The sequence below is a fragment of the Malurus melanocephalus genome, unplaced genomic scaffold (assembly GCF_030028575.1).
Source record: "Malurus melanocephalus ecotype Western Australia unplaced genomic scaffold, MMel_1.1 scaffold_29, whole genome shotgun sequence".
Taxonomy (NCBI): Eukaryota; Metazoa; Chordata; class Aves; order Passeriformes; family Maluridae; genus Malurus; species Malurus melanocephalus.
In genome coordinates, this window is record NW_026623261.1 from 2998431 (window position 1) to 3070519 (window position 72089).

Genomic DNA, 72089 nt, shown 5'->3' on the forward strand with positions numbered 1-72089 from the left:
TGTAAAGGCAATAAATGGGAAAGAGAATGTCGGGAGGTGCTTTTATATTTTTCTGAGATTGGTGGGTGTAATGGTGATCTACCCATGGTCTGATGCTGCTTAACTGTGGTGCCAAATGCTTCACAAAGCAATGCTGTAGGTCCTGCAGAAATGTGCTCATGGCTTCTGTGAGAGTGGAGCGGGACAGAAAACACYGCAGGGTCAACATTGCTTACAAAATTTTTTTACTTCTGCTTTGCAGAGCACATTCCTAACACGTAGGTGGGCACTGCCTTACTGCATGGAGAGCTGCTAGGCTTATGGTGCACATGCTATACATGGTCACCGTACCTATACCAGGTTTTTCCTGCAAGCCACAGGGTTTGCTCTGTGTGTGTAAGGCAGTGCAGGATTCACATTGTGCCCCCAGCACTCTACAAGTTCACAGTATTTGGTAGCTCAAATACTGAGGGCAGAAATTCATGGCAAGAAGCACAGCCTCCCTCAGTGTGAGGCAAACAGGCTACGTGCCCACCTCCCATCCAGAGCAATTTTCAGGATTCTCCCCCTCATGTCGTTTACCAATGTGTTGAACCACTAACAGAAAACTATGGATTTGGAAAAGCTTTGCCTAAAGCATAAGCCTGTTTAGYGTATCTTGTCTAGCTCACCCTTCCTCTCAGTGGTCTGGGACATGAAATCAAAAGACAAATGGTTATCAGGGTTTTTCTGCTGGAGGTTAAAGGGTGTGTAGCCATTTTTAGGATCCTCCACAAGGCAGCTCTGGACTCTCTGCAGATCTTGTATTCACTGAAGGAGCTGATGGAAGTTGCTTGTGCAGACCATGAAACTGACAGGTGGTCTCTAGTTTGGAAAAATTATCATTTTCCAATAAACAGCTGGCAAAAAGGCAGGTTTTAGTGAGAAGCTCCCTAATACAAACAAGGAAAAAAAAGTTATTTCTGCTATTTGAATCCTGTTATTTTCTTCAAAAAAAAAAATTAGAGAGCTAGTAAAATATTGGACAACTATGATTATYACTTCCATAAAAGCTCAAAAAGGTCACAGGGAGGCAGGATATCACACTGGGGAAACCATCTGGGATGTATATCTGGGTAKGATGAATTCCAACCCCTTTCAAATAAGTAAATTAAATTTAAATATTTCACGATATAATTTAATGCTGTCAGGCAAATTGAATAAAATTCCAGATGAGAAATTCCTAYAGCAGATCTTTTACAATTTCCTAGAAAAGATGTGTGATGAAGGAGGAGCAGGACTTGATTCAGTGAAGCGTACATAATGCTWCAGTATCTTTCCACAATAGATGCTCCAAATAAGACAGCAGAAATAATGACTGAATCAGAAAACAATGATGTGATTTAGCATTTGGAAAGAAAAGAGATCAGGTTGGTRTGGACAGAAATAGGCTGCCATGACTATCAGAAATTCTTGTAAGGAAAAAGAGCATACTGTGAAAATTGCAGGAATACTGAAGCGGAAAAAAATCAGTATCTAATGAAAAYTCATCTTTGAAGAAGATTAAGGGTTTTGCAAAGGAGAGGGAATGGAGATTATAAATTCATCACATGAAGCTAGCCTCAGTGTTAGCTGTGAGCTTATGCTGAGCCTCCAGGACCTTCTGGTGGTGTTATGTCAAGATGAACACTGGCTCAAATTAGTGCACAAACAAAAGCAAACATTAAAAATTACTGCTGTGGATCTTGTGGCTGAACCATAGGTGCTCCACAATTTTTCCCCACCCACTTCCATCCCATTGCCCATCTGAGGAGACAAGGCATGCAGGAGAATCAAATACTAGTTCAGTGCCAAGAACAGCTTCATGCTCTGGTATCAGGGAGCAGCAGAGAGCAGATGGCCGTGCTGCAGCATGTTCATGCAACAAATTCAGCATCCAATGTCCACAAATTCTGTGTGCTTACCTTTCAAACAAATAGCTATAACCATAATTATATAATTAATTATATATTAACATAATTAATTGTGTTAATTATTCCCACTTTTTATCACTAGATTTGCAGCATTAAACCTTTAGCCTGCAAAAATTCCTTCTAAGCTTTTTCTTGTTTGATTTTGAAAATAGGATTGCCTTTAAAATCAATWACAAAGGGGAGATTTAGAAGCATATATAGGTAAGTCCAATCTGAGCACCAGCTCAGCGTGCAGTAGTGTAATCACCACATTTTAGTAAAAAGGGAAACTTGTAAGAGACAAAAATGTTCTTAATTTGTAAAATGATGTGAACTATTCTGCCTCATACTGCTAAGTATTCTATTTAAAAATTCAGTTTCTTTATGTATACTTTGTAAATGCCTAGTTTTGTATCTTAAGGCACATTTGACAAATGAAAAGGTTGTATTTTTCAGCTGAGACAKTATCCTTGGTATTATMATGYCTTTATTATTAAATATTTTTATAAATACCTGCATATATATATATATATCCATATATATATATATATATCTGCCTATATTATTAAATATAGCACCTAAATATTCTGTTGCTTAGTTGTCTGATTGTTTTGTAAAGATTTTTTAGCTCTGTTTTTTCTGTTAGGACCATTTTCTTTTTTGGGGCCTTTTTCCTTTTTTTAGGCTGTGTTCATCTACCCCCAGAAAGCCATGCAAGCTCAACGCTATTGGTGCTTGTAAGAAACATGGTCCTTAGTAAGATATGGTGAAAATTTCATTTGGTTTTTATGGGATAAAGCCTGAAGCACTGGGCAGGTGAGGGAGACTACAGGCATCCTGTGCCAAATTTGGGAGCGTTGGCAGCTGTTGATGGCAGTGTGACCCGTTGCTCTGGGCAACATCTACCTGCTCAGGAACGTGTGGGGAGGCAGTGAAGAAGCACAGAGCAACTCTGAAAAATCTTGTGTCCTTCTGCCACAACAGAAGCATGCATGTGACCAAACCATACTAGCGGCGCTGGCGCCTGCTTTCCCAGGGGACAGCGGACACCTGTGACCAGACCTGTGACTCCCACCAGCCTGCTGGCCACAAAACTGGATTTGGCAGCAAGCCAAAAATTACACACTCAAGAAATTGATTGTTTATTTATTTCAGGGTGCTCGACAGTGTTCCACAAATCAAACACCTTCCTCTGGGTTTTCCATGCYATTMTATACACACAGAAATTCCGAGCCARTGACTTTCCAAGTACAGTTCCTCTACTATGGTTAGGAATTTCTGTACAAGCTACATAACCTCAGCTAACATCTATGAATGCTCAGGGGAGGATCTGTACCTGGCTAGGGGTCTTTGTGACCCGTTGGCATGATTTTTCGAATTATAATGAACATAATTCAGCTGTAGGATTCATGGACCTCAAATATTTTGCCATAAAAATGTATCCACAGATGTGCATCAACATCTTGATTTACTACATCCTCGAAGTTTGTTAGTTCCCAGATGTCCTTGACTATCTGTTCTACTGATATATAACATTTTGATTTACAAAATGCAGTTAGTTCACTACATCTTGATTTGATATATCCATAGCTTACAACTAACAAGCTTTAAGCTTTAGTTCCCGGATGTCCCTGACTGAGGGATGCTGCCTGTTGACTGTCCCCCTGGTCAGATCTCCTTTCTTGCTTATTATGCGTGAAAGCGTACGAAGACCCGACATCAAAGAACTTGGCGGCTCCACATAACCTCGGCGACTCCTCATAAACTTAGCGCCTCCGCATAACCTCGGCGGCCCCACAAAACCTTGGAGGCTCCATATAACCTTAGCGGCTCCACATAAGCTGAGTGCCTCTGCATAACCTCGGCGGCTCCACATAACCTGAGCGGCTCCACAAAACCTTGGAGGCTCCACACAACCTGAGCGGCTCCCCATAACCTTGCCGGCTCCACATAACCTGAGTGCCTCTGCATAACCTCGGCGGCTCCACGTAACCTGAGCGGCTCAACAAAACCTTGTTGGCTGCACACAATCCCGACACATCGCGCATTCACCGGGAGGCCGCGGGCAGGGACGCCGCTCCCGGCCGGAAGTGACGTCCCCGCGCCGTCCRAGCAGGCGGAAGCGCCGCAGGGAGCGGTAAACAACGGCGTCGGGAGCCGCGGCCGCCGCTTCCATCTTGGAGRAGCCCGAGCCCGAGCCCGCCGGCGACCATGGGCAGCGTTCTGGGCCTCTGCTCCATGGCGAGCTGGGTAAGGTGGATGCGGGCGGTGCGGGGCTCCTTCCCGGCGCTTCCCTGCCCGCCGCAGGCTCGGGGCCGGCGTCAGGGGCTTCCCCCCCTCCTTCCCTCCCCACCCGGGCCTCGCCCGTCGCTTCCCAGCCTCTGTGTCTCCCAAGGCGGCTGTGGCGCTGCCTTCCTTCCACGTCCTCCGGTGCAGTGAGGCTGCGGGCCCCTGCTTGATCCCTGCCCGGCACCAGCYGGGCTCTGTCCGCCCCGAGCGGCCGCGGCCCCCGCTCCGCCCGGTCAGGGCTCTCTCCCCGCTGTGCCGGAGGGGGAGGATCCCGCCGCTTTCCCCCCCTCYCTCGGGCTTCTCCGGCGATCCCCACGGATCCGTCGGAGCCGTTTCGTCGGGGCTCCGGGGAGCTTTGTCCTTAACCCAGRCAGGGCGGCCTGTCGAGCTGCTGGCCGCCGCTTAATCCGCGTTTCTGTGAGGGAGGTGTTGCGGTGCCCGCTGAAATCACCTCTCCCCGAATTTGTGAAGGGTCTGATCAAATGCTTTGAACTCCAGCATTTCTTTCGGGAAAATCAAAACCCGCACGTTGCCTTGATTCTGATATTTGTATTCAAGCCCTCTCTCTTACGGCTTTGTCAGGAGCAGCTCCACCCTTGGCAGCATCTTTGTCTTGCCGWGCCATCCTTTCCTCGAGGCACGGTAATCCGTGGTGATGTGTCACCACCATGCTGAGGGAGCATCGTCAGGTGATTTTTATTCATGGGAAACAGTAGATTGAGGTGGCGTTAAAACTGGTGGCACTATGCAGGGTAAGGAAGTTGGTAAAGAGACTTAAATTGAGGCATTGCTTTTTTAYCCATAAGTGATATGTCTTTCCAAGTCTAGTCCCTGTGTATATAGACAGTCAAGTGGTGTGTGAATGTTAGATGTTTGCTGTAAAAATACCAGTGGGATTGTGAAAATCTGTATTTTTGTACCAAAAATAATGTACCATGAATTTATTAAATTAAATTACCTACAGCTAAAGCGTTCATACACACAATTTTAATGGTATAACAAAACATCGCATTTATCCAAGCTCTTGTTTTTTGTGATATATGAAKGCATGGGCTTTGGCTCCCCTGCTTACAGAGTGGCATTTAATTTAGAGAGATGATGAGTAATCCCTTAATCTCATGTACAGATTATATGAAATCATAGAATTGGAAAGTCTGTGTAAATTAGTTTCCAGGCTGATATGCATGTAAATAATCGGCTAGAACGCTGTTAATAAATTCCTTTTAATTACTGTGAATGTTCATTTTACTCTCATTAACATTTTAAACACTGCTTAATGGTTTAGCCAGTTGAATTTTAATTACTAGCTGAATATAGGTAACATACCTTTTTAAAATTATAGTCAAATACTTGGTGACATTGTGACTTGGTGACATTAAAGCTATAAGCTTTAATTCAAATACTGGAGTTTATATATACTGCATTTTCGAGTTTATAAACAGTCTTTCTGATAACTGGTAGTTGTTTGTAGTGCATGAACAACTGCTGTTTGCTTACTCTTGAGTCTTGTTTCTCTACAGAGGAATTTAGCTAATGGCCTGTTAGATAAAATGATTTGCATGAGAACATAATCTTAATTAAATCAGAGTTACTGTGAGTAGTTAAGCCCTGTCCCTTCCTTTTAAGTGMCCAAACAAATCGAGGTGGGTGTTTTTTGTTGGTATTAGTTTTCTCTTTCYCCTGATGGCTTTAAAGTGTTGATTTTTTTCCCACATTTAAAACCATAGCTAATCAACACTTAAAACCTGCAAAACACTTCTGAATAGGAGAAATCTGTCCACACTGGTCTCTAAGTATCTGTCAGTACAAAGTACAAACACTGTACATGGCTCTGAGAAAGAAGCACGCAGGGAGGGTGAGGGAGCAGCTGAACCCAATGCAGTGGGTTGGGAGTTGGGCTGTGCCATGGCCAGGAAGGCTCCTTGGCCTTGCAGATGCTGCTGTCAGTGGTGCTTCTCTGCAGGGCCACGTGTTGTGCTGCACAGAGCTACTCTGTGTAAGGTCTCCGCATCAGGCCTCATGCCATGCTTGTTTCTTCTGGGCTTTTTGTGGTTGTAGCTCTGCCCTCCGGTGTGCTGATCAGGCAATGCTTCAGGTTGGCATTTTTAAGGGCAGAGGGGAGCCTGTCAGAGATGGGGGGTGAGGGCAAAGCCRTAAGGGCACAGTCATCTCACCAAAAGTCCTGTGATCCTGACAGCCTAGATTGATAAGGCAGTGCTGTTTTTCCTCTGCTGTGTCTTGCCTTTATTGTGCTGTTCTCTGAAACATCTGACCTGCTGTTTTGCTCCTTTAATATTCTCTGTCAAGGTAARGATCTTGATTGATTTGGTGTCTTTAAGCTTAAGAATAGGGATGATGTAGCTAAACCCTGACTAGGCCCAGCAGGAGCTTAGTGTTTCTGCAGATTCCTAATTCAAKATATAATCATTTAGTMATTACTGCAGTAGGAAGATTATATTTGATATTAAAAGCTTGTTCTTTGTGCATCAGGGGCAGTAACACTTTTCCATGATTTTTTTGGGTTTTCTCTCTCCTTCTCTCTCCTTCACTGTTCCTCATGCAATTTCTATTGCCCTGGGGAATGAAGTGACTAGTTTAGCAAGCATTAAGTAACTTGTCTGCCCAACGGGCTGCTCTCAGAATAGGTGTGTGGGTTGTCTTTTCTTATTTTGCCTTAGTAAACACCATTAAGCTGCTTATTTTTCCTCAAAAATGTAAAGGGTTATGAGTTGGTAGGTAAGGAAAAAAGTTACTGGAAGGCAATAGATTTTATGCAGTTCTGACTTAGTAACTATTGTGTAAATTTCCTTATGAAAACAAGTGAAAAAGTAATTGTAGAGTTAACTTTTGCCTGCATCTGTGACTAAGCTGGGCATCACCTGGGGCGTTAAGCTTTGATCTGCATGGTAGTATCTTACTACTGATATTTTTGTGGGAGGTGTACTTCCAAATTTAGGAAGAARGTGGCTCAAACTCTCCTTGTCTCCTCTGCTGATAAACTGAATTCCATGGGCTGAATGTTCTTTGGTTTCTGTTCTTTTTGAAGTCTGTAACAAGTAATTTTGCCAAAAKTATAATGCTATTTTATTGGAATAGTATGTATTTTATTCTCTTTTGCCAAAGAAAGAGARAATTGGACTGTAACATGATTCCTTGTGTAAGTGTCCAACTTGTATGAATAGTATCATGTTTCAGTAGTGTCTCTTGTTCAGAGATGTGCATGAACTGTTTGGAGGAAAAACATTTAAAAAGCTGGTGTTGGAGCTCAGACACCTTAGTCAGGTGTATGGCTTTTCTTGAGGCACATTCCTGCCCAGTGAGGTGGAGACAATTATCTTCATTTCAGCTACTGCAAGTCTCTTGTGCCTGAAGAAGCATATGTTTTTCTGCCTTACCCTGAGACACTTGGGAGCAAGCTGCTTGAATTATTTAGGTATTTAACAAACAGTTTAACACTGGAATTCATTACAGAAGTGAATTTTTTTACCAACTGCTCCTTTCCACATGTTTTCTGCCGCAGATGAACCTAGCCATATACTCCATTCTGCGAAACTCAACCTTTTATTCATCAACATGTTTGGAAATATTAATGCAGACAGAATTAGTTCAAGAAAGCAATTTTTGAACAGAGAGATTCTTCACTAGAGAGGTTATTTGTGTGTGTAGCAAATAGTGTAATACAGTAGTACGATAAAATTCTGATGAATTCAGAAACAATATTTGCCATACATTTCCTACTTATGAAGCATAGATTCCCCTAATGTAGTTATTTGCAGTCTTAGAGCAGCCTCAAAGGACCACATGGTCCATCTTTAATGAAAAAGGGGGCYTGAATAGGGTGATATATTGCCTTGCCCAGTTATGTCTTGAAAACCTCCAGGGATGGAGCCCTACTGCATCCTTGGGGAGATTGTTGCAGTGACTAATTGCTCTCAGTGTAATTTCTTTGTTATGTTGAGGTGAAACTTTCTGTAATCAACACTTTGATATTATTTGTGCTATAATGATACTGAGTGGAGGAAGAGTTAAAAAGGGGCAATATAAGAACTTTTACGTCCTGAAATACTTGAAATGAGAATCTGCCTAACTTCACTGGTTTAGCAAGACAAATGTAATGGTGCAGTTTGCAAGTTTAAAGCTGTTTCTGTAGAATAGTGGACTGAAAATTCTTGGCTCCTTGGAAGGAACACACATGCCAAAAAGAATACAGGGAAGTTACTGAAAAGATGAAGTTTGTATGTCCAGTGTGTGAGTGGTTGAAACTGTAAGAATGATAATCAGCTTTTTCCCCGAGGGCTTCTCAGGGGCTGCCAGGAGTGTTGTGGCAATCTGTCTGCTTTTCCCTGCAACCCCTGGGGCTTTTCCGGTAGCAGCAGACTACTGGCATTTTTGTCATATGACTAAACTTCTGAGAACTCTTTCTGACACATGCCAGTCATACTGGCTGATTGACATGTCCTGGTCATGTGGCCTTGTAACTATTCATGTCATTATGTTACTGACTGAGTGTCTCTCATGTGGTGATGAACACCTGTGGCTTTTGTCCCATGGTGGGGATGTCCCTGGATGTGTGCTGGGGGAGAAGCTGGGTTTTAACCCTGTTCTGTGTCTTTGTCTCAGGTAGCATGGTCTGCTGTAGCTCAGAGAGGGCAGTGATCACACATTTTGATTGTACCTTTCCTCCTTTAGCTGATGTTTACTTGTGGGACATTGCCTTTCTTTTACTTCCCAAATTGTCACTCAGTAAGAGGCAGAGAATTGTTCTCTGCTTTCCAACCCTTTCCTGGTGAAATAGCACTATCTGCTCCCTTTCGTCCCACAGTTTTCTRTTTAAGACCTAAATACAGGTAATTTTTTTCCCACTTTTTTTACTTCTTGTATTATTACAACTGTACAGCATTCCCATCCACTTTTGCTGTTGGTATTTGGTGTCAATAACACAYACACGGTGTGTTTGCACTATTCTTGTATGGGACTTTTACATGGCATAAAATTAATTTTGCAAGCTAACAGAATTAWGTGAGTAATATGAAATAATGTGCAACCTAAGATTTAGTCTCTTTTACCTGATTTTGTGTTTTGGAAATGTTTATGGCCCAGTGAGGGTTGTGTCTCAACTGTGCCAAGTGCTGGAGTGTACCTACATGACAGTTCTGCTTTTATCTTTTTTCCTGTGGTGTATTTGTTTAATCRCTGCAGCTGTGGAATGGAGGATATAGTTGTTAACAAAAACAATCCTTGCATGCCATTTGATTGAAATAAAATACAATTCAAGAGAACAAATTAGCCTGAATCCAATCTTTGTTTTTTCTTCTGAATGACTAAGTGATTACTTTTGGCATAGCACTAATTTCACTGTGCAGYGGTGCATCGGGAAGCGCTGCTGTTTTCTGAAAGGTGTTGCAGTGACTTAGTCTGCACTAGTGGTGGGATGCACAGGATGAGTCATTTTCCATCATAGTGTCTGATGATCTGCACAGCTGATTAAATATTGAAATCTAGTAATCCAAAGCTTTTTAAATAATTCATATTCTGTCTTTCTGTCAGATACCATGCTTGTGTGGAAGTGCCCCGTGCCTGCTTTGCCGATGCTGCCCCAGTGGAAACAACTCCACCATAACTCGGCTGATTTATGCCTTCTTTTTACTTCTTGGCGTGAGCGTTGCCTGTGTGATGCTAATACCAGGCATGGAAGAGCAGCTGAAGAAGGTCAGGTTATTTATTGCTAATGTTTCGTAGAACAAGTGTCACAGATCATAGTAATTGACATAATGAAAGCATGGATTTTATTTGAAACTATGTAATTTTGCTACTGCCTGTGCTTCATAGTCACCATTAATTTGTCTGTAAATCAAATAAACAAAGAACTTGTGGGAAAATCCCTCTATAGAKGAAAAGCGCCTCTTCTTAAATGCTCAGAGCAGAAAAACATAAAATCTTGCACCAAACAGGTGTGTGAAATCATGTATTATTGACATGCTTGTATTAACGGTACTTAATTGACTTTTATTGTGCTTGCGATTAAAAAAAATCATGTCTTCTAGTTTTGTTGTACTAGTTAAAGTTCTGTTTTGAAGTCTRCAATGCATAACAAAAATATTTTTCGCTAATCATAGTAGCATGTTTTCCACTCAGGGAACTAGTAAGTGTTTTTAGGATCTTGCAGTTATTAACTATATAAAAATATAATATAACATTGGAGAKTGAGTTATAGTAGAGCTTACAGGCTCACTGAACTTGGGTTGCATATACTTCAGTTCAGTTCTGCTGTCTTTAGTTTTTTTCAGTAGATAGTAACTTCAGTTAGGCATACTTTTCATTTTTTTCCCCCCCAGAATGATTAATCTATAAATGTATATTTCAGGGTGGTACAGTTACCACATTAGAGCTTCAGTGGGAGCCATGTTAGTCACCTAGGAAAGAAAATTACAGCCTTCTGGAGTATGATTTGACTTCTGAAAGAAGCTGCTCATGTCCTGCTAGTGACTGGAAAGAATGTTCTCAGCTGTTTCATATGGAAGTTATGGATAGACCTAATTGATGGTGATGCTACTTATTGAGACTGTGTTTTAAAGAGGTTTAAGCAGGCTGCCACCTCCTAGCTGTGTTATAAGCCTGATAGTAACTATCAAGTCAAATTTACCAATTCCCAGCTCTTTGATTATCTCTTGATTCAGATCAGACAGTGAAAACTGCATTTCTTTGAAATTGCTAATGACATAAAAARACCTGTTAATATCCATGTCCCATTCCTGGAAACATTCAAGGTCAGGCTGAATGGGGCTTTGAGCAGCTTGATGTAGTTGACGATGTCCTTGCCCATGGCAGAGGGGTTGGTCTAGCTGAATTTTAAAGGTCTCCTCCAACCCAGASTATTCTATGAAAATATATTTGGGTATGTTTAGAATATGCCTATGCAGGATTTTTTTTCCCTTGAATGTGTTTGATATTCTAGGTGAACTGTAGCTTATGATGCAGTCTTTCAGTATCATAYTTTCTAACCATGTTAATAGTTACATAATGTTACAATATTAATGAATTGTCTATTGAAAATTTATTAATATACATTTACTGACAGGGGGTCTTATAAAGATGACTGAAGTATCTTGCATTTATCACAGATTCCTGGATTTTGTGATGGAGGGTTGGGAACAAGTATTCCTGGTGTGCAGGGTCACGTGAACTGTGATGTCCTGGTTGGCTACAAAGCCGTGTACCGCGTGTGCTTTGGCATGGCCATGTTCTTCCTTCTCTTCTCCTTGCTGATGATCAAAGTGAAGAGCAGCAATGACCCCAGAGCCGCAGTGCACAATGGGTAAGATGCAGAAATGAGTGCTGAGTTAGTTGGTAATTTTTGTAAGAGGCAAACATGCACATGGATGTAGCTTTTCAGGTTCTGAACTATGACATTGGATAATCTGTCCAGAGGTTTCCCAAGATGAGAAATTCTGCTTCTGTYTAAAGACAGTGAAATTCAGAGATGAATAATAACACTAAGTTTCATTCCACTGAGATTTTTTCAAGAAACAGAAAGATTTAAAAGCCTCATCTGTTCTCTGGGAATTTATATTCCTCTTAACTTTGAAGTCTGTAAGAACTTGTTCTTTCTTGAAGTTTTCTTTTAAAGGTTATAAATTGCACATATATGCCTGTATAGATATATAAAAGGTACTTTTTCTCTTTTTGCTATCTTTTCAGTCACCTCTCTGCAAAAGGAAATTTGTTATGTATTTAGTTTCTGAGCTTTCCAGTAGATTTTCTTTTTTAGTTTTAGTTTTAGTTAGAATTATCAGATGGAAGAATATAGTGGAATTTCAKATTGTGGGTTCACACAAGTGGTAGTTTTCATCCAGGCTCTGCCTATGCATAATGTAGCTTCTTCATCCAGGGAGATGTAAATGTTTGTAAGAGGGTGTGATGCTAAAAAGCCTAAAACCATTTATGGTGCCTAATCTTGGTGGTCACAGTGATTGCTTAGACTATTGCTTTTTCAAGGTGTCTATGTTTAAAAGAAGCTGTGAACATCTAAGCCATAAAAATGATGAAGTAATTTTATTTTCTGTTCAGTATAGCAAGATTAAATACATCTAGTATAAAACGAGAAAAAGCTTTGAATTATTTCTGTAGGGGAAAATAATTATGACTGAACAGAATATTGCTTTGTTTACTTTTGGTTTTCTTGGTCTAAAGAAAAAAAAGAGCATAGTATTAAAATATGTTAGCAGCAGTAACTCACTTCAGCCTTTCACTCCACCTTGCTTTGTTCAGCAGAGCATGCTTGTTGCAAGCAAGAAGAATGCCGGCTCAGCTAATTCTGTATCAGAGAATGTATCTGTATCTGTTGTTTTTTGGGGGTTTGGGGGTTTTTTGGGGGTATCTGTTTTTTTTTGGGTTTTTTTTTTTTTTTTTTTTTCAGAAAAAGGCACATGGTAATTTTACATGATGTGGGATGTTTTTTACCTAAAAGTGTTCTTAAGTGTTTGGGATCTTCTTGATAACCTTATTTGGAGTTGTGCTCACCAATACAAATTTAGGTACTGTTTATGCAACCCATAGCAATTTGCTTTTCTTAGCCAATGTAACATCAGCACTAGGATAAAAGGAAAAAAACTGTTATTTGACTGTTGCTGGTAAAATATTTAATAACATTATTTTCAATACTTTGGTAATAACTCATTGCTTCAATAATATGCATTACAATAAGGTTTGTGAAAAGCTTTCTAGCTTTTGATTTTTGAAGTTGTGTGTATGTTCGATAATACTTTGAGATGTAATGTTTTTGTCAGTGGTTTGACATAGTCAAAATATTAGGTTTTTCCATTTTACTAATTTTTTCATATTTTGCATGCAAGTTAAGCTTGGTGATATGATCTAATGCCAGTGTTCACCTTCTCTGCCTTTTTAATAGCTGTCCGAGTTGTTTCATGCCTCAGGTTTATAATAACAATAGAAGAAGCCCAATTATATTTATGAGATAGTTGCTGGCTTGCACAGAATGCACAGCAGCTGTAGGTGTTGTTTCAGATGAGTATTGTTTTCAGTTGTCATATAGGATAGAGCATTAAATCCCTTAAAGGAGTCTGAAATTAGAGGTTAAATATATACAAACCTGAAATCATTCTTATTTCTATAATTGACTATGACAGTGATTAAAAAAAAAGTGRACTCAGAAACTAATTTTAATGGGGTGTGTGTATTGCACCATAAATGTTATAACTTAATTCAACTTTAAGACTGGATTTAGTCACTTCTCTATATCCCAGGGTATTAGTCCCTTCTGTTCCGTATTCTGTACTTCTGTCATTTCACATAGTTCCTCTCCACACAACTGGCACTTGTTCTTCTTGGTCTCCATCACTTGATTGTAACAGCCAGCAGGAGAGATTAAACTTGCTMGAAGTATGGAAAGAAATGGAGAGGGATAGAAACCTTGAAAAACTGACAAGTGTTTGACATTGTGGGGGTGTGGTACACCTCTTTATGCTGTTATATTCAGTTTTGAAATACATGTAGATGGCACCATGCCTGTTTTTGGAGCTTCCTGTCACTGGGATCAGAAAAAATRGTCTTCACCTCCTCCTTACAGTTTTGTTGGCATAACAATTTGAAGTTCCTTATGCAGGGTGTATTTATACAGCTTGTATGTGGGGTGAGTTTGGTGCGTCTTTGGTGAAAGATACTTCCTTGTATGCTTTCTGGAAACATCTGATTTGTTTTGATYGTCCTTGAATGCGTACCTTTTACTGGGAAAAAGTTCCAATGGCACTGCACTGAAACAGGAACTTAAAATTGGATTGTGTCTTTTCTGTGAAGGATAAATAATTTGCTTTTGTTTTTGTTATGAATCCTCATCAGCTGTAGACCTAAAGAATTTGAAATTGGGTGGGAAGAATCCAGACTTTTGTATATCTCTCTCATGCAGGAAGTGAATTGAGACTGGTGGGGAGCTCCAGCATAATGTTTTCTGTCATTCTAGGCACCAGTCAGATCTTCCATCATTTTGGTTTTGATACTAAAGGCAGGAAGGGATTTTTTAACCCATTTTTCTGATAGGCAGACAATTTAATAATCTCACTGCTGTGGTTTAAAATTATTTTAGGAAGAAAAAAATCAGCTCACAATTGGCTTAATTTGTAGTTTATGAGTAAAAAGATACCTCTGAGAAACAGGTCAAACTCTGTGTTAGTCTAGCAGAGTTTTAGAATAACTTTTTTGAGAGCAAAAATGTTGGACACATAAAATTTTCATCCTGCTTCAAAAAAAGCAAGTTAAGAATGAGTGAATTAAAAAACCCAACTCTTCAAGATGTGTGTTTTATGTGTGAATTAGAACAGACTTAACAGTTGCTTTTTTTTTTTTCCTTGTAGATTCTGGTTCTTTAAATTTGCAACGGCACTTGCAATTAGTGTTGGAGCTTTCTTCATACCAGAGGGACCATTTACAACTGGTGAGGGAATATTGTCTTCCTCTGTATCATGGTGCAATCATACTTAGTTTTAAAAGAAAAGTAAGTGCATGCTGATATCATACAATTTTTACTGTGGCTGTATAACTGTAGTGCTTCTCTGTATTTAGGGACACTAAGACAGGGGAGTAAATTATCTRTGGTTCTTAACTGTTTTTGTTTTATTCCTCTTTTAGTATGGTTTTATGTAGGTATGGCTGGAGCATTCTGCTTTATTCTTATTCAGCTGGTCTTGCTTATTGACTTTGCCCACTCCTGGAATGAATCTTGGGTTGAAAAAATGGAGGAAGGAAACTCAAGATGCTGGTATGCAGGTAAGAGACTGCACTACAGTAAAGTTTTAAATCAGATTTAATGTGCATTATGTTAAATAAGTTACTCACTGAATAGTTCATTTTACCAGAGTGCAGAAAGAGCTGCTTCGTGCATGAGTATCACTTTTTCAGATGTGTAGTTCAGCTCCATTGATATCCTTCTGTTGTCAAGTTAAATAAGTGGAAGCAGAAGAGCAGCAGCCTCTGAGTAAGAAGATCTGTTCCCTGGGAGCCAGGCATCAGTTTCACACTATCACAGAGTGGGTGAGGTTGGAGGGGACCACAGCAGTTCATCTGGTCCAGCCTCCCTGCTCAAGCAGTCTCATCTTKGAGCACATGGCRCAGGATTGTGTACACATGATTCATGAATATCTCCAATGAGAGTGACTCCACAACCTCTCTGGGTCATCTATTCCAGGGTGCGGTCATACACAAAGAAGTTCTTCCTCCTGTTCAGGTGGAGCTTTCTGTGTGTCATAATATCAGAGAAGTGGCAACTGCAGATTTTATGTTTTTTTTTTCTGGCCACAGCTTTCATTATCCCTTTACTGCTGATTACAAACCTAAGTAACCTGTTAGTGCTTCATGTTGAGTATAATCATCTCAAGTAATTGTTTTTTATGTCTGCCAGTTGTTCATTCTTTGAACAGTGTGAAAGGCCAAGATAGTGAAGGAGAGCACAAGTCATCTCACCGGAGAAATCATACCTTGTTTTATTAAAGCATTTCAGATATGATAATTTAGGTGTTTCAAAAGATRGCATAGCATGTCTTCATTCAATGGCCACTTCATTATTTAATGTTTTTACTAGTATATAATTTGGAAATGAGATTTTTTATTCTAGAGAAGTATTTCTTCAGTTTCTTTTTAAACTGTTAGCCAAAGTGTACGCAGTACAACTGTTTCCTTTATCCTTGCTCTTCCTGGTTGTTGTTAGAGAGCACTGGAGAATCAAATATGGCTTTGGGATTCTCATGTATTGTGTTTCTTTTTAATACTACAGACTACTGAGAAGTGTTTAAATTTCAGTGCCCAGAGCTGTTGTTGTATATTGTATCCAAAACTTAATAATCATGTGGTATTGTTTCAGTTTTAGTAGTCTTTATTATTAACCAGTTAATGATTTTGTTTCTTCACAGCTCTGCTCTCAGCTACAGCTGTCAACTATCTGCTGTCTCTCATAGCTATTGTCTTGTTTTACGTATATTACACTCATCCAGAAGGTTGTTCTGAAAACAAGACATTCATCAGTGTTAATATGCTCCTGTGCATTGGTGCTTCTGTAATGTCAATTCTGCCAAGGATTCAGGTACAGTTTGAATTCTGTTACCTCTCGTGTTACCACAGTATAATTGTGCCCGTGAGTTTTGATTGCCTGACTTTCCTGTTTTGTGACTCCTTTTTGTAGGAATCTCAGCCACGATCTGGTTTGCTGCAGTCTTCAGTGATCACAATCTACACAATGTATTTGACTTGGTCAGCCATGACCAATGAGCCAGGTAAGTGTAGTAGCAATGTAGGGCTTTTTGATAACCAGTTCAGTAGTAAAATGTATCTTCACCTCTTGCAGGGCAGCATTAGAAYGGGGTTATAAAATGTGTGTGTATTAGGGCTCATTTGCTGCCGTGAGCCCACCTTCAGAATTTCTTAAGTTGACCAGGATGCTGATTTTATTTTTCCARGCTGAGGATTTAAAACAAGTATTAATAAATGTTGTCAATGTTTATTGTGATGGAAAACAGTAGAATATCTCTAAAAATAAATAAATAAATTCTGGTGATTAAAATAAATCCCCAGATACTGATTTTGGTGGTTTTAATTGGGTCTCCAACTCTTTTATTATAATTGTGGACAATCTTACGTGCTTCTGGAATGTGTCATGGAATACGTGAGTCATCTAATTTAGGCAGTGATTATGGGGAAATAAGATTGAAACATCTGAAAGTTGGAGACATCAGTATTACCTGTGCATGCTGTGGATTGAGAACCACTCATAATAAAAAAGTGACTTAACTGGCATTGTTTTCCAATTCTGAGATGACTCAGGTACCCTGTCTGTAGAATGTTTGTCAAACTTGTTTTCTAGCAGTAAAATTCCTGAAGTTCAGTATGCAAAGATGTTAATTTTGTTGCGTCGAATTATATGAGATGGAATAGTAAAGCAGTTGATGCATATCTTACATAAGTTCAAAATCCTTTTATCTGCTCGAAGAGACAGATTTTTATGCCATATACTGTCATTTCCCTACTCTAGAGAGATTCAGTAGGCTAAAATTAAATTCAAAGCTTTTTTGCTTCAAGACTGTCACAGTCACGAAGTTCGTTTCTATTTCTGTACATTCAGCATGGAAATGTGCTCTTAAATATTTGTCCTGTTCTGTTTTATGTAAGTTCTAATGCAGTTTCCCTCACAGACAGGCGCTGTAACCCCAGTCTGCTGAGCATCATTGGTTACAACAGCACCACCATTCCAGCCCAAGGTCAGGTAGTGCAGTGGTGGGATGCACAAGGAATTGTAGGACTGGTTTTGTTTTTACTATGTGTTCTCTATTCAAGGTAAGATTCCTTTTAAAAAATCAATTTGTATTGCTTCTTATTGTTTGATACTAAATGGTATTTATTTGGGTAACTGTACCATGTCCTCTTCTGTCAAATCCAGCATCCGAACATCCAACAACAGCCAGGTTAACAAGCTGATGCTGACCAGTGATGAATCAACACTGATAGAGGATGGAATGCCCAGGAGTGATGGCTCCCTTGATGATGGAGATGATGTTCACCGAGCTATAGATAATGAAAGGGATGGAGTTACTTACAGCTACTCCTTCTTTCACTTCATGCTTTTCCTGGCATCACTGTATATCATGATGACGCTTACCAACTGGTACAGGTATTTACATWTGGTTAAATGTTGTGCTAGTAACGAACGTACAAGATGCCATCTCTTCCTGTATAAGGAGGCACAAGTTGTGTGCTCTGGAATGTAGGTCTTGTATGAGTCTTCTCAAGGGAAGTTACTGTTTGAGTTGCTTTTAGGGAATTGTATTTGAAAACGGTAGCCAGCGTTGTTCACAAGTGCCTGTCGTACTTTCTAGGGTGATTCTTGTCATTCACTGAACTGCTGAAATACATTCTGCTGAAGCAAACAGGATAAAGTCTGTAACAGGATAAAGTCTGTAACAATTTGAAATCAGTAAACACTAGGCCCATGTCTGGTACAGAGAGCTAGAAAAAGGACATGTTACATGAGCAGGTCAAGGCAGAGAGGTTCCTTCCCATCTACTCAGCACTGGTCACTCCTGCAGTTCTGGGGCTTGCCATTATGAGAGAGACATGGATGTACTGGGGAGAGTCCAGCAAAGGGCCACAAAGATGATGAAGGGATTGGAGCATCTGTTACATGAGAAGAAGCTGAGAGAGCTGAGACTGTTCAGCTGGGAGAAGAGATAGCCCAAGGGGTGTTTCATCAATGCACAGAAACGTCTGAAGCAGTGGTACAAAGAGGATGGAGCTGGGACTGCTCAGTGGKGCGCAGTGACAGGGCCAGAGGCCAAGGGCACAAACTGAAATGCAAGTGGTTCCCTCTGAACATCAGGAAACACTTTTATTGCAAGGGTGACTGAGCACTGGCACAGGTTGCCAAGGGATGTTGCGGTGTTTCCATCCTTGGAGGTACTCARAAGCCATTTGGGCCAGCTGGCTTTAGATGTCCCTGCTGGAACAGCAGAGTTGGACCAGAGAATCTTCAGCGGTCTGTTCCAATCACAGCCATTCTGTGACAGGGCATGGTGGAAGGRAATCAGGTTGTCTGCTCCTTGAAAAAATGCTTGCAGTAAAATAGTTCTGTGTGTGAATTGTTGTTAACAGCCTGATCACATGTTCTTCAGAATTAAAAAATACAAATTATYGTTTCTAGTTATTTGGCAAACAACAATTTGTGGTGAAATAGCATGTAGAATAGCAATAGAAATATATTCCTTCAGAAGTAATTCTTGATAGATAGTCCTGYTTTGGATTTGATTTGTGGCCCTACTTGGGTTAATACGACATCAAGATRATTAATTTCTCTAGGTGTTGTTCTTTGGCAAGGCAACATACATTACTTGTATCTCTAAATGCTATCCATTTATTGCCTTTCTGCAGATTTGCTTTGAGATTCCTTGTAATTATATCTGCTTCTTGACTGCTTCGCTTATCAAGTATTTTTTGAGCTGCTGTTGTTTTTCCCTCTTCCTGTGACACCAGTTTAGAAATTGTGTTCTTGTAGACTGGTGTGAACTGTCTGGAAGAAGGGCCCTTTGAGGTGTGAAGTGAAAATGATCTGTGAAAACAGTGTTGAAGGGTGTCTTAGAACACAGGCCTGTTGGATTGAAAAAAAACGTTTCAAATGATCCTTTTTCTTTTACTTCTTTCACAGTCCGGATTCTACATATGAGACAATGACCAGCAAGTGGCCGTCTGTGTGGGTGAAGATCTCTTCCAGCTGGATTGGCATMGTGCTGTACGTGTGGACTCTGGTGGCACCGCTGGTTCTTACCAACCGCGACTTTGACTAAGCTGTGCTGCTCTCCAGGGAGGGTGTGTCAGCGCCACGTATCCCTGAAACAAACAGTATTCTGGGTAATAGTGCGGATGTAAATATGTGTGTGTGTGCACTGTCCAGGTAGTATTCCTTGCTTTATCCTGCATGATTACCTTGAATCATGTCTTGTCATTTCACTAAATGACTTTTTTAGCTGAGCTCAATGCTAATTGTTGTAATGATGGTTTTCATAGGATTACTCCTAGCATGAGTGCTTTGGGAGCACGAGAGTTGAGATCAAGAACTTTTGGAAGTATGGGTTTTTTCCCCTCAATTGCATTAAATAGTTGTAGGAAAAAAAAGTGCAAGTGTTAATTAGGGTAACTAAAGAGGTTAACTAAAGTGCTAGGTCAGGCTTTGCAAGTGAAGGAGGGGCTGCCTTTGATGATCCCTGTTGCCTTGATTCCAAAGTAAGCCTTGAGTAAGCATTGTTAAGACTCAAAATGGAGCACGTTGGAGTTCACTGGACATCTTGCAGCACTTCAGCACTAACAGCCTGACCTTTCCCATGCCGATGGCAGCAGTACCTTCAGCACAGATGTGAGGGGGAAACTTGCACCTGGAGCTGCAGAGGAGCTAGTCCATTGTGTTCCATTGCACACATAGGAGGACAGGCACCCTGAGGAGAAATATCCTGGTATCAGATGCTCAGAAGCATGTTTTTAAGACACCGGTTTACAATGTGCATCTACATATTATAATTGTTTTTTAAAGTAGTTTAAATGGCATAGTTGTGCTGTAACTTATTGCTGTTTTGTGTGCCACTTTCTTCTTGGCTAAGCTACAATCATGGAGTTTGCAAGGAGCGAAGTGGTGAAAGCTGTGTAAGCCCATTGGAGGARTTGTTTGAGTATTGTGAATAAAATATAAATGGAGAAAAAGGAGCACTGAAATTACAGTAACTAAAGGAGGAGGTTTGCATTTACTGAGGCTTAAGTGTTTCTTGAAATATTTGGGACTCCGAATCTTGAAATCTTTTGCTGTATTAGGTATTTTGCTTGTTGTCCATTGCCAGAGATGGACTTAAGCCTAGAAAGTCTCCATCTAGGCATAGTTCCTGTGCAGTTACAAAATCTTAAAATGCTTTTGTGCTTGCTGCTTTGCAACTGAAGTACATAAGCTGMATTATTTCTCTGTTACTTGTCACAATTTGAGCCTAGAGCAGCCTGCCTGGGAGTGACCCTGAAGCCTGCAGCAGATGTCATGCTCATCTCTTTCTGTGGTGTTTGTAACTGTGACTTCCTGTTGATATTCTATTTTAATTCTGCACCTGAACACGGACATTTACTGCAGAAGTCTGACATGTCAGTCAAACTTGCAACAGTAATGGAAAGATCAGTAAAGGCTTGTAATCATTTGGAATATGTTGTTACCTTATTAATAAATAAATTTGGAGGAAGATGTCCAATGTCTTTTGCTGTCTCATACTGCTGCCAGATGTGGCCACTGCAAGGGTTTATGTTATACTGTYATCCCCTGTGAGGGGGATCATCACACCTGCGAGGCAGTGAGTTCCCAGCTCTTTGGGAGGTCAGGTGTAAGCCCCAGGATGAAGCTCTCTTGACAGTTCTGTGCCCTTGGGAGCCGTGTCTCTGCAAGAACACGCCTTGCACCTCCTACTGCATTCCTGCCTCATCAACTGCTGCCCCACCCCGGACTGCACCTGTTTAAATTCAGGTAAAACACCTGAACACCAGTCCTACTACAGCATATCGTAAGTCCTGTAATAAACAGTAAGTTGCTGAATTCAGATGAACAGACAGCTCTGTGGACACAGCTCCTCATACAAGTGGCCGAATRACTCCTTTGGAAAAAGAAAATTTGAATCCACTGTGGGAGTTGGGGAATATTTTGTTTCGGATGTATGAAGTTACTGAAACCCAGTTTCTCCCTTAGCTGGGCCTTCATGCTCTGGAGTTCATCAAAATTTACTTTTAGTTAAGGTTTGACTTACTGTGTATATTAAAATCATCTCAAGGTGAGATGATTTGGTTTAAAGTCAGCTGGCCATTCACCTAGTGGTGCAGGAACGCCTCTGGCTCTGTAGCAGCTACAGAAACTCACTGCAGCAACTGTGGCTTTCTGTGTGTGCAGCAATGGACGCACACCTGGGAGGAGGGGTAGGGCTCCTCTACTGGAAGGAAAGCAATGGGGCTCTGCCACCGTTTTCAGTAAGAAATCAAAGAGGGAGCACCCTTCTGTGTGCTACTTCTGGAAAACAGTTTGCTGCATTAGACATCCGGTTTGGAGGTTTATCAATAAACCCTTCAGTCTGGAGATAATGAAACTATTTCCTAGTAATTGTCCACAGCAGACTTTGCACATCTACTAAGATGGGAAAACAAGAGGGTGTTAAATCCATACCCACCTTGTACAAGAAATAAGAGACAAACCCTTGACAATTTATCACACTTAAGTAACATTTATTTTGTCAGCATAGATGGTCCAAGTTAAAAGTACTCATGCAGTCATGGGGCCTGGCAGCTGTCAAAAACTTTTCCCCAGTTTGTGCTGTGTGAGCACTTCCACTGAAGTGAAAGTAAGGCAGAACCAAGAATTAGCAAGGTACAGGCACTTTGTTCCCAGCYGAAGCAGGGAAAAAAAAAGCCTACATCAGGTCCTGGTCCCCCCACCCCAATAAAGCCTCATATGTGTTAAACAAAATGTAAAAAATAAAACCCCCAAAATACAGAAAGTCAGTGCTCCCTAACCATACACTACTAATTTATGTCATCATATGTAAGACAGTATAAGAAACCATAAACCAAAGCTCACTACTGACAAGTGTTGGGTTGCCCGCGGTACAAGCGATGTGTGCAACACCAAGTGTTCACAGCAGTGCAGCAGCAGCCTGGCTCAGCAGTGCCAGCTGTGCCTGGTGGCTTGTCTAACTCTGTAGCTAAACAACTGCTTGTATAAGATAGGAAAGGTACTTCAGATTCCACATATCTGGTTACATAAAACAGTGATTTACAAAAACTCTCATACCAAACAATGTTCTAAATAAATAGTTCATCTTCATGACTATATACAGTCTCCCTCACATCAGTTATCCAAGAAGGACATATCCGTGTCCATGGGTGCTGGGGCAAGTTCACACAGGTAGAACAGTGTGGCTTCACTTGCCTCTGCCTCCGTCAGCGGCTCCAGACGCACCAGTTTGCTCTGGGTGGGCTCAGGATCCAGGCTGCTCTCCAGCAGCTCATCCCCTTCCAGAGACTTGTCAACAGTGGAAGGAGTTTCAGCTGTGAAGCTCCCACTCTCAACAGCAGAGCCTGGGTTCCCATCAAGGAATGCGAGCAGTGGAAACGCAGTGTAGTGTATCAGCTGCTTATCTACTGGGATAAAAATGCCCATCATGTGCCTTTCTACATGCAGAAGAAGAAAAACAAAATCCAACCCACAGTACTTATTTAAACAATAACTAAAAACRCTATAGGAACTTGTTTTAAATGTGTTTTTAAAGAATTGTTATGTTCACACATARTATTATTTGTGCAGATTCATCTGCAAAAAATCAATTTCTCTGCATCTAGCAGAGTCAAAAATCTAAAAAGGAAACATACTAAGTATTGTGTTTTGGTTATTTATGAGCATAACATAAATCAAAGGAGGACAATGAGCAAGTAACTGAGATGGCTTTTAGAACAATGCATGTTTAACTGTGTTTCAATAAATCACTACAACTAACCTGATTTGAGTTTAGTACCTTGCATTTCCTGTGAAGCCGCTGGACCAGCATTATTCTTGTTGGTTTCTTTTCCCTTTGTCTCCATCTGGGAACAAAAGCAAACTCTTAAACATATGTTTAAAGCCTTTTGCAACTTTTRCCTTTTACCAACTTTTCACAAAAAAAAAATTATTTTTTATTAGTGATGAGATGYAGTGGCATTATCAGTACTACCCACACTAACACACCCTGGCTGAGAAAACATAAAATGGAAACAGAGGCTACAGTGCAAGAACCAAATCTAGTACTTTAAATGAACAGAACAAATGCAAAGTACTTAATCTTTGCTCCATTGCTTATTACTGTGTTTTTCTTCCCACCAGCCAATACAGATGAAACCATTCTGATAAAAGTGCATACCATGTTTGCATGTAATAAAATCTCAGGGAATACACAGTCAGGCGACTAGTACAATATACAGGTATCAGCRTCAAGGTAATACAAGTTTAAAAGGATATTACTAATTAATTAGTGCGCTTTTTCCTTTGCATTTTAAAGCCCAATAGGATGAAGTCAGCTGCAGTCTTTCTAGTCTCATGCTCATGCAAGTCTTAAAAGGCAGATCATGAAGTGCCACGATTCCCGTAAAGAAAACAGCAAAACATGAATGAATTTTCTTCTCTCACTACTGTGTACATTGAGCAATGGATTTAAGACTTACTTTGGTATTAGTGATATGATCATGATCTGAGGGATTCATCTGCACCGAGCTTGTAAAAAGCTGAATGAGACAAAAAACATCAACTTTTAGGTATCTCAATGTTGCTATTAAGAATACAAGACCACTGCTTCTGCATTTGTGAGAATAACTCCTGTACTCATTCCACCTCTATGAGGATTGGAGTTTATTTACAGATAATTACTGCTTTCGCAAAGAAAATACAGCTTTGGAGCACAATGGCTTGAAATTCCATGAAGCTTGATCACAAAGGAAACAACTGTATGGCATCTAAGTTTGCAGCAGTCTTAAAACACCAGCTTCTTCTGACATTGCTTCACGGATAATTTTGTCTACAATATGGATGAACTCAAGTTGCAAGCGACACCAAGCTGGAAGGAGTCATCAGTAAGTGGAGAGCAGAGCTGCTGTTAAGAGAGATCCCAGTGAAGTGGGAGAGAGGCCAACAGGCACTCCACCACGTTCAACAGCCACATGTCACCAAGACCAGTAACCTCCTGCACTAGCCCAGGTGAGGGTTAGGGAACAAATGGACAGGGAGCAGCTCCTCAGAGAGTGAGTCATGGCAGACAACACCCTGCCAGCAGCACGGTCTTCTACAGGGAGAAAAGTTCTTTTTAACCCCAGTTCATTGGGAAGAACATAGATGATGGACTTGGGTTATTTCAAAGCAAGAGCATTAATCTATTTGACATCTAAGTTCACATCACAACAAATACAAACATTATTTCATTAAGAAAGCCATTTTTCAATAAGAAACTTAAGCATTCACTTGAACAGTGGTATAGCACTGAGACTTATACCAGTGCTTAGAAATTCATATTCACAAATATTTATAACTTCCCTCCGTAAATGGAAGAAAGGAAAAAAAAATTGTGGTTTAAATCCATTCTGAACAGCAACAACACACACAAATGTTTTCTATAGCCTATTACCAAAATACTTAAAATCAAAATTACATCAACCAGAAGATCTGGATCTATGCTGAACTGTCGTCCTGATAACATAGCCTGGAAGTCCTCTAAACTGCAATCGATACTGTCCAGATAATCCAGAAGTTCAACTCTAGAAAACAAACAGTATTTTATTGCTGTATCCCCTAATAAAGTAAGAAATCCTCAAATAAGCTTTATAAAGATGTACTACATGCATCTAACAATCTTCGGCAGAATTAGAACGAAGTCTTTCACAAGAAATGACCTTTGGAAAGAAATGAAAACTTTTAGCCTCTTTAAAACCCAAGCACAGCAGACAGGTGCTCTAAAGCAGGTATCACAGGAATCACATCAACGTAACGTAACGATGATATGAGATTGGCAGAGATGCAATTCTTGCATCCACATAGCCCTAATGGGTCTAATCCACCTGCAGAAGTGAAAAAGTAAGTCGTGACRATTTAAACAATCACAGCATTATACTACCAGATTACACACCTCACATTGCTTAACAATGATAGTTAGAGGTTCCCATCACAGAATACTTAAAATAGAAGGATCTTTAGAAACTGGCTGGATTAACAGCGGCCTGTAAATTTAAAGCTCTCAGTAGAAAATGCTGTTCAGCTCTTTTTACTTCAGTCAAATAATCAGTTCAAATACTTGAAAAAAAAAAAGCCAGACTACTTACTTTCCAAGAAGATTTATATTCTGTGAAATTACTCCATTTTCATTGAGTATGGAATCCATCACAGAGACTGGATCTTCTGCAGTTAAAGTTGACTGGTTATTCAGCTGTACAGCACTTGACATGAGTGGGATTGTGCTGTCACCGACAGGGCTGACTGGATCATTACCTGGGACAGCAACTGATTCAGTGCTTTTATCCCCTTGAATTACAGGGGCATATTCATCTTCATTATCATCTTCCACAATTACAATATCGGGAGAGTGGTAGCTACAGCTACAGCTGTAATATGAGATAAATTAATTAGACCATGTAATAYACATTTCAATTGGTATTATTCCACAGTTACTTCTTACTTTAGTCAAGCTACTGTAAGGAAATGAACTTTTCTACTGCTTCTTAATACTGAACACCGAAAGACACTATTTTCCATTGAAACGGTTCTGTAAGGATCAATACAATTAATACAGCTCTGTCAGCAGACACTGTTGTACCAGACCACTACAACCAACTACTAAAGAACTATACGAACACCRACATTTTTGTTGTTAGAACAACTGTGATCTTACATATAAATGTGAGGTAAAGCACACAAGGTCATCAAACCAGACAGACAGACAGTATATACTTTGCATATTTCCTGCTGAACAGCATAAACTCTGGAGCACCCACAACAAAGTACCCCAGGCAACAGCTTTGTAGTTAAAATAACCTTGTTATGCATACCAGGAATGAAACCTGAAAATCAAGAGTGAGCCTCAGCTGATTTGCTTTCATCCATATTCTGGTTCTTAACCCTTAAATAGCTGTTAGTTATGTTGCCTCTCTATCCTCATGAAGCTTTTCTATCAGAGAATCCATTCCCAAACATCAGCTGAGCAAGAACAATGGTACCAATTCAAGTATAAACTACAAATACTAAGTTTTTATCCTTTAACGGATAATACAGGCCCTATCAATCCAATGCAACTCAAGAAGAGAGTTGTATCTAAATCCCTGGATCAAGTTTCAACTTGCTTGTAGCTGAAAGATGAACAGCTTCTGTTCACCTGAGTTGCTCAGAGTACACAGAGGAAGGAACATAATCACAAAACAACTGTGACTGTAAAAAAGCACAGAAATCAACTGGCTTAATGCAGAGACCACACCAATACTTAACGAACACCACATGTAAATTGTTCTCCACAAAAACCTGGAAAAACAAGCTAAGTTGTTCCTGTCTGTATAYATAACCGAAGGCAAGAAGAATTCTCTTACTCTGGCTCCAGACAATGAGCATATTTAACTAGAATGCAATAATACAGATTGTTGTCACCAGTTTGCATCTATCCTCCTGATATCAAAACTCCAACAGCCAATTAACTGTTTTGGAACAAATCCAGAGGTCAATAAATCAAAATCTAGTGTGAATTCACACATGAAGTTTCTATATGTGCAGGAGTGCTGAATAATTTTAACTACTTCACTGATATACAACATCAGAATTACTACACGCTATACAACACTGAAAGTCATTTATCTACATACAGTTCTTGAGACTTCTTACTTGGAAGAATCTGAAGTAGTATCTTCACTTGTTTCTGGTGTAATGGGAAGATTTTCTTCATCAGCCATAGGGTGTTCTTCCTCACCCACATCCTCAGTGACATCATAAATAACAATGTCATCTGAAATCTGTTCCCTTTGTTTTAAGCCCTCATTTCTGTTGAGAGGTACCTGAGAATTATTTTTAAATGTCAGAGCACAGAAGGATGACRAGTTCAGCATTTTGACTGTTATCATGGCATCTTAACAATACTWCTAATTCTAGTGCCATACTATGGCACTTGTTCTAACGATTTCCCCACCAATGATTATTTGGACAGAAGAAAACAGCTTTCAGTGCCATGATTCATTCAAATGTAACATGAACATGACATGATTCTGCTGGGCTGGATGCTGCCTTAGGAGCAACAAACTCAACCCTTGTCCCTGTATGGGGTCAGGGATGCCCACACTCCCAGAGATAACAATGCAACATTTAGATATGCTATTTCTAACAGCACCATTCTCAAAAGCCAATTGCTTTCAGCAGGATCAGTCAAGCTATATTTAATACACAGGTAACTGGTTTATACATGCTTATGTTGGAAAGTGAATGGTGATTATCAACACATTTAGCTTCTGAAGGAAAGAACATGGCTATCACTGCTACAGATGGAGAGCTCTCAGTACATAGCACCATTTTAGTCTCCATACAACAAAATGAACTTGTTCCATCTGCCCACCTGTACTCCTATCATAATAGAGAGTACTCGCAATAGAATACTTACATGGTGGCTACTTTCAGCTGGCTCTTTGACAATTTTCTGAAATACATTCGACTTTGCAGGTCCATTAGTGTTCAGAAGTAGAGGCCTACATCAGAAACAGTAAAGGAAGAAAACCATCTYAAAACCAGTTCTTTGGTTTTTAATCAACAAGGGCTGTCAGTTTACTAAGTGGACAGCAAGTTTTCAAGATCATATTTACCTCTTGCGTTTTAGGCTCACTAGTTGGTTATTCTGCACCAAGGTAACAATGAATTGTACAATCTGTAAGGGAGAGAACACYACTGTTGGTTGCTCTACATTGTAATTGTTTGTCTTGAGTACCAAGATATMTTATAGCAGACGACGCCAATAATAAAATCTATACATAAACAGCAAAACACTTCCTTTGTATAATATATAAACTGTATACAAACTCTGTATAAACTTTTATATAAAGCTGTTCAGAAAAAATACAAATCAAGGTAAACGCCAGCGTTGGTAATATCTAAATAGTTACTCAATTGTCCAGGAAAGACTTCTCACATGGCAGGTGATAAGACTTTTACACTACATCATACAGTACACAGAACTGAGCAACTCAAACGATTGAAAGAATTCTAATTAGCAATGACTGAAGGCATAYAGGGATGTAAACTGTATGCATAACCTGTGTTTGTAAATACTGGCTCTGGCAAAAGGCATTTTTGACAGATTCAGAAAAAATTACATGTACAATTAACAGTACAGGCTTTAATGTAYGTATCTGACTTGAAGAAACTGGGAAGAAAATTCAGTATGTCTCTGCAACAAGGCTACTTGCAGTRATACCCCTTCTGATACGTTAAAAAATAAGTTTTGGTAGATCATAAATCTATCTGTTAAACTAAGCTAAGTTAATATACTATCAAATGGGTCCCATTATCTATTGACCCATTAATGGGTCAATTATCTATTGCTCTGGTAACTTTAGGAATATACAATCAGTGGGTCTGTTAAGTGGGACAGCAGTGAACTTTCAATACAGAATCTCATAATTCTTGCAGTGAGAAAGTTTTTCCTGAGATCACTCAACAGAGAATTAGACATCTGATTCCCAAAATAATAAAAAATGGATGGACMATGTTGAAGATACCTGAATGACTGATGCAGGATGTTCTTGTACCTCTTCCTTTGAAAATGTTTACAAGACTTTAGCCTTATTTTCTGCTTATGCAGTAAAATATCCTCAATGGTTTTGAGCACTAAGATTTGTTCACCATATACTACCACCCTGTTGTTTTTTCTATTAGAGAGATTTCACATTACAAAAAGCTGAGTAAGGGGAAAGCAAGGTAACATGGCATAGCATTCCCAGTTCAGAAACACCTACTCATGCATACACGACACTTGAATGAAGCCTTACCTTTCGAATAACTTGCTGCTGTTGCAAGTGTTTTGCTCTCAGTTCTGACACTTCCCTCCAAAGGGACTCATTCTCTCTGTTCAAAAATGATGATTTAAAAGTCAAACTAAAACTAAGCTATAAAGCATTTATATTAATTTTTCTTAAAGATCAGTTGGTTCCATTAAAACTCTCTGAAAAGTGTTTTTAGATTAGGGGCTGGTGTGGGAGTGTCACACAGTCAGCAAGTAGCCTTGCAAAGTAACTACGGAACAGAGATCCAAACACAACAATTTGCCTGCAGAGAATTTCCAGCTGTTTTAATGGAAAAAAATTCCCAAATTTGGCAATAATCACTGCCCATATATTCAGCATTTAAAAATTAACTACCAGCATTTAACAATTACTTCTATCAACTCCAGTAAAAGGGCATGTTAGGTAATAAAAACTAATGGGAGCATGTCAGAGTAGTCAGTGGTAGTGTTCATGCTATTTTACAAACTTTGGTTATTCCAGTAGTCATAGGACTCCAGTTACTGAGACAGTGTGAAAACTGCCCTATTGTAACCATGAGCCTTGTTTTCCAACAGTGTATGCCATAGGAAGAGGTAGATAATGAATACAGAAGCTTCAATGAATATGGGAAGTCAACATACCACCTCTCCTCTTTTGCACTTTAATTTTCAACACAGAGAAGCAAACTCCACTGGTGTTCGGGTTTTTAGAAAACCTTAAACTAAGTTTTCAGAAACAGCTGCTCGTATGCAGTGCGATGCAGTGTACTACTAACTCCTCAAACTGCTCATATGCCCAACATGTAATTTAAGAGTACAGTTCCATCACAAAATTAACAACAGAAGTTAGGGWTTCTGAACTTTCTTAATCTTGTCACTAGCTTTATCAACATATTTTGCAGGACCAGTTCTTCTGATTTAGCTCCCGTTTCTACCTCAATCTTTTTAAACTGATGGTATGGATGTCAAAGACCAACTACTACGTTCTCCTCTACACAAACAGTCAGGTCATCAGCAACTAGCCATCATTTCAGACAAAGTCAGCCCTGCTCCAGGCAGCGGTTTAGATCTGATGGCCTTCTGTGGTTCACTTCAACCCAAATTYGTCTAGGATTTCAAAATGGAAAATATGACTTTTACGCTAGACTAGCCAGATGCCGATGAAGACTATGCCTAGGCAAAAGAAGTTTGCCTTTGAATACCACACAAGTCACTGGAATTGTAGGRTAGAAATGAGAGAATTTACTTTGTAGAACTTGAACTAACTGGAGACCTTTGCCACAGAGATACACCRTCACTGTTCAACATAGGTTAAGGGGTCCTAAGACAGTTTCTATTAGGATGATGGGACTTACAGTGCATGACTTCATATATCTTATCTGTATCTGGATACTGCACAGGATTAAGTAATTTGGGACACACATTTCTTTCACTGTTAAGAATCAATCATAGTTTTTAACCAGGCAATAAGGTAATTTTTAAAAAGCCTCTATTTACATTCAGATTTTAGATTTTGTTCCTCTGTCAATGAGGTAACTAATRGAATTTCCAAACTAGATCTCTAAACACATTTGCATAGGCACTAACTCTTCTGTGATTTTAAACAATGGGGGAATGAGCACAATAACAGGAAAATAAAAAACAATGAGCAAAGACACTGTCGTATATGCAAATTGCACAAATCAAACTCTGCCTCAAACCCAATACAGTAACTATTTCAAACCTAAGACAAAAACCAGCATACTTTATACTACAAACTGATTTAAATATTCAGCCTCAGCATCTATATGGATTTATTTGCCTACTACTAGGCAGKTCCGCAAACACAAACATTACCTATTACTTTTAACAATGTCAGAACATTCAATTTTGAAGCAATTTTTCAATTGAGATTTWTGTTCCTAAAGCAATAACTGAAGTTAGGCAACCAGAAATCAAGACACACCAAAAATTAGGTCTTAGTYCAATATCTAGTATCACAATTACTCAGCATTAAGGATCAGTTACTGATGAAGCAACTCACCKCTTCAAAAGAGACAACTGAGATTCAATTGTCGTTTGTTTAATTTGCACCTTTTCAGCACTGCATATTATTTTAGAGAGATCTTCCTGACGTATTTTGTTTTCTTCAGGTCTCGAAGAAGAAACCTTTAAAAGATTAAAATCCAGAAACAACACTTCCCTTTACTCATGCTTAACTATTAGTCTCTTTCAGTGATCAAGTATACTTTCTTACTGATGTTAATAAAATACGTGTTTAACTTAATAATAAACCCAGCATCAGAAAAATCCATAAACCAGAAGCACAAGTGTCACCATATTAGCTTTAGTTGTCACAAACATTTGTGTACATTCGGACTCTTAAGGCATTTTCCCAAGTGCTCTACTTCATCATAACTGCTTCACAATAACCCAGTGTCAGTAARAACATCATTCTGGGCTCGTTTGGCTGGGGTAGGGTTAATTTTCTTCACAGTAGAAAATATGGGGCTGTGTCGTGTACTTGTGCAGTTGTGCTGCAGTGTTGGCAATGGAGAGATGGTTTTGTTACTGCTGAGCAGTGCTTGCACAGAGTCAAGAGCTTTTCTGCTTCTCACCTCACTCCACCAGAAGCTGGATGGGGCTGCACAAGAAATTGGGAGGGCACACACATTCCATACCATATGGTGTGCATGCTTAGCATATAAAAATGGTGGGAAAAGAACRAAGTGGAGGGGATGTTGAGAGTGATGGCATTTGTCTTCCCAAGCCCCCATTACATGTGATGGGGCCCTGCTTTCCTGGGCATGGCTGAACCTGCCTGCCCATGTGGAGTGGGAAATGAGTTCCTGGTTTTTCTTTGCATGTGTGCGTAGCTTTTGCTTTACTTATTACATTGCCTTTATCTCAACCCACAAGTGTTCTCACTTTTACTCTCCCAATTCACTCCCACTTTCTGGCATGGGGGGAAGTGAGCAAATGGCTGTGTAGGGCTGAGCTGCTGATTGGGGTTAACCATGACATTCAGTTTAATTTGCCATATTTCTATTTGCCATATTTCTATTTGCCATCTATATCCACATGACTCAGCACCAGCAGAGCACATTTCAGAAGCGTAACAAACATATTTACAGGTTTTCCCCGTTCTCTCAAGTGTAAAGTTTAATGCTTAAAGGAGGTTTGCTCTGAAAAAGCTACATAAACAAGCAGTTTCTCATATTGCTGATGGTAAAGTCAAAGCATCCTCTGCACTTCTAATGCTCATTTGCAAACTGTCATATTACGTAACTCTTTTTTGCCACCTGTGAAATTTAACTATAATAACAAAGTAGGTTAGATAAAAAAGCCCTGTCAAATCCCCCAAAGCATATTTGAACAAGCTCAAGATAAAAATGAAAGCAGGGCAGTTTGTTTCCATAAACTCCAAACTTATTTGCACTCACAATCCTSCAGTGAAACTTGACATAAGCTCTGCTATTCATCAATACTTAATAGTACAGGKTTTCCATATACTGAATTTTCACTAACCTTCCTTTTAATGTGTTCCAACAAGTCCTCTCGGCCCTGCCTAAAATATGCATGCCGAAACTCTACTGGACCATCTCGCTCCAGTTTGACAATCCCAGAATCAACATGGACAACTTTACGGAAGCCATCTTCGAAAAAAAAAGAAAAAGAAAAGAAAAACCTCAAAACCTACATTAAGAAATTCTAAGTATGCTGTCCCAACCATCCTGTTACCAATTTTAACAATAAGACAGTATCCTAGCAGCAGAGAACACAAGGTCACTGCTCAAAGGAAATTATATCTCAATGTTTATGTACAGGATTTAAACTATGTTAGAATACAAAAATGTAGGTACTTACACATGTTTAACTGTCTGACAAAGCTCGCCATGTTGTTATGCTTGAAGTACTTGGGAAGAATCTCTTTTGCAAATCTCTGTTCATCCAGCACCAAGAAACTCTTGCCATTCTAAAATGAGAGAGACACATTAAGGTACTTAAAAACCATAGCAGRAAACACATTGGGTTTTTAGAATTAATCACCAGACTGGAATGCTTCCTTTGTGCATGAAGTACATTACTGATGTGCTTGCCCACAATTTTCCAAAACAAAAAGTGTAGAAACCTTCCAGATGCAAAGCAACTGAATACTATCCATTCACATCACTATTTGTATCTGACGGGGAACCTCTCTATTGTTACACATTTTCTCAGAAATGAACAATACTACCAATTCTGAATGCACTTTTGAAACYTTGGTAAGGAATCTTAACAAAGAACCTGAGCAAGGAAAAAATACGAACAACCAGCTAGAAATCCTATCTGCTTTTCAGTATGAAAGCATGAATAGTTTGATAGGCCTTGTGGAACAGAAAGAGCTGCCAAAGAGCTTCAGGTATCCACCAGGTTCTGGAGTTACCAAAAATGTAGCCACCTAAGGCAAGAGTTCCCTTCCCMTGTAATGCTAGTTGTGAGGGAGAACTGGTCTTTTATTTAATCCACAACCTTTAACTAAAATAGAAAGATCAGCTCTTTGCTCTTCAATGACTGTGCTCCATTCAACTACAGGGCAAGTAATCACCAGAATGCAAATTTCCTACTTCAAAATGGTTTAGGTTTTGTCTACACATCCATGGTACTCTCATGGATAATAAAATGTCTTATCTTCAACAAATGTCAACACTCTTACTGCATCTTCTTAGAGGCCTTTTAGACTAATGAGTCACTTTTCTTATCCTCAAATGCCAGCAGTTCTGTGATCCCAAGAAGCTTAAAGAACCAACTAAGACCATAGGCAGACCTTTGTCCAAACGCTGGTGTCCTTGTTTCAGCTAGGATAGAATTAATTTTTTCTTAGCTGGTACGGTGTTATGCTACGGGATTCAGTAAGATAATAATGCTGACAATACAYTGATGTTTTGCTTGCTGCTCAGCAATGCTTACCCTAAGTCAAGGTCTTGTCTGCTTCCCAAGCTCTGCCAGTGAGCAGGTGCACAAGAAGCTGGGAGAACAGCTGACCAGAACTAGGTAAARGGATATTTCATACCATGGACTATCACGCCAAATGTAAAACCGGGAAAGTTACCCAGCAGGAGGTAAGTAATAGTATTGGGCACCATTTACTTTCTTGGGTTTTCTCTCTGTTTTATTACTATTATATTACACTTTATACTTAATTTCAATTTTAAATGGATTTTATCTCAACCCACGAGTTTTACTTTCTCTACTAGGGTGTGGGGAAGTGAGTGAGTGGCTATGTTGTACTTAGCTGCCAGCTGGGGTTACACCACAACAATTTGTTCCTGACAAATCAGCAAGAATTAGAAASAGGATTTTATAAATGGCTCTCCAGTGGACGATTTAGAAGCTTAGCATTGAGAGGAAGGTAGGGAGATGAAAACTTCCAGTAATGCCCACCTACCTCCTGCTGAGAATCAAATCAGTGGAAGGGGAAGCAGAAGAAATGGCAGGAACAAACTATTTTAGCCAATGCTGTGTGTGAAACTCACAAACTGAAGGTTGCTGAACCAACTGATACTACAATGACCAGTGACACCAACAGACAACTTCCATGTGGCACCTCACTTTCTCATCRCTTTGACATTGTCAAGATTTAACACATGAAAATCTGGGAAACACATACACTAGCTCCTGTTGCCTCGACAGTCATTTACAGCAAGGCTGTACAGATATTATGACCTATAAGTTTCACAACACAGCTAAATGTGATTTTCAACTCCTAGTGCCAGTGACTGCAGCATACAGCAGTCTTCCAAGTGCTTCATTTGGTACTCCTCATCCRTATTTCCATGGACAACACATACGGTGGCTTCACTTTGTAGGGAGACAAAAATATGGCTGTACTATTTCAGATGGCATTTATCCTTACAGTGTAAGAATACAGATTTGTATAGGAGGAAAGTAAAACATCAGAATAACTGTWCTCTCCCTTCCCTGATACACTGGGTACACTTTTTGCACCCTACAATATCAACACAAGAGTACTTTTTAAAAGATATCTTAAGCAATACCAATGCGTCCCTCCCAACTGCTGGTTGCTAATAATATCAACTGTGATGGGTGGATCATCCCCTCTAGAAACAGCCTTGCAGAATCTCAAATAATTACTTTAATTGTTAATTTAAAAAATAATACAAGGATAACTAACAGGTATTAAGTGTGTTTACTTGAGATAAACATAAGCAATGCATTTGGAAATTCTCCATTAAAAGTATACAATAGCAAAAATAGCATACATTAATGGAGACAACATCAATGTTCACGCAGCCCCTAGTGTCTCTCTTCCAAAAAAAAAAAAAAAAAGAACAAAACAAACCAACCCAAAAAACCACACAAGAAAAAGTCCACCCCAAACAAACAACAAGCAAATAAAATAAAAATTATAATTAAAGAAAAAAAAGAAAGAAGAACTCCCATAATCTACTGACTCCTGCCTCCCTCTTCAGGAAGTTTTGGCTGAAGGTAATGGTAAACCATTTTCAGTAAAATGTTTAAGACATTTTAACATTTCTCAAGCATTTSAAGCAGGAGCTCTAAATTGAGTTTAACTCAATAACACTTAAAGATACTGACAGAATTTGAGAACAGGAATTTATTACTGAAAACGGCATGTAGAAAAAAATGAAGTAGCTATTATTAAAATATGTGCTTAGCATTTAGCGCAACTGTAAATGATGATCACTGCACCAACTTGCCAGCCCTTCGCTGTACTATAATACTGGTGGCCAAATCGACTTCCCCCGTAGCTCATCCCGTTCCCGCCGAGCCAGCGGGTGGCCACTGAGGCCAGGAAGCCCCCGGCCATCCCCCACGTGGCCGCTCCCCACCGCCCCTGCAGGATCCGGCCCCGCGCGGGGCACACGGGAAACAACAACAGGCCTGAGCACGCCGCTCTCGCCATCCTCCCGCAGAGCTCTCCCGCAGCCCTGGCTCACCGACAGCGAGCCCCGTTCCTGGCGCACCCACCACCCCGCGCTGGGAAATCTCCCCGCAGCTCCGCGTTCCCCGCACGCCCACAGAAACCCCCGACTCCCGGGGCCCTTCCTAACACCACGGAGGCCCGAGMCTGCTCAAGGGCCTACAGACACCCCCCCCTATCCGCGGGGTGCCTGGGGACACGTCCCGAGGGCGGGAACCAGAGCTCCTGCGCCACTGATGAGAGGAGGCAGAGCCGGCCTCTCCCCTGAAGCTCAGCTCAGCCTGGCCGGGCCCAGCCCAGCCAGAGACCGACCCAGCCATGCGGCCGTGCCTTCATTTTCCATCCTCCCCACGCGCACGCCGAGGCCTAGGGCCCGCAGCAGGCSCCGGTGGCCGCCGGAGCGAAGCGCAGCGTGATGGCGGGGGATCCAGCACACGCGGGCGGGAAGGGGGGGTGAGCGGGGGAGCGGCCGACCTGGCTCCAGGTGATGAGCTGATTGCTGGGGGTCTCGCCCAGCAGAGCCCACAGCTTGCTGAGGAAGGCCGGCACCCCCGGGCTRGCGAAGGGAGGCGACGGCTGCTGCGAAGGCTGCGGGGGCGGCGGCGGCTGTAGCGGCTGCTGTTGYTGCTGCTGCTGCTTCATTGTCACTCGGGAGCTCCGGGGCCTCTGTGCGGGGAGGGAGCACAAGCAGAGCGGCCTGGCCCCGCCCCTCGCCGCCACCGCGCATGCGCGCCGCCCCAGCCGCACGCGCGCCTGCCGGCCCCGCCCCTTCCCCCCGCGCCTTACATAACGCCCCCACGTGCGCCGCCCTCACGTGTCACAACAGCGCCGGCACGCGAGCGACGGGGCCAATAGGGGCGCGGCTCGCGGCGGGGGGCGGGGCCGCGCCGTGCGCCCTCACGTTCCCGGCGCGGCCGCCGCGCGTGGCGGAGGGAGGCCGGGAGGGCGGCGGATGGGGGAGCGCTGCCGCTGCATTCCCCAGGGAATGGCTGGTGAGTGACCGGAACGGGCCTTCTAAGGGCTCACCGCAGCCTGGGGTTCTGAACCGGCTGGGAGAAAGGTGAAAAATAGCTAGTCAGCTCGAAAACATGAGAGCAACGGCACAGACGCGGCCTAAAAAAAGAACGTACAATCATATGCACAACAGGAATATCCAAGCCAGCTTCTCTCAAAATATCTCAGGCAGGCCCTAAGCAGACCCCTCTCCAAAGCAACTTGTGTTTACACTTCTGACCTATCAGCTACTAAGATTGCAAAAAGAAACTGATTTAAATCAAAAGTCTGTCTCTTGGGAAACAGCCTAATGAATGGTGAAATGCAATAAAATTAATTGCTGGTTTACGAAGTATTTTGCAAAACATAATATATATTAACTGCAAATAGTTTTTAAGAAGTTGTTCTATAAAACTAAAATTAGTATTTTTACAACCAACCTTCATCAACTGTTTGTGTTACTGATGTCTTTGTTGAGATTCCTCAGAAAAGTCTCAATCTCAGTCAGCTTGATCCTTTTAAGTTTGCAGTGAAAATCAAGCACAGTGGCATGGGCAAGACAACAGAACTTTTAGTGAGATAACCTGCTGGAAAACTAAGTTCAATATTTCTGTTTCAAGCTGTATATCACACAACTTCCCTTTGGTCACAGCATTAGCAGGCTACAACAGTCTGTCACAAACCCTTTGACTGACATTCACCAGATCATTCGCAAGAGGTRTAACAGTTGCTAAGTTTATTACTTAGCTTTTCAGGGTCAGTATTTGGAACCAGAAAACTTAAATGAGTGCCTTTTAAATTTAAACACAAATTTACAGTGTTTTTCCATCCTGATAYGCATATGCAACAAGCTCCTTCCGGATTCCATTTATCTAGATACTAATGCTAGATAAGCAGGGAGAAGTAAGTGGTTGTGATTTAATCTGGACACAGTATTGCCCTGCATCTTACATTTCTTGTTTACAACATCCATTTGAAAACAGGAGTTGATTTGCAGAACTGTTGGGCAGAATTTCAAATTATGCTTATAAATGTTGAATTATTTCAAAAGGTAAATCACTATAATGATGTCTTTGGCTCAGCAGCAGTGGAACCATGTTCTTATTTTGTTTCATTTCAGTAGCAGACTGACAATCACCTTGGTGAGAAAGGCTACAATGTAATCTTCATTTCCAGTGTCTTACAATTTGTTCAAGAAAAAAAAAATTATTCTTAAGCCTTAAAGCTTAAGAACTGGAAGTTGTTTATTTAATACTTAACATAAGTTATTACCTATGTACAACTCAAAAAAGCCTTCCATTAGGTTCTTATTTTGTTTCTTACAAGGTCTGGTCACAAGGTAATTGCTTGTCCCTGTTCATAAAGCTTCTGGTTACGTTATTTTACAATCCAGACATTGCAAAACTCACCAGTCTTTAATCTGGGGCTGTTTGTATTTCCAGTATCTTCACAAGCAGTGCTATAATATTTTTCCATACTGCAGTTAAATTTTTCTCCACTTAGCTTGCAGAAATCTGGTAATTATCAACTCTGAGACAGGTCAAGCTATTTAAATCTTCCACAATGCAGTTCTCACCCTCCCCTCTCCAGAAARACATAACACTGTAAAACTCTTTGGGTATTGTGAAATGTTGGGAATTCAGACAGAACAGATCTCTTCCCATATCTCTGAACTAACCCCTCAAGCYCCAGCAGCTTCTGTTCCTCCTGAGCCTTGTTCCCCCTCCCTTGGGCCCGTAGTTCTCCCACATGCCAGAGTTCCAGCAAAGACCTAATGCTTRGGGACTAAGGGAACACTGCCAACAGGAAACATCTGATTTCCAGCGCTTTTTTTCCACAGCTTTGTTGGAGAGGCTATATAGTTAGCACACCTCAAATCTGGGCAGGAGGCCAAAGAGAATAAAGTTAGATAGCTGTTCATATCACTACCTGTTTATTTTGATATCCCATGTGCCTGAAAATCCCAGTTTTCACTGGTCTCTTCCAATCTTATGCTCAAGCARCAGGCAGCCCCACATCTCTCCCCTACTCTCTTACTGGAGCTTTGGGCACTGATAGTCTAGTTTTGATGTTTTTTAACAAAATTAATTTGGGATGGGGACTTTTTGTTTCACAGCATATTTACAAGTAGGGGTCACAAAGCAGCCCTTGTGCAACAATACTTTTCTTATATGAGCTTAACCTATCTTCTCTGACTTCCTATTTTCTTCCCCTCCGAYGGAATATGCAGCAGGGGCCAGCAGCCCTACTTGTGCTGTTGCTCTGGCTCTTAAAAGTCTGAAGTGCAATCTGTGTGAACTCCAGTTACAACACACCCTGAGTAAAGCCTGAGTAATTCCCCAAGGGATACTGCAGATTTTCCTTAAGACAAACAGAATGATGCAAAACAAGCAACTGAAAATGGCAGGAGAGACAAAGGCAGGGTGACAGATTTCAAGGCAATACTCTCCTCTTTTTGCAACCACTCTTTGTCCTGCCTGAAAGGCTGGCATTTGAAGGTTATCTTTATTGATTCATCTATATTGATCTGCATGAAAGCAAGAGACAAATCAGACACTGAACTTGCACAAATGTTGCTCTCAGAACAAGCACAGGCAACCACAAGTAGACCATTCTGGATCAAACACTGCGCAGCACTTCACAGCCTCATTTAATGCAAGCCTTTCACCTTCAAAAAATTATTGCAGCACTTAAATAACTGAAAGTATTCCTATAAATCCCAGCTCTGCACATACTAGGATCTCCTTGAATCAAAAGTGACCATAAGAGGCCTAGTTTTAAATTATTCCTCCTTGAACCAAGGATTGTCTRAGATGTCTGAATTTGTTTTGAAAACAGCTAGAGTAGGCAAGGTAGATGACATTTCTATATAGAGATGACATCTCTATAAGAGAACTTCTATAGAGATTAATCTTCCAAAGTAATATCCATTCAGTTTTAGTTTTATGCCATCTTTGTGCATCTGATTCAAGTACCACTCAGTGTTTTGGATGGTTAAGTGATTCATTTTCCTTCTCATGCCCTGCAGAAAGAACAGATGGCACAGTCAGCAAACTGGATATTTAATAGATAATGACACAATAAAGTCTGGCATCAAGTTTTAGAATTAAGTTATGATAACTGTTCCCCACAKTATATTTAAAATTAAGCTATGATAACTGAAACCAACTTCCATTCATGATCAATGGCTTTGCTTTCTTGGAAGGAAAATTCAGACCTACATTCATATTGACTACGAACCCTCCAAGACAGTTTTCTTTACAAATAGCACAGAAGTGGTATCCGTTTGTTATTTGCTTATGTGTGAGGAATATTTGAAACATATATCCCAATTCGATAAGATCTTCTTCACATGTTGAAAATGCTCAGTGTTTCTTAAAAGACTGTTCTCTCGTAATATGAAGGAAAGTTACAAACTTGGAGGAAAAGGTATATTTTAAACAAGCTGTAACATTGTTTGAGCTRGCATTCAATTAAACTTAGTGTCTTTTAAAAATTCCAGATTTCAAATGCCTAAAGCCATAAAAACCCCCAGGAGACAAAGTAGTATCTGAGTTGAAAACCACTTCTTAACCTGCTAATAATGAGTTTAGGCCAGATTACCTGATTTTTGGGGTTTTCTGCAAACTTAATCTTTATATTGAAGCCTTTGAAAAGAAGGTAGATTTGGGAAAAAGAGAGAAGGGGCAGTACACCTGTCAGAAAAMTTATTTCAAGTTTTAGAGCAGCTTCCTGTAACCATGTGTTGATAATGATGGAAAAAAAAAAAACCCAACAGTTTAATGGTAAGAAGAAAACCCCAAAGTGAATGGGTGCRTTTGGTCATCCAAGCTTAACACTTTTATTCTAAAACAAAAAAGTTGATATAAAAAACTGTTAGCACAATTTTGTATTTCCAGTRTGATTTTGTAACACACAAGTTCTAAACACTGTGGCAATGAARGGCTCATGAATCAGAGTAAAGCAGGAAAAGAAGCTTTTATCTAGCCTGAAGCTAGTTTATCAACCACATACTACATCCATGATTCACATATTCCAAGGCCTCCATTTCATGCAATTTCACATTCCAAACCATAGGACCTCCATAAAAGAACTGTTCTGCCAGCTCAGTTCCAGAGCATGGCAAAGCTTTCTTCAAAGAAGGTTGTCCTATGCATTGGTTTATTCATATCAAGAGTGCAGCAGAAATTCTTTSCAAAGTACCAGTGAGCAACCTTAACCATGTATTTGACAGAAAAGTAATAATKTTCTTATTAAGTTTTAAAATTAAGTCTGTTTTCAAGAATAAATTAGATTATTCTGCTCTCAAAGACTGTTGAGGGAGAAGATTTGAATAGGCAAAAAACACCTGCTCTGTGGGTGTGGAGTCTGTCATATGTCTCCCCATGCTAATCACCATTTAAAAACTCTTCAGCCCAAGACTGAAAACAAAACAAACTGGACTTGCTAAACTCAATCTAATTTACCTGAATTTGAATAGGTGGAACTGTAATATCCTATGTCTGTGCCTAATCTACTGTTCTCATTATTTGTTCAGGCTCCTGTAAGTTTTTATAAAAGAAAAAAAAATTAYTTGATTTCCAGAAACATGTCCCAAATTACTAGTTTTCCTGTAATGTCAGACATACCAGAAAAAAAGCAATAATGTACTGTAGTTTCCACAGGATTTTGCTATTTCCTTCCCAGTTTGGTTAAAACTACTAGCAGCCATACACCACAGTTGACTGGACAGCTGGTGACTGAAATGCTATCTATGCTGTAACTGCAACTGCAGCTGTCCTCACCTTCGTTAAGTTAGTAAAATGTAATCAAGCTGTTATTGAATGTGCATCAGTATTGTCTTTCTTGCTAGGCTGCTTATTCTTCCCCACACAAATTGACCATTAAGTTGTGAGYGTATGTTAAAACCTCTCTGCAATTGGTAGTTTTCTGTATTATGCAGATGTGAGAATCCAATACAGAGCATCCAGACTTCAAGGTTCTGGCAGATTGTCAGTGGTTTGCACATCTGTGGTGCCTTATCCTGAAATTTTAATGTAGTCTCAGCRTTGTGTCACTTCCTCCTCTCCCCTGTTCTAGATAAGATCTATATTCATAGCCCAACAACACATCCTTTAAGGACATTACAAATAAATTAATATTTGTCTAATTTTGCTCCTCATCATTAAGGTCTGTCATTCAGTGCTGGGGTACAAGTTTCCGGTGCTCTGTATTAGAAAATCATTGAATCATTTAAGTTGGAAAAGACCTTTTAGATCATCAAGTCCTCCCATCAACMTAACACTGCCACTTGCACCACTAAACYATGTCCCTAAGCACCACATCTACACATCTTTTAAATACCTCCAGGGATGGGGTCTCCACCGCTTCCCTGGGCAGCCTGTTCCAATGTTTGACTGCATTTTCAGTGAAAGAATTTTCCCTAATATCCMATCTAACCCTCTCCTGATGCGACTTGAGGATTTATGAAGAGAGGCAAAGCACAATAAAAGTAAGACRATTCTGTTTTCAGGCTAAAGCAGATCTCAGGCTTAGTAACTTTATTATACAGAATAGCTCCTTTTCATAACTACTCAGCAGACTGCTCAAAATCCACCTGGTTAAAAAAAAAATTTCAAAAACAGTTGAAAATTTTCTTATTACAGCTGTAAAAGCTGCATTTTAAAAATAACAATGAAAACGTTAGAACTAAATTTGTTTCCTGCATGCATTTCTATTGAAGCCTGTAGGAGATACTGTAGAAATAAAATGAAAGCATTGTTTGTGTAAGTTTTAACACTACCCTAAAAGCAAAAACAAAGCACAAATCTACTCAAATATGAAGCCATAGTAACCATCAACAAAACTCAGGAAAGCGATGTTTCATTATGTCTATAGACCTGACATTTTAAATGAAATTTAAAAAAAAATGCCAATTAAAATTTTGCTGTTAGATCTGTGGAGTTTCTTTGGAAAAGAGGAAAAAAAATTCTATGAYAACATCAGTTTGTAACTATGGCTAGTTGAAAAGGGTAAAATCACTGTGTTGTAGATGCAGTTGCCAGGTGATCAATGAGTGCAGAGCTTCCCTTTGGAAGGCTCCAAGGAAGCAAARGCCACAAATCTGACCTACAACTCTAACCGCAGTTTGTACAGAACAGCTTTCTAGGAAGTATTTATTTCCTCACAGTGAGGAGGGGTATTTCTGCTTGACATCCATAGGACAGTGCTACCAAAACCATCACATATCTGAGACCAGTACCCACTGCTCCTGATCCCTCCTCATGTGGCTGGCATAACCAATTCCATTCTATAAGGCAGAGCAGCTGCTCTCTGTAACCGAGTAGGTCACATATTTGTTCCCTTTCACTCATTATCAGGCCCTGAACCCGATAATGAGTGAACCAAGTCGACAAACCAAACAGATTTCTTCTTCCCCTGCCTACCTGCCTCAAGGTTCCTGGGTGCCAGGATAATTACTCCCTTCCCTGCCAACCCCGAAGGCCCCAGGCACCTGGCCAGCAAGGTGMTGTTGTTGACTTTGGGAAGCCTAACCGCACACAGAGCTGTAATTGTAAGTTAGGTTGGATTATAAATGCTGTGGTATGCTGCTTCTGAATTGGACTACATTGATTCTCTTTCTAGAAATCCTGTGCCATTCTAATAATAAATTCTGTGACATACTAATTAGAATAGCCTGCTAAGAAAATAAAGCTTTAATTGTAACTACAGGTTATCATTATCATCATCATTCCACCCAGGATCCCTGAAAGAACCTGTCTGTCTCCTTAGCATTGGGTGACATAGGTATGGATACCTCAGGACTGAACACTTGAAGTCAATCTGTGTGTGTGTACAGATTTACCAAACAGTGGGAATGCCCAGTTCTTAATGGTCTCCCTTCTGCCTGAACACCTAACTTTCTTTCAGGSACATGGAGACCACAGACCAATAGCATCCTGGACCACTCTTGTTCTACAAGTTCAGCACCTTGCTCCAAATACCAGACTTACTGCTTCTGCATAGGAAGTGAACAAAGTGTTCCRTACAATCGGAAGTTACTAAGAACACTATAGTAGAAACAGTGTTCTTGGTAACTGTTTTCACTATCAGTGTAGAATAAAACAAAGGACAAAGAGACTTTCCTCTCCTCTGAAAGATGCAATCTGGAAAAGCTGCTGTCACCTCAGTAATGCACCACTCTCCATCCTGCCCCAATCTGCCAAATCAGTTACGGTAACAGCTGAGCTTTCCAGATTTAGGGAGGGTTAGTTGTAGGACTCCAGCTTCTGACTCATCCTCACTGACAGGACAGCTGGAGAGGTTATGGACATCTGACAAAGGCATTTTGAGTCACCCACTATCTAAAGGATAAAATTGGTATGATTTGAATCAAGAGTCTAACACTTTAAGTATTCATTTGAGATAACTAATGTAAGCTATCATTGYTATACTTGACTGGCACGAGGGTTTGAAGAAAAGACTGCATCATAGAGAAAATGAATATAAAAGTAGTGAGGTATGTGGACATGCTTTTTCAAAAAAGCTTGGTAACCCGCCAAGGTGTGGATACTGCCATGCCAGAATTGACATATTATGCACACGTGTTTAAGACTCACTTCTCTGAGCATTCTGACAAAGATCCAAATGTGGATGCAATGCTCATTTGAGTGTTGAAGGGTCTTGACTTTATGCTGTGCTGATCCACATGAAGTAACATCAGTTCTGCTTGTTCCTTCTTTCTTTATGTAATCTAGGTTTGTGCCAGTGACACAKTGCTCTCAGCTCATCCCTGAATGGCTGCTGAGGAGAATAGTACCAGTGCAAAGCTGTTTATACTGACTCAAACACATTCAGAATTCTCACTTCAAAACCTTTTCTACCATGAGGGAAAAGGAACTGTGTTAGAAGACAATGATATTAAATACATAAGCATTACTACATGCAGGGCTGTGGGTGTATGCAGCTCTATTTGGATACTGATCTGGATCTGGTAAAGAATACAGAGATACTACTATGAATCAACTGCTTACTCAAGWCTTTATTTTAAAGCCATACATAGGCGTTGTCAGACAACACATTTAACTATGGTGTTACTGAATTAAGYATGTCATACACTGACAAAAGATTTTTTTTTTTTTTAAATGAAGAATAAAAAGATTTGTTGTTGCATAAACAAGTAAAGTACCAAATCTTAATTTATGGATAAAATATTTTTGACAGGAGTCAGAGGCTGACAAACACTATATGCCTAGCCAATTCTATTTACTGTTTAATCTCTTTTCTAAAGGGAAAGCTTCCTAGGGCGAGCTGTCAGTKCACTGGTAAAAATGGAAAGAGCCATTACATCTAGCCCTACCACCTGTTTTCTTTTTTCCACTGTGGGATCACAAGATCTATGACTCTTGCTCAASAGCAGTTTAAGTTCAAGGCTCCACCAGTGCAAGCATTACTCCTAAAGTATGCTTAAAAGTTTTAGGGAGCCTGCTGCACAAAACTGTAGCTGCCTGCCAAACAGGCAGCTCTAAGTTTGTTAATAYTTTTAGATCAATAATCACTGCAGTAAAGCAAGAAGAAGTGGCAACCTCTGCTGCTTTGTGAATATACTGTGTTTTATACCACAGCATTCAAATAATGGTTTTGTTTTGGATGAAGATTATCAAGTGAAAATCACCCACCTCTCAGAAAATATAACTTYCCAGCTGAACAGGAATATATCCTCTTTTAGGCTCCTTCATTTTCTAATGTCTTAGAAAACACATTCAGATTCTCCCCAAGTCCAAGACAACACATTTCACACTGCTGCCCTAATCACAAATAAACACGTGCTGTCCACAAAACACAAGTCTTTCTACAGGCAAAAAAAAATCCCCCAAAGCTGCTCTCAGCAACTGTCACAAGTGCTAATTTTAGATTAAAATCTTCCAAATAAGATTTTTGTTAAGAATGGAGGCTGCTTTATTTTACAGTAGTAGTGGAATGTGTTTGGGCCAAACACATGATAAAATTTTATGTTTGATTTTTTATTGTTAATGACTTAACACAACAGTATCTTAGCATCACCATTCAATGTGCTCTAAAAACATTTATAGGCAGATGAACTGCAAGGAATGTGAACAAGGAAAACCAGCTCACGCTGTAGGGTGGAACAGATAGTTCTAGCACACTAAAAATAAAAAGAAAGCATTAACACACCATGTACTCTGCAACCCCAAATTATTTAGAAGTGTTCCAATGAAAGGTAACCATGACAAAAGTTCAGACCTACTGAAAAATAACCTAAAAGTGACTGAAGCCAGCCACATGCCCACTGTGTAAAATAAGCACAAGTTTTAACTAATAATTTAATTTATTTGATTTTACATAAACTTTAGAATAACATACCCCCAGTCAGAATTTTTCTTGGTAACAAGATTAGTAATCATGACATACAGRAGTTGAAATGCAAGTGATGAAGCAAATTTTGGTTTGTACATAGCCTACCACTAAGTTTTTCTTAAACAACTGACTTGTCTTGCACTTCATTTGTAGCAACTTCTTTTGGATTAAGTTCCATTTTAGCCCCTGTATTAGTACTACTATGCAGATGCACATTCTCTCTCAAACTGTATGAACAAAGCAGTCAAAAAGAAAAGAGGTCTCCACTAAAGCAGATTATCACATTAGTAAATCAAATTAATTASTATCACAAAATTATGTAATCTCAACTATATATTAAATTTCAGCATTTTTGGAAGYCACAGGCAACATGAGTGCAAGAACATGGGTGTCTCTGTGTGCATGCACAGTAAATTGTCACCAAAAAAGTGTTTTGCCATAACTTTAAACTGGCAAAATGTGTCAGTTAATGATTTCGCAACTGGGGAGAAGTCTAAGGAGACTTAGGAGAGGTAAATATTTTAAWAACAAATATTTCAAACCCCTATACAGTCGACAAATTCTACTGACTGTAGCACAGAAATGGGTGAAATACTTATAGTTTATTGGCATAACAGCCTTGTGCAAACCTTAATCCAATTTCTACTTTGTTTTTAAAGTGGTGGCAGTTCCATATAACCTGCAGCAGAGATGTGAAATCAGTCACGCTCTGAGTGCCTCAGGACTGGCAGCAAGCTTTTCAGTCTCAGCCTTGTTGAAGTGCTCACTCATTCTATTCGGATAACCAGTTAGCTAGTTTGCTCCAATTACAGGAGCATACAGATGGCAATCACTATATTTTCTTAAGATTTTGTTCTGTTCTCTTAGAGTCAAAACATGGCTGACTGCTTATCACCTTACTTGTTCTTTTGCTTTCTAGTAAAGAAGTTAAAGCATGGAATCAAAACAGGACACCTTTGCTCAACAGCCTACTGGAAAATATGGAGGAAAATGCAATAGACTTTATCTATATTAAACAYCTTCAGTGTAAATTACCATTCTGCAAGATCACCTGCCATCAGCAAAAACATATGTCAAGGATTAAAACACTCTTAGGCATATTCTAGAAAAGCAACTTTAAATCAAAAGTCCCAGGTTCAAATTTGTTGGACTTTACCTATCAGGTCTCAAGTATTGCTGAACTGTTTGAAAGAATTACAGTTGATTCAAAATAACAACAACTTCATATATCTCTGTGTTGTTCAAGAAGATATGTTTTGTTACCATATGAGATGATAGTTCCAGAGTCCAGAGTRTATGTTCATTCTGGCATATCCATATGCTGAATACTACTCACATTCCCTTTTAAGAGCCTAACTAGAATACCTGTTCTTAAGTCAACAGAGAARTTGCACTAACAGTTGGCATTTGCACTCATTGGGTAGGGAGCCAAAAAMAGACCATTCCCACTTCAGACCAACACTGAACTCAAGCTGCCATTATGAGGCGTTTGCTTTTATACATGGCAGAACTCCACWCTCAACAGCAAGAACTAAAATGCACGTGTGTCTCATGACTCACTTGGAGCAACTGTTTGACCACAGCAACTTACAGCGACTGAACACTTTGTCCTCACCACTTCTGCTTTCACTCCACTTCCAACACAAACAGAAAACCCAATCGAACAAAAAACCACAAAATTCACTTTTTAACTCATAGCCTACCAAGTGAAAAGGAATAATACCCTAAGAACCAGTAGGTMTGTAAGGACAAAGTCTCCACATAGAAGAACTCACCCTTGTTCCTATCAACAGAAGGGACTAGTCCCAGCCTCCTTGTATCTTAATKGAGCTTTCAAAAGCTCTTAACTCATGAGTAGAACCAAACAGGTAGGGTTGTGAGGCAGCACACTTTTTGAGCCATCTCGTTGCTCTTTTTCAGCATATATAATGTCTATTGATGCTTCCAAACTTCCACTCCTACCTACCCCACATAATACTTTTCCTTGCTTCTATTATTTGCTCATTTTTAGTTCAAAATAGCTAACTCAAACCAGCTGTTATCACGAACTAGAAAATGCTGAAAGTACTGCCATGGATCAGAGCAACTTCAGCCACAGCTGAAGGCAAGCAGGATACAAGAAGGAAGGACATTAGTTCAATTTGCTTACAGCAAAGTTGTATCCTCATTGTTACACAATGAGTACACTCAAAAATCAGTCTTTTTCCTTGCTTAGCTACATCTAAGAATTCTGGTACTGTTTTCTGCCTAAAATTAAATGCACTGCCCTTCTGCTGTCCTTTTCTATGTTGGAGATGTGTCTGCTCCRTCTCTTCATTGATTGAGACCATCAACTCCAGCTTCAACTTTGGTTCTGCTTCTTGTCCCATCACATTAATTTTCCAAACACTGGGGGTGGAAAGAAAGGAGCATCTTAGTGGTTGCTTTTAGGCAGAAAAACCCCAAACAAAAACAAGCAAACAAAAACATCTCAGCCCCAAACTCTTCTTTATACCGGGCTTTCTTGGAAATAATTAAACTTAAATTCTGTGTAAAGCAAAAATAAAAATAAAATTCATAACTCTATGACCCTATTTAMTTTGTTACACAAGAAATGATCCAAGTTTAGTTTAGATTATTCCAAGGATATGAGGAGGAGACAGCTTCAGTCACAAGCAGGGAAATGACACTCCAGAATAACCTGTAAGATGGCCTTACTTCAGCACAGCTAAGAGACAACAGAGATGGTGCATCTCCAGAAGAAGGCTCGCTCTAAGTGTAGATATTACACAGGATACAAGGGTTTTGAACTTCAGTCACTGATAACACAGATTTGATCAAAAATGGGCTTCCTAACACSATATCAAATTCAGAAATTTGATTCACTGAATTTATCAAAATTTGTTTTTCAGAGGAAAGTAAATTTTGTGACATTTTGGTCATCATCACTACATTTAACACAATCATTTTTGTCCTCAGGATTGTTTAGTGTTTTTATGGGAACTTTTGTAGGCAAACTAACAGCCTCAGTATCCAAACAGTTGGACAGTTCAATATCTGTCATGGGAAGAARCACAGTCCTCTGATGACTGCAGCTCTGAGGTCACAATTTTATTTTTCTACTGTTCCAGCAAGGCACACTATTTTTATACAGTCCCTCAAAAATCCCTTTCTCTCTGAAGGCTCCAAACCCCATTTCTGTCAGTACTTTAATTGTGCCACAAGTTTAAAATAAATAAATCTTTTCAAATCTRCAAAATGGATCTTCTCTAATCCAGAAAATGGATCTGGCACTTTGAAATTTAGTAGGGAAATGAATGATGCCAGGTGACACTCCCAAGAATATAAAAAAAGTAGTTTTCATTTAATTGAAACTTTATTTAAACTTTATTTCATTTAATTTAAAACTTTAATTTAAWGTTTTGCCCATGCTTGCTAAATTACAGCCCCTTACAACTAGTATGTAAAAGATTAAATTCAAGTTGCATAACATTTTTTCTCAATATTTCAGATATTGAGTAGCATAGCAACACTTCATGTAGTATATCTTTCAGGAAGTGAATATTTTCCAAATGGGTCTAATAATAAAGCTGACTCCTCAATTTCCACATACTGAGATTACTGCACTAACAGTATAGTGTGACTACTAAAATATTTTTTTAAACTTTGAGATTCTTTGTCTCAAGGCTGAACAAATGCCAWTTCAACATTTCATGATACTAACTAGAATGTTTAAAAATAAATATATTCTCAAGAACAGCAATTTAGAATGACCATGTGTAGGTAGTTAGAATTACTGTCAATATGTGGCATATTTTCACAATGCCATGAAGAATTTGATTTTTTCAATCAGATGTTTGACCATGAAAAAAATACACAGMAGAACACATGAGAACTGTTTTAATTAAGCACCTTGTTTTTCCTTTGAATTTAAACATTCCCACCCCTCAACACTGAGACTACCCAAAACCTGCACTGGTTCTGTGCATAATGGAGCAAGAGCACTCTTAACAACGAGGTCTCAAAATTTACTCCTTATTTTTCAGTGTATATACTCCTCATTGTTTTCATACATAATTATTTACATCCCACATTGGCAATAAGAAAAACAAACAGTGCAAAAACCCCATTAGCTGCATCAGTGTTGTTTTAGGTGGTGATAATCATTACCAAGCTAAAAAGCTAATGAGAGTTAGAACCTAGGAGCAAATGKTAAATCTCTAAGAGAAAGAATTTCTTTCTCTACATCCTTAGGAAGAGCTGAGTAGAATTGACTCCATGTGAATTAACTACTATGTTAATTGTAACATCTRTCCATAAGCTATGAATTCAAGTGCAGGCTAAGTCAGCTTGAGGCATGACAGAGCAAATTTGTGTTGAACATCGACAGTTACTCYAGAGAAGAACTGTGAGTTCTTGGGGTTTCTGGTAAAACAGTTACTGGCTGAGAACGTAGGGAAAAAACCCAAACAAACATATGAATTTTATGGGAATTAGAAACCACCTGTTTTCAACTTTTATCTCAAGTGTATGGCTCATTAATTACTTTTAAGGGGCCTGGACAAGACAGCTGGTAAAAACAAACCTAAATCTGCTAATATTACAAGTGCTGTATGTTCTTACCCATGACTTTCATAACCAGTGATAGGACTCGAGARAACAGCATGAAGCTGAGACAGGGAAGGTTTAGGGAGGATGTCAGGAAAACATTCTTCACCCAGAGGGTGGTTGAACACTGGAACAGGCTYCACAGGGAAGTGATCACAGCACCAAGCCTGACAGAGCTCAGGAATTATTTGGACAACACTCTCAGGCACAGGTGTAACTCTTGGGGTGTCCTGTGCTGGGCCAGGAGTTGGACTCAACAATCCYGATGGGTTCCTTCCAACTCAGATTATTCTGTGATTTTATGATTACAAGTTTTCCAGGAGTTCCATTCATAAAAAAGCTTGAAACAGATTTAGACCATAGAATTAAAACACCACAAGGTTTACTACGTTAAAAAAAAGGTACTGAAAAAACTTCCCCTCATTTATAAGCACTTGTGTACAAGTGTAAAATCTAAATCCCTCAAACAGCTATGAATCAAATCCATGGTTTGTAACCAATGACATTTTCTTTATGCAATAACTCATCACCTTACATATTTTGCAAAAGGAATAAACCCCCACTTCTCTCACATTTAGATTATTTCAATATCAAGAGGTGATTTGTCCTAAACTGGATCTGAAAAAGATACTAAAATTCTAAGAGAAACCCATAGGAGATTCCATTGTAGAGACACAGATAATACAGAATACYTGGCTCAAATACTTTCAGAAAGTAAAAGTTTCCCTATCATTTTCACTTAACTGTTTATTTTATTTTATTTTTTTTTTGTGTCAGGCTGAGTTGGACTCTAAGATTGTAATGTGATATTTGTGGGGGAGGGAGGGAATGTGAACTGGAGAACAGACCACTTGCCACTCAACAGTTAGTAAAAATAATTCTTTCTACATCAGCCTGTAGRTGTTCTGTAGATGTTCATTCACAATCAAGATAAACAATGTGCCAATTATTGTTTACAATCATAAGACAAAAGCCTCAGAATCATGAGGTGGCATTAACTGTATGGAATTCCTCTGTCCTAACATTAAGGATGCTGTAACTTCCAAACCAACAAAAGAGATTGTGAAGTATGAATCAGAAGAGTACTGATACCCAGGTAAAGATAGGTAAGGCAAGGAYAACCTACAGAGCAAAATTAATTTAATGTATAAGAGCCATAATAAAAGCCGTAATAAATGCCATAAGTGTTTGGAGAAGGCTACAGCTAGAGCTTTAGAAATTGCTTATGGGAGTATTGTAATTTCAATAACATTGCAAACACAGAGATCTAGCTTCTTCAGATAATCATTAGAAGACTTGAGGAGTATTTGCACATYTTAGTAGAAAAGTAAATGCACAGTTTATGAAGATTTATACATGTTTAGGCACTATGTCTGTGTTTTCTGCTCTTAAAAAAATCAAGTTGCTCAGTAACGAGATCACAGGTAAAAAAAATCAACTTACAGACTGAACAACCATTGAACTGTAGCCTTACATTGCCAGCAAAAAAAAAATTTATTGCTAATGGAACAGAGGCACTACAGGGATTGCTAACAAYATAAAAACCACCACAGCAAAGATGTCTTCCTGGGTTCCTCCTCTTCATCATTTAAAGTGCCCATACAAATATGTCATATTGATACTTCTTATACACAAACACACACATTYGTAAGATAAGGAAAGACATTAAATATTTCACCTGAAATACCTCAGAATAATCAGGTACAATTAAAGAATTCTGTATAAACTACCACAATATTTTGCCTGTTTAATCCAAAATTTATCTTGGAAGTCCATACAGCTGACAAACACAGGTGGGCACCAGTATACTTCTCTGTGTCAGAGATATGTAAGTAAGCTGAATAKAATCACACAATTTTTAACCATCCCAAGTTTTATGTTTTAGCATCCCTCTGTAGCTATGGTTACTGACTGCCTCAGTCAGTAACAGAGATATTGATGCCTCATTTGTTTCTGCATTAAGATCAATAACTTCCTTTGAGAGGATTCTTTTCCCCTTGAAAATTAAAGGGAAATGTTGCAGTGAATCTTAAAAAAGCCCAGCATTTACAGAAAAAAGGTGAAGGGAAGTTGGAATTTTGTAAGCAATACYAAACTCTTCAAAACAATCATCGAATGCTCTTTTCATCATGGAATATAACATATTTACATGAAAACAAAGAAGATCTCTGGAGATAAAACAGGGCAAATAAAGAGACCATTACTGACACATTCTACCACTTCATCAGTTTAAGCTGCTTTTGAGTGTAATCATTATCTCAAACATGAAATAATCTTGCGTAAAGTAGATCTCATAAGCAAGTTTCTAGTGTCCCCCACTCAGTAACTTAAAGGTAACAATAAATGTTCTCCCATGAAACATTGTGCTGCTCATGCACACAAATTAATTTTAAAGCAAACAAACAYGATATGATAGATTACATCTGCTTATATCTGAAGCGTGGATGACTTTTAGGTTACCAGAGTTATAAATCTGGGTCTCACTTATTAAAAACATACTCTWAATTGATGGTGAAACATGCCAGAGGCACTGCAAAGGGAAATTTTCCATTTCAATTTAGACACATTTTGTTTCCCAATTTACTGACAAAAAGTTCACATTGTTTAAAGAGGACCTTACATCTTGAATATAAAATCCCCTAGATCCCCTGAAAAGAAAAGTGCATATGGCAAACATGAGAGGAGGGAACTTGTGTGATTACGCACAAAAGCAYGTTGTTCAGTCTCCATAATGGCTGCCATGTTGCTGCACATTTAGATCATGAAGGCTGCAAGTCAGGCAGTGTTTCTGTGGAGAGGTAATTCCTTTTATTAGATTAACTAATATAGCTGGGAATAAAAGACCTGATGTGCGTCTGGGCACTTAAGCCTTCTGAGGTCACCATGTGACCAAAAGCTTACATGGCACCCTGTCCCATTATAAGCCAGGGTAATAAAAGACAGTTACCTCCCTCCACAAACCTCAGCTACTATATACTATTTTTACCACACTCAGTCTCTATAAAGAGATGATAGTGAAAAATCAGGATACTGGTTTAGCAAGATTAATGTACCTTCATAATACAGAATCTCTGTAAAGACTGCTACAGCGCTTCATCAAAATGTCATATGCWGCAAAAAATCCAGGGCAAACAAACAAAAAGCCTTGACATATCAGAAAGCAGTAAATTTTAGGGAACTCCCTAGGCTGAGAAAGCAGCATTCGTACATCCTTATACTAATGCAATTGTATGGAAAAATGAAGGAAGAAATTGAATCCCTGTGGACAGGGAAGATCTTCATTATCATGGTGGTGTCTAATAAAAGAAACTCTTGTTTACAGGAGCTATTTCTCTTAGAAAACAAGAACCAATATCAGAGATAAAGTTAGTCAACCATCGTCATGAACAAAAGAAAAGAGGTGGTAGTTCGCCTGGAGAAACAGAGATCATGTACATCCAAAATACTGACACTRTGTCCCTCCTGAATTAGCTTTGAAGATCAACTCTTCAGGGAAGTATTCAAAAGCTGTGAAAATGCCTCAGTGAGATACCAGTCCTCAGCTGGCTCCTTGGCTTTCACCACCAGGTGTTCTTCCAGAAGAAAGTTGTACAAGAATATGCTATGCAATTTAAGTTCCCCAACTTTCTTTTACAGCACAGGATTTAAACTTCTGCTTAAGAAAAGGMTTTTCATAAATCAGTTGCACATCAGACTTAACTGAGGAACCCTGCAGCAAGCATAAGCCACTCCAGACTGCATTCCAGCCACCTTCAGGCATCTAAAAAAATGACATCTAAGCTAATGAATCCAGATTCAGAGAGCGGTGAGCATTGAAAAGGCAATTTATTGCATACTGAAGAATGTGACTTTAGAAATCTAGTTTTCAAGCTAAAATCCCTCAGTTCAGCTGTTAGATTATCTCTTGCCTACCTTTCTAGATATGTGATCACAAAGACAATTACTATTATTTTGGTGAGTAAAAGGATCCTAAAGATGTTATTTACAAATAACATTGTTACAAATACAATGTTGTGGGCCAACATTGGTAAAAAAAGGTCAGAAATTGCAAGAAAAGTTGCATTGCAAGTGCTGTATTATACAATTATAACTTTTACTACATTGATTCTGCTTCTAGAAATCCTGTGCCATCCTAATTGTAAATTCTGTGCTATAGTAATAATAGAAGTCTGTGAAGAGAATAAAACTTTAATTGTAACTACAGGTTAGTGTCACCATTATTCTGCCCAGGCTTCTTAAAAGAACCTGCCTGTCCCCTTTGTGTCATATGATAGAACAGAAGGAAAATGAGCTTGAAGAACCAGAACAAACAAGCTTGTGCACTTCTAACATTCACATTGACTGAAAAGAGGTCTTTAAATTCCAAAACAAGAACGTTGTTTATACAGTTCTCTGGACACAGCAGTTAGATTTGCAAGAGCTGTCAGCATTTCAGGATCAGACACAAGTTGTGCCTTCTGAGAGAGCAGTTGTGCCTTTGAGTCTTTACATTTTTAACCGAAGATAATGTGTTAGGTAGCTCACCATGAAAAGTTTTCTTGTATCACAGTGCAAACACTGAGGACTATAGAGGCTGTAGCCACACTGTCTACAACCAGAAAAACTGGTAAGAGCACTGCTGATGCTCTCCAGCAACACCTGATAAAGGACTCTCATACCTTGCAAGACGAATATGGCAAACCAAGGGYCCAAGATTAGAGCATCTCTGTGTCTGATCTGTGATATGTACTAAGACCAAGCAGATGTGTAATATGTAAAACCAAKGAACAAACTCAAGATATTATTACCTATAAGCTTAAATTGAAGCTACTTTCCTTTTTATCTTTCACAGCAAATTCTCTTGACCCTTATTGAAAAAGGTGTTGCTGCCTTCCAGAACCATGTTATTCTTGCTTGGCAAAGCCCCAGTCATATTGTATAAATTGTTGAAAGTAATTTAAAAGTATTAAAAATCAAACACAAAGTCYGTTTTAAGTGGCATGGCTTGGTGTGCAAATAAAAAGGCAAAACAAAACAATTAAGACATGCATTAGCAAGGAGAACAATACATTCAGCTGCTGAAACTGGACACAGATGTGGCCAAAGTTTTGATCTTTTGTGAAAAAGAAAAAAAAAAAAAAACAAACAACAAAACAGACTGAAGTTTTCCCCCAAAATAGGACTAAGAGAAAGGGAAGGAGAGAAAGAAATTTCCCTTAGAATGAAGGTCCTTTTCAAATACCCTAAAGTTAAATGATAGTTGAGTTTGATAAAGACCCAGAGTGAAAAAMCCAAACACCTCCCACTCACTGCTAGCTAACAAAAACATGCCCCCACTAAAGTCTTTGGCCTGTATTCATAGTGTCTGTATGAAGATATTACCCAGATGCTCAGTTTAAGTAAACTGCGTTATGGATCTTGATATCACTGAGGAACTACTATAAACACAATCTCTAATAGGTAAGAGATCTTCAGCATTAGACTAAATAATTCAGTGCTTACAAAAGAACAATRACACCTTTCCTCCAGCCAAGAGCCCCAAACTGAACAACTGAGGAACTGAAAAGGAACGGAGTTGGCAGCAAAGAAAACTTACAGATTATTATTTGGGGGCAGAAGACATTTAGAGGAGAAAGTTAACAAAGGATTGAAAGATGAGCATGTCTCTTGCACTCTTCCAAAATCAGAAGAGCTTCTGTTACCTAATGTAAACATACATATGCATTCCTTTTCCTCTCCCAAAATCTTATTTTTAGTAAGTACAAAATAATTTTTGATTTATTTTAAACTTTTTATATCTGCTTCTGAATTTTGAATTTCTGAATTCTGTCACTGAATTAACAAGCATAGCATAAAAAATATTTTTACCCATTAAGCTGACAAATGACAAAATGGCAAATGACAGAAAAACCTCAAAAAACCTAATAACAATGAAAAAATAAAACAACATCAAAACCCAAAGACAAAAACTTTGTTGCTGTCTTAGGATAAATAAAAATATTTATTAAACTTGTCACAATATTGGGAACGGCTTTCTTTCATTAGGATGTGACAAACTGATTATTCAGACAATTTATGCAAAAAGAAAATAGAAAGAATCACAGCAGGTTCTTCAAATGTATCTATAAAATGTTAGTAAARCATTTTTGCTGTATTGACTTGCAGCTTACATGTGTGTGGCATGCTCCTAAATTTTACTGTAACAAAGACAAACTTGCTAGGAAAATGAAAGTGAAAGAACATTGTGATGAATGATCAGAAAAAGTTAGAAGTTACATCTTGTAAGAGGAGAATGCCAAAGTAGGAACCGATTCAGCAAATAGATAAAMCAGATCTCATCAGATGCAAAGTGACCTATACTGCATTAATAAATGAGACAGTACATATGATGCACTGTAAGTGGAAACACTGCATTTTTCTGCAGAAAAGTAAGAGGACAATCATTTGACTGACAGGTTAACAACCTGCCTTTAGACCAAAGAAAGTATTTTTTGTCCCAAGGGTRTGTAAGACTTTAAAGCAAGGATTTAAGTACTGGGCTTTGAAGCTATAAAGGTTAATTCTGCCTATGCAACTAATAATTGGCCCCTGTGGCTGTGCTCTGACATACTACTTTGGTCAAGACAATCAAACAGATATAATATAATTACAGAAAATATGATAGAAATGTGATTGAGACAAACCAATGTATTTTTAGGGTTATGGTAACAGTTTTTTACAAATTCCAAGTGCCAGATCTCAGCACGTAGGAGCTTAATCTTTGCACAGGAAAACAAACAGCACCAACTCAGAGGAACAGAGATGCAGAAGAAATAGGTGAAGACTAACCTGTATAAAAGACAGTACAGAAGAGACACTTTTAATAACTCCTCATTAATAGCAATTATTTGAAATAACCAAAATAATGTAACAGTTTAAAAAATGCTAGTCAATTTGCAAAATTGAATGAATTATGTATTTTCAGTCTTGCTTTGCACTTGTCAGARAGCTTAGCACAACTTTCAACATTTCTCTTCCTTCAGTGGAATTGCTGAACAAGTAATACAAATTCACAGAATGGCACACTGTTAATCTAACAGCTTGGGCCTCATATTTCAGATCTGGTTTAATAAACCTAGTCTGTTTTCTGTTTTTGCAGTCAAAAGAACAGGTTTAGGTTTATACAGTTTAGTTTCTTAAAAAAAAATTAAAAAGAGAAAGAAAGAATCACCATTCAATCCAGTAATCTATCCTTAAAATTGCATTCAATTTTTCATTCCTGTCTTTTGCCTTACAGTTACACAAATATTACAGGAATTTCTTTTCTATGAAAAATATTTCTTGGTGCAGGTGATCATTCCTTAGAAGGAAAAAAGCAAACTAATTCTCACMTTTTCAATRTGGAGTTTATTTTATTAGGCTGTGCTTTCAGTCTTCTTGACATTATAACCCAATTCTAGATGAKTACTCCCACTTTGATTTAGTACTCTGATTGAAAATGATTGTGTATAAGCATTGTGTGCTTTGGCTACTGTCTTTTCACCTAAGAACATACAGAGCCCTTAGCTATTTTAGAAAACTATATATATTTTTTAAAAGAGTCATCAAAGTGACATATTACTTAAACTGACCAAGAGATAAGCAGCAGCCTCAAAAAAAAGACTGTCTTTTTTTTTTCTATATTAATTAATTTTGTTCTCTTAATCCTCTTTCAAGAGCAGAATAAAATTGACAAGAARAAATAGCATACATCTTTCCCAAACGGTTTTTATGAGCCTCAGTCAGAATCACTAAGTCACTGCCAGGGACTCTTTAACTACTCTCTTTGATGTCTTGAAGTGTTCATTTATTTTGAGATACAGACTCCATAGCATTATCTGAAGATAGACATTATTAAATACTGCAGAATAGAATGCTACTCCACAGAAGTTCAGTTGGAAAACACCTTCAGGATGGTCAAGTMCAACCACTAATTCAGGACTGCCAAGTCCACCACTAAACCATGTCCYGAGTGCCCCATCTAYGAGTCTTGCRAATTCCTSCAGGGATGGTGACTTAACCCCTTCCCTGAGCAGCCTGTTCCAGYGTTTGACAAGCCTTTCAGTGAACAWTTTTTTCCTAATWTMTAATCTAAACTKCCCCTGGCAYACCCTGAGGCTGTTTCTTCTTGTCCTAATRTTATTGCACAAGCTTTCTTTCAAAAAGTGGGTGTCTTGATTTGGGAAGTCACATCCTGGTTTTAATCAGCAGTCCTGTAAGGATTAATGCTGGACCCTCTTACATGTACACCCAAATCACAGTGAGACTTCCTCCAAATGTATCAACTCAGATGTCCCCTGGGATCACCCTTATGGCAGCCACATGGCTAGATGTAGTAACTGATTTTATTTCATTGAAATTAAGTAAAATGCAGACAAGTATTCAAGGCCTTATCTTCAAAAGGGTACATTTTGAGAMATTTAGGACATTGTTCAGAGATGAGAATGAAAACCTCTTCATCATCTATTAGTGTAATTTATGACAAAGTAAGTATGGACCCTTTTTTGGGTGAGAGAATGAAGAATTGGGGTATTGTATCAGAAAATCAGAAAAAATGCTGTACTAAAAAATTAGGTAGCGCTGAAAAGGAGCGACAAAACCTTGATATGACAGGAAACCACAGAGATCCACTAAAGAGAACTGGGAGAAATTCTAGGAAAATGTCTCTGAGCAAAATGAGAAATTTCTCCTGGATTCCTAGGATGGGGTGAGTGCATACAAGGCATGCTGGTGGTGTATGGCCAGCAGCCGTGGCTGCCCCTGCAGTAATGTTTGTCCCAGTTCCTCTAACACCAGTCATTTCTGTCATTCCATGGTACAGATGAAGAGAAAATAAAGAAAAGCAAAGTCATGTGTTGAGGCATCAAATGCAAAACTCATAMACTTAGAATTTATATGAGATGAAGGACATAGATATACTGGCCGAACAAAGAATCTGGGAGTCACTGGTGTGATATGGACCCCGAAAAAGATAGCAGGCAAAGTATATCTGAGCCTTAAGGACCTGTTGAAGGTGGCTACATATGGCAATATTCTCAGGGCTCATTTTAAAGAGAGATCTGATCAGCTGTGTTAAAAATCAGGTGTGCTAAGACTGTAGTTTTAATAGAATTCATTAATTTGTTGAAAACAGAACCATTTGAGCTTTTTGATTCTCATTGCTGAGCAGATTTTGCCCATTTAAATTACAGGAGAAGAAATAGAAATTATATTCTTTCTAGGTGTCTTTCTTTGGAAGCAGATGATAGAAGAAAACATTCCTTTTTTTTGTGATTAAAAGTAGCATATTTGGTGAAGATGTTGGAGTAAAATTTTGTATATGAAATAGCTTTCAAAAAAAAGGGAGTCTCCTTAAACTCAAGATGTATAACATATGGACAATTTCAAATGAAAGTCTTTCTGGGTAACCTACAGACATTTTCAAATTAGTCTGAGTAAAATGTAAGCGTGTTTTTTGCGTGTGCCTCTAGGTGGTGCTAACGCTATTCCAGTGATAAAAATCACAGTTTTAGGAAACATTTCAAGGGCCAGTGAAAAACTTTTGCCCACAGCTTTTCAGTAGAGTAGTGTGCATCAATGCAGCAAACCACATACTGATGATTTGCAGCTAAGAGGAAATCACACTTAATTTCTGATAAATGAAAAAAACCCAAAACATTTAAAGGTCTTGTTTGAACCCACAGAAGCTTATTGTTTGGAAATGGAGTTGAAAGCTCGTCTTTAAGCAAGTCTCAAATCAAAGAGTTGCAGCATGCTGGATATTAGCTTGGATATTGCTATTTAGGACACCATCTTACACAAGGACTAATCTAATGAGTGAGTTCATGTTTCTACCATATTACAGCTTGCAATTTTGATTTTGCCTAAAAGTAGYGTAGAGTAATTCTCATGTTGCAGGCTTTGTGGTACTAGAGCCACAGCTCTGTCTACCAACATTTTTAAGGTCTTTGGGAAAGCAAGCCCTGGTAAGCCTTTAAGTATTCTGGTGAAAAAGCTGAGAAAAACTCTGCTGGAAGAGATTTGTGCACAGTATGCAGAAAATGGAAGAGGCTGGTATTATGCCTACGGTAAAASAGACTCTGTTCTTTCATACAAATAAGACATGACTATTCATTCAGCCATGTTTCCTTTGGACTGTAGTGTAAAATTTCTACATAGTTCAGGATACTTTTTCGTCCTCCTGCCTCATTCACACATACTTCCCTTGGCAGCCTAGATTACTTGTCATTCTGATGCTTACTTAATGGCTTTTGGGAAAAAGTAGGAACTCGCTTCTGAGTCACTATTACTGACTGATAATTTTTTTTTTTTAGCACTACAGTTTCCAGTTGAGGCAAAGTTCAGAGGCAGGTTGTCCTTTAACTCACCTCCATGCTTTATTAAATTGAAAGGAAATCTATTCAAAGCAGTGTCTTGYTTGTGAGATGGTAGGTGGGCTGCACAGCCTGGTGAGCGAGGAGACAGCTGGGTGGTAGGGATGTGCCTTAAACTCACCCTGATCCAATGCCACCCAGGGAGTGCATTGTTCTTGGTGCTGTGCCTGGTGGAGTGCAGCATGAACCAGCTCTGAACCTGCTCCCTTCCTGGCACACATCTCTGCARGGCTGTGCTACATCTGTTTGGGGTCAGGTCACAACATGACCTTATGGACTCACCAGGGAGCCTGGCAGCACAGTGTTGTCAAGGGAAATTTTGCTTTCACTGCAGTCAATATGGTAAAACTAAACAAATTTCTCCAAATTTAATAAAAAAGTCTGTTTGACAATGGGTAACTAACTCTGTTGACCTACAAATTGCATGTGTAAGTGTTTGTATGACTGAAAACCACACAGATGAACTAAAGAAAGCTGAGAGAGACTCTGGGAATATGTGTCTGGGCAAAATGAGAAATTTCTAATTTTCTTCCAGTCCCAAGATGSGGTGGGTGCAGGAGAGGCACATTGGCATGCATGTGGTCAGCAGCTGAGGCCACTCCTGCAGTGCTGTTTGTCCCATTTCGTACAACAGATGATTCCTGTGACTTCGTGAGCACTGAATAGACAACAGAAGAAAATTATTATAACCAGAAAAACAAGTATTTAATTTTGCTCTGGTGGGCTCATTCACTTAAACTTGTCTCTTCCTTTTTCATTTCTTGTCTCTATTTTGAAAAGTACATTGTTGTAGGTCGTGCCATCCAATCCAGCACACATTTGTCATCCCTTAGGAATCTCTTTTGGATTAGGTATTGTGCACTGTTAGARCAACAATGGGACTTGAGGACAGACAGTGCCTTGCAGGGTTGATCCTGTAATTTGTAGTGCAACACAGACATGTGCAATCAGCATGGATCTGAGTGTGGTGAGCTAACCACATAGGTAATCCAAATTACTCACTGCTTATGGGTAATTAACCTGCTAATTATTCACAAAACATTTTGCTCTGTGGCAGTTTTTTAAGTTGACAGGAATCACCCAAGCTGAAAGAAACCTCTAAAAAATCTTTTTACCGTTGCCTCACTTCATGTCAAATCACATCATCTCTCAGAAGAACGTTTTTGTATATACAATGAGGTAATAGTGAAAAAAGAAACTCCTTCCTTCCACATGAATGCCAGCTGTCATTTCAAGTAACCAGAGATACCCATCTATGTGAGGAATAAAGGGGTACAAAGAGTGTGCCTTTGAAGACCCTGTACCTGTTCCTATTTCAAATTTTAGTATTTGGATAAATTTTAGATAAAGTTTGTTTTAGATAACACCAGAAACCTAAATTGTGATTCTACCCTTTTATTCCTCAACATTTTTTTTTGTTGAATGAGAAAGTTTCTTAATTCTTGTGCTTTCTCCACCCTTGTTTTACTCCTAATATTCTACAAAGGGTAACGTGTATGCATTCTATCAGTGCATTCTTGGTAYGTATGGGTACAAAAATGATGGTGAGTACCTAAATCTTCTACAGTAATGAACGAGGTATGTATAGAGCTTCACCAAATATTGTGAGCTACACCATTTTCCTGGGTGTGGGATCTTTGGGGCTATTTGGATAGTCATGTCTTGTTTTCTTAGGCCTTCAGACTATGGTGGGGACAGCTGCTTGCAATGGTACTGGGCTTGCTGGGACTTCATTTTTCTCCCTCGTATCAAGAGGCGATAGACTCCTCTCCATTATAACCATTGCCCTTCTCCTCTCTGCTGAGATAGAAACTTTTAAACTGGTAACTTTTTTTTTTTTTAAATAAAGGACACCCTAACCACCAGACCTTTTCCTTCACGTTCCCAGAACTGCCATATTTTCTCCCTCYACTGTTCCAATATGTAGCACTTTCTCTAGTCCTTTTCCAGCATTTTAGTAGAAAGGAGAAGGAGCACGGACACTATGAGCTTTTTTGAAATCCCCACCTTTAGGTTTATGAAGTAGATGGCATTGTTGTCTCAAATATGACACTGCTTGAAAAATAGCTGTGCTTTGAAAAACTCCATTCTTTCCCTTTAATGACAGGATRGCAATATCTCTGAAGGTTTCTAGACATTGAAATGGTGTATGCACTGTAACTAAGCTATAAGGATAACACAAAAGCTCCTTTCCAAAAGGACGAGGGGAGGACAGGGCAAAAGCCTTTTAAGATTTGTTAGTTCRTACTAAACCATTTGTCCATCATTCTTTTGTTGCCTTTGAAAATGGCTATTGTTCTTCTGTGCAGGAGTAGCAGCACTCATATCATAATGACCTTGAGCAGTTTTGAGTTGCAGTGAATTGCMAGCCAMAGGGRAAAAAAAAGCATCTTTCMAGACWCTRCTCATTYATGTTTCTTAGTTTAAAAAGTACYAAAATTAGACAAAGTATCTTAAATTCGTTTGATGTATGTGCCTGCCTTATGCTGTTTTGGTATATCAGGCAAGTGACGGGGATCATATTAAATATGTGTTTGTTACAGTCATGCTGATTGAGAAGCAACTGCCTTTTATAATAACATATTTCTTAAATGCTTTCCTTTATACTCRATTATTAATTATTCTTCAATTAATGATTGTCCTGAAAATTTCAGAAATATCACCTCTATGMTTTCTTCTTAGTGTCAAAAGAATTTCCATACATGAAATGGAACTGCATTTTAASTCCCATTTTGATCCTGCCATTCAGTTTTTTTGTATATTTGTTTTTATGCTGTACTTTGCTCTTCATGTTATGCATTCAGGTAARGAAAGGATTTTGGCCCACTGTTTGATGAATAAATAGGGAAGGGGCTAATAAGATTACTTGTGATTACCATTCCCTACTGGGTTTTAGCATTAAGAATGTAGAGATTCACAACAGAAATGTGAAGGCTGACATGAGTGAGAACACCTATATATGAAAGTACCAGTAAAATTTATTAAAAAAAAAAAAAAGAAGCAAAAACTAGAAGAAGAAATAATAAAATGGCGCATGTTGATGGCATCCAGATTAGCAGCTGGTAAGTACATTTACTTACATCTTCTCAAGACAKCTCAAGAAGGAAAATGAAGGGCGGGCTAAGATAAAGGACAAGCTACATGTGGAAATGGACTCCAAAGAATAATGAGAAAATCATCAGTATTACATAATGACTTGCAGAAGTGTTAATTGGTGGAAAAGGCAAAATACMAGCATTCCTGTCAGGTTCTAACAGGCACAAAAGGCAAATCAGGGAACTAGCACATGGTTGCCAGTCCAAGACAGGTGATATGATGGATATCCATGTCCCTTGTTTTGTCACTGAAGTGTCCCTGGCTAGACTGTTTGAACATGAAAATGTGCATTTGGGAGAATCCATGTGAGCCAAATCAATTTTGTTTCAATTACCATTGCTTATTATACAGTTGTATGTTGAGCTTTGTGCAACAAGAGTATTGCAAAAAGCCTAAYTATTTTGTGGCTCTGCTCAGATCTGTAGATATCCAAGAGAGAAATAAAGAACAGGAGGTATTACGCATAGTTTAATTAATTTTTTTTAAATACAATAGGAGCTTTGCAAACACTGGTGTAAACATTTTAGCTGCTTTCTGTGTTAGGCACAAGTTCTCCCAGAATATCATACTGCCTACAGGATGATCCTGAAGAAAAATTCAGGTTGGGATCTGAAAATGTAAAAGATCCTGAGTATTTTAACTTCATATTTGTTAAGGATTTGCAAGCCTAATCCATCCAGTTTCACTTAATTTCTTTGATTGTATCCTTTCCTTGTATTTATGCTACAAAGATCATAAAAAATACCATAAATTTCACCATTTAGCATGCCAGAAACTGAAGGTGAAGCTCAGCAGCAGTTTATTTCCTCTGTGGGTCTATCAAAGACTTCACAAGAAAACAAAGAGCCAAGGCAGCTGATTGCTTACAGACAAATACCCAGGAACRGTCTGTAGTGCWGWCCATCCTAGAGATGGCTTTCACCAKGCTRCTAAAGGACTGCAAAATTTTCTGGAAAATATTACCACAGTCCTGCTTAAGTAAATCAGAGTCAAAGAAAATTTGTTTATTATTTAGACTACTTTGGGAACTTCTTTGAAGAGGTTGTTGCCAGTAGCAGTTTGCAATTGCCAGGTACATTGGGTTCTATTTTATTGAAATGCAAGAAGATGAGAAAAAAACTCACAACAATGGTCTCACCAKTCTTTCATTTATGCACTGTTTGACACAGAGTAAATAGCAGGATGGGAAAGCTGAAAACAAATTTCTACAGAGAAGCAGTGATTTGTTTTCTTTTTGATATCTTCTTCCAYCCTTCAAAACACAGATGAAACTAAAAGATACCAATTTGGAATACTTTAGGTTATTTCTTGCTAGGTGGATGGCCAATTACTGTGAATGAGTTTGTCTGTTCTCAGAGATAGAAAACATTCTGTCTTTTACTGAGGCCAAAATATGGTCTTTATTTGATCTCCTTAACAGCATTTGACAATGAAGCTTAAAATACAATATAGAGATAAAATGCCAAGCACAACCATATTGCAGTTCACTTACTGACTTCTCTGTTGAATGAAAAACAGCTAAAATTTCCTTTGCTTTTGTTTTGAGGAATTATATTACCTTCAGAGCAGTCATGCAGTTTTCATGATTTATGACATCTGTAGGGTGTAATGGCAATTCTTACCAGAGTCCAAAAAGTTTAGTGGAACACTGTACAGAGGAGTAGAGGTTTCTCATACAGMAAGGATAAAGATTAATCAAGGTATTTATGATCTGATCTTTTTCACACAGGTTGGAGTACTTCAGTCTGTATGTCTTGCATCAAAACCATWACTTGTGATGGAGTGAAAATACTGGGTGGCCTAGGAGTTCATATTTGTACTATGGGGCAAATTAATCTCATAAAACTGCACATATTTACAGTACWCATATCTAAACCTGCCATAGCCCCTTTTGGAGAATAGAGCCAAGTAAATACTTCTAGAGTGCAAGTATCTGATTTATTTCACATATAAGACTTTTGGAAGTAATGGAGTATTGGGAGAAGGCACACTGCTCAGTGTTTAATTAGCCTTGAGGTCTGTTGCCCACAGAACAATCTCTATGCCAGTCATCTTCCCTTGTAAGGGGAGATTGCTGTCAAAGGTGCCCAGTGACATTTTAAATGCCCYATAGCATCTATGAAGACTTGGCCCATGTGGAACAAATCCTATCAGATACTGTCCTGGACAGACAAGTGGGATACATTAGGACATATAAAATGACCTAAGAGAATAAATGAATCCTTTTCTGTTTATCCCCRTTTGTTCTGCTTTTGAAAGATTTACTATATTTAGCTTTAGTTTCTCTTCTAATTTTGTCTATCTTCCTTAACCAAGTGTGTTTTCTAGCTCTCATTGTTCTTATTGGTCTGCTCTACACTCATYTAGTTCTGAATGTTCCTTGAATTTTGGTCAAGAGATATATTTTATACCAAAGCTCTTGCTGATGTTGGATGGAACASAAGGTCTTGCAATCTGTAATCCTAATTCTAAATCTAGTACATTGTTTGCCTTTTAAAAAATTAATTATAACAATAGCATGATGTTGTTGACTTGTGTTTAACTTGTTATGCTTTATAACCTTCCAGTCAGTTTCAGCAGAACTGTGACATTTCCAGCATCTTATAATTCTGTTTCAAATAATTTAAAAAAAATTTTCATACCTGCATAGCAATATAGTTTTCCTGAAAAAAATATCTTTTTCTAATTGTTCTTTTGTTGTCTGACATGATTTCAATCCCTTCCAGTTTAGTGCTGCCATTATTTGTATTGTGTACTCTGCACAGTATCACCAATTATAGATATTTTTAATATGAATGCTGAAYGTATTGCATCCAAGGGAAGATCCTTACAAAACTTCAGAATATATTTGGTAGGACCACCAAGAAATAGACTCTTTGCTAAAGTCAGTTACTACATTGCCCTAGAAGGAARATAGAATATCTTGAAACAACACGTTCTTGAAAAATTCCCGTTCTCCTCTTCTTCTTGTAAGTTATATTTTTTTTTTTCTAGGTGGGCAATGTTCAGTGCCCAAAACAGAGACTTGGATGAATCTTGGTTACTTGGTACATGCTCTTCTTTTACTTCTGTAGGGTGCAGAGACTCTTGACTTCTGGCTCCTTACAGACAGATGCAAAGAAGAAGGTAAACCTGAAATATTTAMGTTTTCAACTGGAGTTCCTGAAAGATGACTGAAGAAAGTTATTTTCTCTCAGAAATTCACCCTGTTTAGATGTTTTTATTTGTATGAGGATTGGCTTCAGCACTTGGCCTGGGCCCACACAGCTGTTCACTGCTGGCAGCAGACTGGGGGGAAGTTGGGTGAGAACATAATTGGTCAAGATATAGGCAGGGAAATAATTTATAAATTAATCTAAGTATTTGGATACAAATTTTTGTATTGGGAAACACAGATAAAAAAGAGAGATATTTAAAACACCCTTTAACAAGTTAGCACCCAGGCTAACAGACTCCTTGAAGGTCACAGCAATCCATTTCAYGTCATCATACCTGTTTGGGTTGCTCTGAAAAACTCTACATGGAGTTTTTGGGAGACCAAAGGCTTGTGTTTCTTCTCAGTTCTGAAGTGTTGCAGTTCTTGTCTCTTCAGGGGTGACTACTGTGGCTTGCACTGGTAAACATTTTTTAAAGTAGTAACTCAATACACAAAAAGTGATCACTATTCAGGGAGAAAAAGGGTGAGAGGGGTGGTTTCTGCTGCCTGTTAGGACAACAGACTGTTATATATTAAAAAGGGGAAAGACTCTGTGAGATGAGTGCTAAAGTCTGTGGAGAAGCACAGATAGACTCATCCAGGAATGGAGAATGCAGTCTCCGACCGTCAGAGCCTGGATGCTCTGGAATAACTTGCTAGGACAAGTTACACAGACCAAAACCCAAACTGCTTCAGATTGAATTTATGAAAAGAATGACATGGCAGGGTGTGATAGCAGATGTTTGGTTCCCAGGCTTCCTTTCCCAGCTTTGTTTTTTACTGGCTTGAAARAATGAGGAGCTAAAGGAGCATCCCATGGCTTTTTTTTTCCCCTCCACAAAATGGGTTTTTCACATTCATTATATGTGACTGTCTAGATAACTCCTTTCCAATGCAAGTTTCTTTTGTTCTAGATTTTCAATCATGTCATCACGATCTGTCAGGTTTTGATAATGAGCAGCTGTTGCATTTTTGTCTAGAACTGATTTCTGTGCAGGAAGTTCTTCAACCATAACAACTCTATGATGATTTTATAATCATGATCAAGATGCTGACCTCTGCTTGGCATCTGCAGTGAATCCTTGGATGGCATTTCACGTTGAAAAGATTTTTTTAGAAAAAGCTTTTAGTTGCTTGGTAAACTGACCATCACACCTCAGAAATGATTGATGCAAACCTTTAAAGTAGACTAGATTAAACCCGGACATTGTAAATAATAGGGACTATTTTTCTACTGATGTTGAGAGGACAATTTCCAGTGGAGATCAGAAGCAAGAACAAAATGAGCATAGAATTCATTGAATAGCTATAGGCTATACACAAAGAAACTGTATTTTGGCTGCTGTTAGAGCTGAAAAAGGGGAAAAAACCTAAAGTTCCTGCAGATTCAACTGTTAATTTCTCAGACCCCTGAAAGGTAAATTGTACTATCCATTTACCAGACACGGGGTATAGCTACACTGAGGAAATGGCCAGCATGCTGATAAATTAATTATATGAATTTCTTGCACTACAGATAGCTCAAGTTGGAGAATTGCATTTGAATTTATCTCAAGTTCAACTTGCATGTGGTTAGGGCAAGAGCAATGAGAGCTTAAATGCTAATAAATTAGATTWCATATATCCCAGAGCCATATAGGCCAACAGCTTCTAGTTTGGTAAGTGAATTTCTGTTATAAAGTTTAGTTTCAGTGCAGTCCCTTGAAACAGAAACAGTGTATGGTCATTAAAATCCTTCTGGTCACACTTTTATGGTGCATAGTTTTGCTTTTAAGCACTGGTCATAATTTAGCTCATATATATATAGCTTTTTATAGCTGCATGGCCTTTCCTTATCCCATTTGTTTAGTTGCCTGCCTTCTTCCAGGCCAAAGGGACTGCATTTCRGTGGTGAATTTTTTCACATTTGAAAAAGAAAAGAAACCAAAAGAAACCAAACCCAAAACATTTTGGGATCATTCATGCTGAGAAACGTTGTAAATATGAAAGTGCTTTCATGACAGCTAGTTGGCTATGACGAGAAACTAAACAGAAACATTTGAATACAAAATATTCTCAGTGACWTAATTTCCTCTCAGTATTTTTTGGAAAGATTTTATGAGGACAAAACTAATTTTTGTGGTCAATTATATTCTTTTATTTTAAGTCTAACTGGATACAGAATTATGTAACAGAAGTCCTTCTGGCTGATCCTTCCCAGATCATGGCAGGAATAACCTTACTGCTTACCAGTTTTCAGTGGGACAAAAAAMCCAGTGAAATGAAAACAAAATAATGCACCCATCTACTAAGTACCATGGATTATCAATAAATAGAGTAGCAACCTTTTTTTGTAAAATTATAGAAAACATACTTTGAGTGTGATTGAGATTTCTTCACACTTGTCTGCTTGCTGATTTCAATGGAAATCAGCAGAGCAGAATGTGCAGTAGCTTGAAGTGTGTTACAYTTTCATACATGAAAACTTAATATATGGACTTTCTCCAGTGATGTCTACTATTGCCCCTTCCTTCTTTTCCTGATTACTCCTATTATCCAGTACGTAATGATTTTCATCCTTCCCGTGGTAACCCATAATAAATTACATCCCTCAGAATAATGTGGATTCACAATTTTTTAGAATTGTCCTGGACCTTCCTCAAAGCTATGTTGTAAACTTTTCTCCCAGAGCAACCTCCAAGTAGCATCCAATTTATAATTAGGAAAAGCTAGCACAGCTTCGTCTCCCTCTGATCTTGATGTTTTGGTCTTTCCAGCATCTTCCTGTAGAACTTCCTCCCATCCATCCAAAGAGTTTCCAGCCATTTGGTTCTGGTCTCTGTATTCCTCTGCATGACTATCACTCTTACCCTGAATTATGTTCATCACTGTTGACAGTGATGATCTCTGTCACCCAAGTGCCTACTCAAAGCAAGGGGATTGCTCTCTGTTTTATATCCCTTGGCTGTGTGCAGCTGTACACAATGGGGTGAACAGAGATCTGGAGATTGCACTCAGTTTGGTTTTGTCTTTCCTCATATGGGATCCAAAGCTCAAAGGAAGAAGCAGAGTGGACAATCAACCTGTGCCTATCCTTCCCACACCAAATTAAAAATCGACCAGACAAATCTATCCCTTGGGTGACAAAAGCAGCTTTGAATAAGGCAGGCACACCATGACTTTGGATCTTTTCCTGGGTGCTACTCTTTAGTTCATTGCCAACTTAAATGTCGTATGGAACAAAAATCATATTAGGGACCAAATTGTGAAGTCTTTTTTCAAGATTACTTAGTTTTGGGAGGAAAGGATAATTTTGGGAATGTTAAGGATAATGATGGTAACGCTAATCTTTATGAATTAGTATTTTCATTTTCGGAGAAACAAACTTAACATCCCAAATAGCCCCCAACACATTGCTGGATCTTGGATTGCCAAATGKGCAACCCAACTCAAACACCATGCCCAGTAAATCTGGTCACTGGAGGGAAGAGTTTCACTGGGAGAGGGACAGCATCTTCTTGCCTTTGGCTTCCTCCACTGAGCTGCTGGGATRGCTTTCACTCTTTTTGAAGGGCCAGGTTTAGGACACAGGTCATAAATAGCCACGGAAAGAAAATGTTTATGCTTGATCAAATGATTTTTTTTTAAATGTGTATTTCGATTTTAGTTTGAAAACTAAAATTGACAACCCAAGACAACTCGGGGCAATGAGCTGCTATGCAGCAGCAGCAGCAGGAGCAGCCATATTTTAAAGAACATTAGGAAAAGCAACAAGGCAGAGATTTCTTCCTATAGGCAGTCTTGTTCCCTGTCACCTTCTGTTTCTTCTTATGTAAGGATTGTCTGATCTTCATCCTGAAGTGTTCGTGCTTTTATTAAGGTTTTATGCTGACAGATCTCAAGAGTTATTGGATAACTCAGCAAGACATATGTACAGTTAATTAGAAATGAATGCGATATTACATCAAAAGGCTTCAACTGTTAAGTTTTAAATGGTTATAATTAACTTGCTCTTTGATTCTGAGCTGGAATGACTAAAGAGACAATGAAGGTCAATTTCCGTTCACTTGAAAAAATAAAAAAATGGAATAGCCACTAATTTAAAAAACCCAAGCCCTTCAATTGTGAAGCTGTTCATTTATGCTGTACTGCCTTGATGTGAAGGCAAGGCAATGAAAATCCTTTTAATAGGCACTCCTGTTATCCTTTATTGTAAAAATACAGAGTCCAGCTCATTTGATATGAGAAAGAAAGAGGAGAGTCTGGTCAATGTTACTTAGTCAGCTTTGTGCATATTTAGATTTGAAT

General features: G+C 39.0%; 2 protein-coding genes across 8 annotated transcripts; one reads left to right on the plus strand and one right to left on the minus strand.

The window, feature by feature from the left end:
- The first annotated feature begins 4012 nt into the window (after positions 1-4012).
- On the plus strand, positions 4013-20818 carry SERINC1 (serine incorporator 1). Its single transcript, XM_057363631.1, has 10 exons — positions 4013-4160; positions 9747-9908; positions 11321-11514; positions 14567-14646; positions 14841-14978; positions 16118-16287; positions 16387-16477; positions 17393-17534; positions 17638-17868; positions 19396-20818. The coding sequence occupies exons 1-10, from the start codon at positions 4122-4124 to the stop codon at positions 19532-19534; spliced, it is 1386 nt and encodes a 461-aa protein (XP_057219614.1). The 5' UTR covers positions 4013-4121; the 3' UTR covers positions 19535-20818.
- A 1144-nt stretch (positions 20819-21962) lies between these two features.
- HSF2 (heat shock transcription factor 2) lies at positions 21963-36913 on the minus strand. Of its 7 annotated transcripts, XM_057363629.1 has the most exons (14): positions 36678-36912; positions 33125-33233; positions 32786-32913; positions 31302-31426; positions 29286-29361; positions 28104-28165; positions 27905-27989; positions 27139-27308; positions 25762-25874; positions 25596-25671; positions 24929-25034; positions 23952-24011; positions 23270-23336; positions 21963-22928 (listed from the first exon to the last, which is right to left on the minus strand). In XM_057363629.1, exons 1-14 carry the CDS (start codon positions 36843-36845, stop codon positions 22606-22608), a joined length of 1668 nt encoding a protein of 555 aa, XP_057219612.1. In that variant the 5' UTR covers positions 36846-36912; the 3' UTR covers positions 21963-22605. The 7 variants fall into 7 exon arrangements, with proteins under 7 accessions (XP_057219612.1, XP_057219610.1, XP_057219606.1 ...); XM_057363627.1 differs by having other exon boundaries at positions 21963-22898; positions 25596-25874; XM_057363623.1 differs by having other exon boundaries at positions 25596-25874.
- Positions 36914-72089: the final 35176 nt, after the last annotated feature.